General features: G+C 43.0%; 1 long non-coding RNA gene across 1 annotated transcript; it reads right to left on the minus strand.

The window, feature by feature from the left end:
- Positions 1–25,241: 25,241 nt before the first annotated feature.
- On the minus strand, positions 25,242–56,100 carry LOC122439605. The gene is made up of 3 exons (XR_006268931.1): positions 56,003–56,100; positions 52,182–52,266; positions 25,242–25,354 (listed from the first exon to the last, which is right to left on the minus strand). It is a non-coding gene; the product is annotated as an uncharacterized LOC122439605 (long non-coding RNA).
- Between the last annotated feature and the right edge of the window lie 15,989 nt (positions 56,101–72,089).

Below are 72,089 nucleotides of genomic sequence, written 5' to 3' on the forward strand. Positions count from 1 at the left end.
CCTCACTGGCAAAATCGACAGGAAGCTGAAGGACAAAGAAACTCATAGACCAGTGGTTCTACAACATTGACACTAATCAGAAGCGGCTGTGTAACACAGGAAGCTCAGCCCGGCACTCTATGATGACCTAGAAGGGTGGGATGGAAGTGGGGAGGGAGGCTCAGGAAGAAGGGAGCGTACATATTTATAGTTATGGCTGAATCTGGTTGTTGTACCACAGAAACAGCATGGTAAAACAATTATCCTCCAATTAAAGAAATCAATAATCATACATCAGGATCACCTAAGGACTGTTAAAACAAAGGTTCCAGGGCCCCTTCCCCAGATTTCCTGATTCAATTGGTCTAATATCCTAGACCAATTCTTGGGGTTCAAGAATCTGCCACAAGATCACTAGTGATGCTGGTGTGATGCCAATTCCAGGACCAGACACTGAGAACAACCGCCAGACCCTAGCCTAGACACCAGCCTCCTAGGGTACAGAACAGGGTGGGAAGGGTGAAAAGCTGAGCCTGTGGGGCAGGGGGAGGATACGCAGCAAACACACCCAGCTATCCCACCTACACTGTCAGACCAGAGGCCAGCACACCTTTTCTGTAAGAGCCAGAAAATAAACATTTTAGTCTTTGCAGGCCATATGGTCTCTGTTGCTACTACTTAACTCTACATTCTTAGTACAAACTCTCTCACAGACAACACGAATGAGTGTGGCCATGTTCCAATGACATTTGACTTTCATTCTTTATTTATCAGTATAAACCTTTATTTACCACAAACTCATTTAAGCCTCCCCACCTTTATACTCCCCCCCCCCCCAGTCTTCAAAAACAACCACTACAATTATTCACTGAGTGAAAGAAAGACAGTGAAATCGCTCAGTTGTGTCCAACTCTTTGCAATCCCATGGACTACCAGGTTCCTCCGTCCATGGGATTTTCCAGGCAAGAATACTGGAGTGGGTTGCCATTTCCTTCTCCAGGAGATCTTCCCAACCCAGGACTGAACCCCGGTCTCCCGCATTGTAGGCAAACGCTTTACCATCTGAGCACACATAAATGCCAGGGATCTTACATGCATTGTCTCTTCACTTTGAGGAAACCTAGATTTAAATGATGCTTTTGAACTGTGGGGTTGGAGAAGACTCTTGAGAGTCCCTTGGACTGCAAGGAGATCCAACCAGTCCATCCTAAAGGAAATCAACTCTGAATATTCTATGGAAGGACTGATGCTGAAGCTGAAGCTCCAATACTTCGGACACCTGATGTGAAAAGCTGACTGACTAGGAAAAAACCTGATGCTGGGAAAGATTTAAGGCAGAAGGAGAAGGGGGCAACAGGGAATGCAATGGTTGGATGGCATCACCAAATCAGTGGACATGAGTTTGAGCAAGTTCCAGGAGATGGAGAAGGACAGGGAAGCCTGGCGTGCTATAGTCCATGGGGTCACAAAGAGTTGGACATAACTGAGCTACTAAACAACAAGATTTAGTCTGCTCCAGTGAGGATCAGCACTTGGGTAGCTCTCAATTTAAGTAAATTTTTCTTTTTTTTTAATTTGGAAATAATTTTAATTTACAGAGAAGTTACAAAAACAGTACAGAGATTCCCTATGTACCCTTACCCCAACCTCACAAGCCCAAAGACTTCTTGTCTCTTTTGATCTCAGAAGCCACACAGGATCAGATGTGTTCAGTACTTAGATGAGACTTTGTGTGGCTTCTCCTTAAGGCATATTACTATAGAGAGTTAAGACTCCTTCAAAACCAGTGCTTTTTTCCACATTATCACTGACTTGTAGAACAAAACTGCTTCCTCAAATATAAATTTTTCTATCCAAATATAGATGGAATTACTGAAGTAAATTTTACCCAAGTAAAATTACCCAAAGAACTCACCTGGACATTAGTACTACAATGTTATAACTCTTAAGATACCCATAACGTTTGCAATAATCTAAAAAATTCTACCTTAAATTGTTAAGCTTTTTTCATCTGTGTGTCAGGATCTGTGTGAGTCACTCCAAATCCAGAGGGGAAGGAGACAGTCACAGTCCCTAGCTTTGAAGGTTAACTGACTAATGAGTTATAAGTTCAGGTTTTCTGGTTGCAAGCAACAAATGTGAGCCTGAGTAATTTAAAACAAAATGTGTTGGCAAAATACTGAAATGCTGATAGGATTGAAAGACCAAGAGGTCAGCCGTTCTTCAGAACGCTTGGAAACCAGATACATACCACAAGAGATGCCAAGCTCAAGTTCACTCTCTGAATTCTTGTAACTCTGTCCTGGATGGGACTCTGACTTAGGCAGTTTTTAAAACTTCCCCACATGATGGACCTAGAGATTGTCATACTGAATGAAGTAAGTCAGAGAAGGAGAAACATCATATGATACCCCTTATATGTGGAATCTAAAAAGAAATGATACAAATGAACTTAGTTACAAAACAGACTCACAGACTTACAGAATGAACTTATGGCTGCCAGGCGGGGGAGGATGGCGGGGGGAGGAATAGTTAGAGAGATGGAAATTGACATGTACACACTGCTATGTTTAAAATGGATAACCAACAAGGTCCTACTGTATAGCACAGGGAACTCTGCTCAATATATGTGACAGCCTGGATATGAAACAGCAGTTTCAGAAAAAATGGATTCATGTACATGAATGACTGAGTCCCTATACTGCCCACCTGAAACTATCACAATATTTTTAATTGGCTATACTCCAATATAAAATAAAAAAATTTTTTTAAACTTCCCTTGTGTTTCTAATTTATAAGCATGGTTGAGAACTACTGCTCTGGTCTCTTCAGCAGAGTTGTTTTATTTTTCAGTTTCATTCTGGTTTTTAGTAGATCATTGGCTCTTGATAAAGTTAAAATAAACTTTGTGAGGAACTGGAGTATGCTTTTAAAAGTTTAACAGATGAACAACAATATATTCCATATTTACAGCACTCATTATGCCTGAAAGCATTCTCAGAAGTCCCATCTCAAGTGAGTTTCATGACCACCCTATGAGTTGATGGCACAATGTTACTATTTCTCCATAAGAAAATTGAGGCTGTGGTAAGGGATAGGTCCAGGTTCTCATGGCGAGTAAACAAGAGGTGAGACTAGACCCCCAGATATCCATAGGGCGTCATCGCCAACTTTAGAGTGACTAAGATCACCTGAGTACTAGTTCCAATGCAGCCTCCTTGACTTCAAACCCAGAGGTTCTGATCCATCATGTCTTAAGCAATGCACGAGTTCCTACGATATCACCCACGATGCACCTGGCCCCAGAATCTCAACTGGTGAAACACCACCAGCAAGGAAATCATTTTTCTGTCCATGGCTTTGAATATGATCCTGTCCAGAAGCAAGGAAGTGGATCAGCTGACTAATCCATGATGTTTTCCAAACCAACAGCATTTCCTTTGCTTTTCCCTCCATCTTCTTATTATCTACTACTGTTAGCTTTTCAGAGAACAAAGACAAACTCTAGATCAGCAATGGTCAATGAGTTTCAGTCAACTCAGATCAATCAGCAATGGCTTCTTAGAGCCTTGGATTGAGAAGTAATGAGACTGTCCCGGCCGAAGTAGGAAAATGTACTGCGATCAATCAGTAATGTCTGTCAGGGACACAGTGAGGACTCCAAGCCTATCATTGATCTAGACAGGACTTTATCCTCAGTTTTTTATTATTACTTTTGTAGAAAGAATATGTCTACAAAGAGAGACTTTGTTTTTAACTACAGATAATGAGAAATGATTTTTTAAACTGCTTCCACGCTACCCATAATCTATGGGTTGTACTCGAGACATTTTAGATGTCATGATTTCAAATGTAAATATCTCCTGAAATCCATCACTGTCTGGGTAGTTGATTAAGCACCATGCACTATAACAGTGTTCCCTTTTCTGATCTTCAGGCATTTTATTTTTGTGAGCTGATGTATTACAAAGACGAGGGTACTTTCTCACATATTCTGCTCATGGTAACAGATGAGGTGTGAAATTGATTCCGAACACCTAGGAGGGTTATGATTTATCATCACACATTAGGCCCTGTGGAGCTTTTCAGGATGAATCCCAACTACACTCAGAATCCAACCACACTTCTGGAAAGAGGACACTTAGTGACTCATGATACATTAAGTACAGCTATTTCACAGCTGGCACCCAATAAGGGGCTTCATTTCATTCAGTCAGTCAGCAAATATTTACTGAGCACCTAATATACATCAGGTACCATTTCAGGAACTGCAGATGCCACAAAGGGCAAGAGAGACTCACTTATCCCAAGTTGGCTTCATTCCCTGAGAACTCACACTCACCACTGGCCAAACACACCAACAACCTGGCACCTGGAGAGCAACACTTGAGGTGGCCTGAACTGAACATCATCCCACAATTTTACTTGGAGGAACCAACTTGTCAATAGCCAGCACTGCACCTTCAGCGGTATTACTCTCAGTACAAAGGAGAGGCCCATGGAAATCTCCAATGAGTGAGGGGTTACAGCTCGTGAGCCCCTCAGGAAGTTGCTCAGTAAAAACAGGGCTTCACAACCTAGATGCCCATCAGCAGAAGAATGGATAAGGAAGCTGTGGTACATATACACAATGGAATATTACTCAGCCATTAAAAAGAATTCATTTGAATCAGTTCTAATGAGGTGGGTGAAACTGTAGCTGATTATACGGAGTGAAGTAAGCCTGAAAGAAAAACACCAATACAGTATACTAACGCATATATATGGAGTTTAGAAAGATGGTAATGATAACCCTATATGTGAGACAGCAAGAGAGAGACAGATGTATAGAACAGTCTTTTGGACTCTGTGGGAGAGAGCGAGGGTGGGATGATTTGAGAGAATAGCATTAAAACATGTGTATTATCATATGTGAAACAGATTGCCAGTCTAGGTTTGATGCATGAGACAGGGTGCTCAGGGCTGGTACACTGGGATGACCCTGAGGGATGGGATGGGGAGGGAGATGGGAGGGGGGTTCAGGATGGGGAACACATGTACACCCATGGCTGATTCATGTCAATGTATGGCAAAAACCACTACAATATTGTAAAGTAATTAGCCTCCAAATTAAAAAAAAAAAAAAAAAAAACAGGGCTTCAGGGACTTTCCTGGTGGTCCAGTGGGGCCCACATTTGATTCCTGGTCAGGGAACTAGATCCCACATGCCACAGCTAAAAAGATCCCATGTGCCACAACTAAGACTTGAAGATCCTGTGTGCTGCAACCAAGACCCAGTGCAGCCAAATATCAATAAATAAGTATTTATAAAAAATGGGGGGGGGGGGGGGGGCTTTAGGCAAAAGCCTTACCTAACTGAAAGCATGTAAACCTCTGGAAAGAGTTCTCTCTCCTGCTAATCAATGCCTAAAAGCATATCCTTACACAGAACTAGGCAAGATAAAAGGGAGGCAGGACTTCAAAAATGCCTAAGCAGGTGGTGGTGGTTGTTTTAATACACAGAATTCTGCCTCTGAAGTTCTGAGCTAGGCTCCAGGCAGATCTATAAAAGCATCCATGGGTGACTCTGATGAATCTAGAAAACACTTTCTTCAAGCTTCATTTAGATACAGGCCTCACCTCTGTCAAAATACAAGGTAGAAATTATGATAAAGGGAATAAAAACCCATCTGACTGGGAATCGTCCAGCTTGAGTTCTAGTCCTGATTCCATCTTTAATCAGCTGCATGACCTCAGACCAGCTATGTCAGCTTTCTGGGACCCAGTTTCATTATAGACACAATGAGAGGATGAATAGATGATTTCTAACATGTCTTAAAGAGCTAAGGTTAAGTAGTTATTTTTTTCACATTTGCAGGCCAATTTCAAACACTAATTGATTAAGCCTCAGTATAAATAATCACTGTTAAATAGTTCTTACAGGAAAGTAATACATATTTAAAACACATTCGTGCCAGATCAGTCCATTACATATTTAGATGTCTTCAGAATCCATAATTAAGCTTCTGCAGTGTTCAGTGTGGAATTTTTATAAACTCCCCAGTAGCAGTGTCATTCTTGTACTATTTGTCACCCTGACTTGTGCCTTCCTGACCCCTGCCCCATCCTTCAGATGTCCCCTCAGCTGCAGTAATTAGCCTTTATCTGACTCTCAAGTGGAAGCTACCAGATTTCTCTAATAATATGTAAAATTCTCTCTTCTAATTAGAGAATTCAGAATTGTAACTTCTTACAAGACTGACTAGATTACTATTCTTGTACTTTTTCATGCTGATTGCCTGCCTCTCTATACCCCATTCACTCATAGCATCATACAAATCCTCTGTGCTGATGGCTGGGACCACTGGCCAAGCAACTTCTCAGAAAACAAACATCAAAATTTTGTTATCTAGTACTTCTCCATGTGGCTTCCCAGGTGGCTCAGTGGTTAAAGAATCTGCCTGCCAGTGCAGGAGATACAGGAGACTCAGGTTCAGTCCCTGGGTCAGGAAGATCACCTGGAGAAGAATATGGCAAACCACTCCAGTATTCTTGCCTGGAGAATCCTGTGGACAAAGGAGCATGGTGGGCTACTCCTTTATGGGCTACCATCCATAAAGTCACAGAAAGCCGGACATGACTTAGCAACTAAGCATGCACATTGTTTCTCCATACAGATAACCTCCTTTGAGATAATGATGAATGAGACCAAAATCTGACTTTCTTGACCATTCACCATAGTTATCTTGTGAACACCCCTAGCTCCAGCCTAGTTACAGGTCAAAATCAGCAAGAGTAATTCCCCAGGATCACCAAGACACAGTTGACTCAGCCAGTGTTTGTCTTTGGGATGACAAACTACCCCCCTGGAATCATAGCATTTTAGAGCAATATATCTCATACCTGTAATGCGATAAGGATTCCACAGGGAACTGTGGAACTGTGTGGTTGTTTTCCAATCTGCTCACAGTCCCACACTCCCCTTTCAATCTCCTACTCTATACTGCCAGGCCTGGAAGCATGCTAGGTTTTCCAGATTCTCTTTTCAGTGGCTTTTGGGTAGGTTCAGTCAATGTGAATCATTGGCATCTGGAAAGGAGAAGTCACCCTGGTCCTAGCAGAGGCGGTATCTCATAAGTAATTCTAGCAGCGGCAGGACACACCTCCCTCCAAGACCCCAGCGCTGTTTGTTGACACAGTATTGCTTTTGCTATCATTTGTCAGCCAAGCAAGCTATAAGGCCCACCCAGACTCAAGAGATGGAGAAGACTCCACCTCCTACAATGGAGCAGTCCCATTAAATCATATTTAAAAAGTGCTATTCCTTAGCACATTCCTTGTTCCTTTCATTCCTCCTATACCATTATTTTTATGATAGTATGAAAAATGGTTCAGATTAATCCCTTCTGACTGCCTATTTCCCCTTTGCAGTATGACTATAAAGCTCCTCCTATCAACAAGTAATGTCGTTCTCCACCTCTTGGATCTAGGTTAGACCAATGACTTGCTTTGGCCAATAAATAGTAGCAAAAGCAATACTCCAGTTCTGATTTTTTTTATATTGCATATATTTATTTCAATCCAACAATCTGTGATCAGGTGGGATTTATCCCAAGGATGAAAGGATTCTTCAACATATGTGCATCAATCAAGTCCAACACCACATTAACAAACCAAAGAATAAAAACTATATGATCATCTCAATAGATACAGAAAAAGCTTTTGACAAAATCCAACACCCGTTTACAATAAAAAACACTTTGGAAAGTGGGCATATTGGGAACATACCTCAACATAATGAAGACCATATCCCACAAACCCACTGCCAGTTCTGATTTTAGACCTAAAAACCTTGCATGCTTTCTTCTGGAATACCACTAAGCTTCCAGTGAATGAGCCTGAGCTGGTCTGCTGAAGAATGAGACCTCACAGAGGAGAAACAGAGTGCCCCAGCCAACATCCATCAGATGTCAGGACCAGAGGCACATCGCCGACCTGACATCTACCACAGACACACGATTGAGACCAGCCAGAATCAGATGAGCAACCCAATTAGTTGTCCACTAGACTGAGGAGCAATAACAAGCAGTTGTTCCTTTAAGCTACTAATTTTAGGGTGTTCTGTAACCTCCCAACAGATAATCTTATAATAACTGATCCCTTTCACTAAATGGAAGACATTGCTATTTCTCTGACTAGATAATGACTAATAAAGAAAGCTCGTTAAAAATGCAAAACCCCAGTTGAAGCACCCCAGTCATTTTGATCTTTGCCAGACACAGATTTCAAGGAGTTGTGGAAATTATCTTGTCAAAACTCTCACCTCTCAGGTGGTTTATCGATAAGATCACCTTTAGGCAAAACTTCAGTCTGATCAAATACTTGGTAATCAATTCCAGTGTCCAAGGAACATCACCATACTGTCAGGGATATTTTTTTCATTCCTAGCTTCATTCCCTCAAGCTGCAATTTTTGTCTTTTTCCTCGTATTTCTTTCTGAGAAGAAGAAAAAAATACCGGCTGGCAGATATTCTCTACAACTAAAACATGTTTTACCCCTCAGGTTAAATAGCTGCAGCCAAATTCTTTTAAGTTTTCATTCTGGCTGTTTGGAATTTAAAAAGCAAAATTTAATTAGTGCCTGATGAACAGCATAATGATCTGAGATTTCTATATATTACAAAACGATCACCACAATAAGTCTAGTTACCATCTGTCACCACACAGAGATATTACATTACTATTGACTATATTCTATTTGGTGTACATTTCAGCCCTGTGACTCATTTATTTTGTAATGGAAATTTATACTTCTGCTGGAGAAGACTCAATCTTGAGAGTCCCTTGGACTGCAAGAAGATCAAACCAGTCAATCCCAAAGGAAATCAAGTCTGAATATTCACTGGAAGGACTGATGCTAAAGCTCCAATACTTTGGCCACCTGATGAAAAGAGCTGACTCGCTGAAAAAGACCCTGATGATGAGAAAGATTGAAGGCAAAATGAGAAGGGGATGGCAGAGGATGAGATGGTTAGATAGCATCACCAAATCAATGGACATGAGTTTGAGCAAACTCTGGGAAATAGTGAAGGACAGGGAAGCCTGGCATGCTGCAGTACATGGGGTCGCAAAGAGTTGAACACAACTTAGAGACTGAACAAACAAACAAACCCCCTTAACATATTTCACTCATCTCTCTGCTAGGCAGGAAGTTGGCTGAGAACAAGAGGCAACTCCTTCAGCTAAACATCCATGACCCTGCCATGCTACAAAAGAGGAGACTCATTTTCTTTTATAATATGGTCTAGACCCAATATCACCTTTGGATCTGGGAATCCTGGCCCCTAAATGGAACCATTAATTATAACACTATTCTCCAGTTAAACCTATTTTGCAAATGGCAGGGCAAATAGTCTGAGATCCCATATGTACAATTTTCCTTTGTCCTACGGAATAGCCAGGATTTCCTTACAACTTGTAAACTTCCCACCTTTACAACCCTGCTACTTAAGGGAAATCCCTCAATTCTACCAGCCACATCACACCTAGTTCTGCCCCACCACCTTACGAGGGACCTCTGTTACCTCATCAGCTAAAGTCTATCCCTTGGTGGAAGCACCAGGAGGCAAATTTGGCTCACAACTAGCCCATAAGCCTTTCTCATTGGTAGAACTAAAACAGATCAAGGCAAAATTGGGTAGCCTGTCAGACAATCCCACTAAACATATCCAGGGATTCCAACATATTATTATGGCTTGTGAAATGACCTGGAAAGCTATCACAATAATCCTAAACCAGACCCTCTCTGATACTGATACAGAACAAGTTGAAAGAGAGGCAAAAAGATTTGCTGATGGACTCCACCTCTCTGGTACTAAACACCCCATTGGGAAGATGGCAAGCCCCAGCATTGATCCAGAATGGGACTACAATCAGAACACTACAGAAAGAACACCAGTGGGAAAGAAACAATTTTATCATCTGTATCAAAGCAGGCCTTAAGGCACCCCAACATAAAGTCATAAACCACTCCCATGTAACAGCAATCAGCCAGGAGCCCAGGGAAAATTCAACAGCCTTCCTGTTGAAGCTTCCTGTTGGACTGAGGGAAGCATTCATTGAATATACCAATCTAGATCTGGACTCATATGAGGGACAAGTTAAATCAGCACCTGATATTAGACACAAATTATAAAAACTAATTGAAGACCTAAATGTCACCTTAGATGCACTAGTGAACAAAGCCTCAGTCTTCCATAACCGTGACCAAGAGACCGAGGCCAAGGCCTGGGAGAAAGGAAGAAGGAAAGAATCAAATACCCAAATGATGGCTGCCCTACAGGGTCAAGCTGCCCCCCACAGTACCCTGAATTTACAGCTCAAAAAAAGACAGATGTCACATTTGTTGCCAGATGGGCCATTGGGCACAGAAGTGCCCCAGCTGGGATAAACCTAAGACTGCTTGCTATAAATGCCAACAGTTGGGAAACTGGGCAACCCCTTGTCCCTTGATCTAAAGAGACCAAGGACCAGAGGCTGCTACCCAGATGACCGCCAAGACTGAGGAGGGCCCCTCCAGTTGGCCCCAGTACAACAGACCCACATCACTGGAGTGGAGTCAAGAGCACAAACGGACGTGGCAGGTAAGTCAACCATTTCCCTACTTCAGCTGGGGGGCCACCTGTTTGTCTTGACTTCCTTCTCTGGACCCTCCTCTTCATAGACCTGCACCAACATGGGAGCCACGGGCAAACCATTCAACAGGCCTTCTACTACATCCCTCTTCTGCGCCTGGGAGGGATCTGGATTCTCCCACAAGTTTTTACAAATGCCTGACTGTCCTAGATGACTCCTGGGGAGGGACGTACTACAAAAACGGAATGCCATTCTTTCTGTCTTCCTAGGAGGGTCACATGGACCCCATCCAGGGTGCAAATTCTGGGAAACTTTAAGAAATCTCCTAACTAATGAAGATATCAAAAATTCCTCTGGGCCAGACCGGCTACAAGTCAACCCACTGGCCTGGGACCCAGGTGTCCAAAGAAAAGCTAAAAATGCAACACTAGTCACGACAGCTCTAAAGGACCCACATAAATTTCCCTAAAAGACATAATATCCCCTTAGGGATGGGACTTCATGGGACTTCAACCCTTTATATCCAAATCCATGATGTCTCATGGACTCCTTATTCCCACAAAATCACTTTGCAGTACCCCAATATTAGCAGCCAAGAAAAAGGATGGCACTTACCACCTGGTCCATTATTGCCCCGTTAATGATTTGTGAATCATTAATGAGGCAATAATTCCCCTACACCCAATAGTCTCCAAACCTTACATTCTTTTGGGAAAGTTACCCCTAGATAATAGCTGGTTCTCAGCTCTAGATTTGAAAGATGCTTTCTCCTGCATCCTATTGGCCCCAGAATCACAATACTTGTTTGCACTCGAATGAGAATCTCCATTACAAGCACGTCAGCAACTGACCTAGACCGTTCTGCTGCAGGGCTTTAGGGATAGCTCCCACCTCTTTAGACAGGTGTTAGCCTGAGATTAGGGCTTCCCTGATGGATCAGATGGTAAAGAATCTGCTTGCAATTCATTAGGTTTGCAATGAGACCTAGGTTTGATCCCTAGGTCGGGAAGATCCCCTGGAGAAGGAAATGGCAACCCACTCAGTATTCTTGCCTGGAAAATTCCATGGACAGAGGAGCCTGGCAGGCTATAGTTCATGGGGTTGCAAAGAGTTGGACACAACTGAATGACTTGCAGTCCGAGATTTACAAGATTTAACACTTGAGAGGGGAGCTTTCATACAGTATGTAGATGAACTCTTGATTTGTTTCCTCTCTCAACCCTAGGCCATTCATGCCAGTCAGGTCCTTAATTTCCTGGCCAAGTCGGGTTATAAGGTGTCCCAATCTAAGGCTCAGCTAGTATAACAGTAAGTTTCCTAGCTCAGAACAGTACTGACAGGTATACTGGCAGGCACAGTATTTTGACAGACTGTAGAAAAGCCATCTATATCTGACCTACAGACTCACACCACATGTAAGCAGCTGCGAGCATTCCTGGGCCTAACCAGGTATTGTAGAATTCAGATACCCAACTACAGTTTCATTGTGCAGCCCATATATGAAGCCCTAAAATGCAGAGATGATTAAATACCCCTTGTATGGGGGTCATCCCAACAGGAGGCCATGGAAACCTCCTCTTTGCCAGAGCTCCAACTTTAAAATCTCTTTGCCAGAGATTTGGCAAAACAATCTCTTTACCAGAGCTCCAACTTTAGGATTACCCAACCTTTCCAAGCCATTCTAACTTTCCACCCACGACAAAAGGGGCGTTGCCTTAGGGGTCCTCACCCAAAGACTACAAGAAACTCCAAAGCCAGTAGCCTGACTCGCCAAACAGTAGGGTCCCATTGTGAAGGGCTGGCCCCGTCTTAGGGCATAGGGGGTACTATCCCTCCTAAGAGAGGAGGCCCTTAAATTCACCCTGGGAGCACCTATTTGGGTTCTCACTGCTCAGCATGTACACTTACTTAATAACCAGGCTTCAACCTGGCTTTCAGACAATAAGATCCTCAGATATCAAATCCCCCCCCCTTTTTTTTTTAAACCCACAGATATCTTGGGTGTTTGTAGGACTCTAAATCTAGCAGTCTTGCCCAAACCAGGGGGAAAAGCTCCTACCCATTTTTGTTCCAAGGTCTTGACAATTTTCTTAAATGCCCACCTGGACCTCTCGGATCAACATTTGGCTGATGCTGACCAGGTTTGGTTCACCGATGGAAACAGTAATACAGCAGAGGGAAAACACAAGGCTGGATATGTCATCACATCCCTTCATGAGGTCACTGAGGCCTGGGCTCTGCCTCAATGCTCATCCCCATAACTTGCCAAAGTCACTGCACTCACCTGAGCATTAGAATTGGCCAAATCAAAAAGGGTCACAATTTACACTGATTCTAAATATGCTTTCTTGATCCTACATGCCTGTGTAGCCATCTGCAAAGAAAGAGGATACCTAATCTCCAAAAACAGCCCCACTAAATACAGCCCTCATTAAGCAGCTAATCCAGGCTGTCCATCTGCCTACAGAGGTAGCCATGTGTGTGTGTGTGTGCTAAGTTGCTTTAGTCATATCTGACTCTTTGCACCCTATGGACTGTAGCCCACCAGGCACCTCTGTCCATGGGCTTCTCCAGGCAGGAATACTGGAGTGGGTTGCCCTGCCCTTCTCCAGGGGATCTTCCCAACCCAGAAATCAAACCTACAGATATCTTGGGTGTTTGTAGAACTCTAAATCCAGCAATCTTGCCCAAACCAGGGGGGAAAGCTCCTACCCATTTTTGTCCCAAGGTCTTGACAATTTTCTTAAATGCCCACTTGAACCTCTTGGATCAACATTTGGCTGATGTTGACCAGGTTTGTTTCACCGATGGAAACAGTAATACAGCAGAGGGAAACACAAGGCTGGAAAACACAAACTCACATCTCTTATGTCTCCTGCATTGGCAGGTGGGTTCTTTACCACTAGCGCCACCTGTGAAGCCCCCAGAGGTAGCCATAGTTCATCGCAAAGGCCATCAGTGAGGCTCATCTGACATCACAAAGGGAAACCAATTTGCAGACCAAGCTGCTAAGCAGGCTGCCTCTAAAGAAGCCCCAGGACAGGGAGTGCTCATCCCGGCCCGGGCACTTCCTCTCCACCTATATGGAGGAAGAAAAGGCATGGGCAGCCCGGAAGTTTTTCCATCTAGACTCATCCAGATGGTATACTTCTGATGAGACTCTTCTTGACCCCAATAGCCTCCAACTGAAATTCATTAAGGCCCTCTCACGGGATGCCCTCTCTGCCTTGGTATCTAGAGTCCTAAAAGGCACAGGACTTAAGTAATCCAGCAGATATACAACTCCTGTCTGATCTGTCCCTATAATAGTGAAATTGTTACTCACTCAGTTATGTCCAACTATTTGTGACCTATGGACTGTAGCCTGCCAGGCTCCTCTCTCCTAGGGATTCTCTAGGCAAGAATACTGGAGGGGGTTGCCACTCCTTCCCTCAGGGGATCTTCCCACATCTCTTATGTCCCCTGCGTTGGCAGTCAGGTTCTTTACCACTAGCACAACCTGGGAAGCCCAATATCATTTATATGTGGAATCAGAAAAAAAAAAGGAATGGTACAAATGAACTTACTATAAAACAGAAATAGAGTCACAGATGTAGAAAGCAAACTTATGGTTATGGAGATAGAAAGGGAAGGGGGGCAAAAATTGGGAGATTGGAACTGATGTATACACACCACTATATATAAAGTAGATAACTAAATAGCACCCACTTATAGCACAGGGAACTCCACTCAGTACTCTATAATGATCTGTATAGAAATAGAATCTACATGTGTACAGATAACTTATTCACTTTGCTCTACACCGGAAACTAACACAGCATTGTAAATCAACTATACTCAAAAAAGTTAAGAAATTTTTGAAAATAAACAAAGAATGTCTTGGTTTCACCAAATATCCAGACTTGGAAATGATGCATTTGGTCTGAACCTTCCAGTTTCTAATGCCTCACTATGGGTCTGTGACCAGCAATTGTACCCAGAGAACTCTGGATCTTAAGTTCTTTTATGATCTTCAATTAAAATAAATTTAATGTTTTCTCTCCCTCCAAACACAGCTTGAACTTTCTAATTTCCAGGAAGCTTTCCTTACGTCCCAGTTTGGGTTTTATACCCTTCTTCTCTTTTTTGGTGCATCCTTTGTTATCTAGACATAATTGCCCTGTCCCTCCCACAAACTGTAGGTTCCTTGGGAACAGAGACATTGTCTTACTCATCTTTGTATGCTCCTTCTCTAAAATACATGCACAGTACATGCTCAGTAAATTTTCACTGATAGAAAAGGAAAAAAAAAATTATTGGGACTTTCCTGGTGGTTAAGAATCTGCCTGCCAATGCAGGGGACACAGGTTCAGTCCCTGGCACAGGAAGATTCCATATACCGCAGGGCAACCAGGCCCATGCGCCACAACTACGCAAGCCCACACACCCTTAGAGCCTGCACTCTGCAGCCAGAGAAGCTACAGCCATGAGAAGCCTGCCCACAGCAATAAAGAGCAGCCCCCATGGGCAGCAACTAGAGAAAGCAAAGATGCAGCACAACAATACTTTTTTTTTAAAAGAAAGAAAAAATTAAAAATACATGACCACATGATCCAGGGATCCTGCTTCTGGGTATATATCTGATAAAATGAAAATTGCATCTGGAAGAGATATCTGCACTCCCATAGTCATTACAGTATTATTCACAGCAGTCACAATATCAAAACAACCTAAATAGTAGTCAACAGATGAGTGGATAAAGATGTAGTATGTATTTTATACACACACACACACAATGGGATATGTTCAGCCACGAGAAAGGACATCCTCCCAATTGTGACAACATGTATGAACCTTGAAGTCATTACACGAAGTAAAATAAGTCATTCAGAGAAAGACAAATACTGTCATATCACTTATATTTGGAATCAAAAAAGCTAAATTCATAGAAACAGATAAGAACTGTGGTTACCAATAACTGTGGGAAAGGTCAAAGAATACAAATGTCTAGTTATAAGATAAAAAGGTTCTGGAATCTAATGTGCACCATGGTGATTATTAACACTACTGTATAATATACTTGAAAATTGCTAAAAGATCTTAAATGTTCTTACCACAAAAAAAGTAGGGAACCCTCTTACACTGTTGGTGGGAATGCAAACTAGTATAGCCGCTATGGAGAACAGTGTGGAGATTTCTTAAAAAACTGGAAATAGAACTGCCATATGACCCAGCAATCCCACTTCTGGGCATACACACCGAGGAAACCAGATCTGAAAGAGACACGTGCACCCCAATTTTTCATCGCAGCACTGTTTATAATAGCCAGGACATGGAAGCAACCTAGATGCCCACCAGCAGATGAATGGATAAGAAAGCTGTGGTACATATACACCATGGAATATTACTCAGCCATTAAAAAGAATTCATTTGAATCAGTTCTAATGAGATGGATGAAACGGGAGCCCACTATACAGAGTGAAGTAAGCCAGAAAGATAAAGAACATTACGGCATACTAACACATATATATGGAATTTAGAAAGATGGTAATGATAACCCTATATGCAAAACAGAAAAAGAGACACAGAATTACAGAACAGACTTTTGAACTCTGTGGGAGAAGGTGAGGGTGGGATGTTTCAAAAGAACAGCATGTATATTATCTATGGTGAAACAGATCACCAGCCCAGGTGGGATGCATGAGACAAGTGCTCGGGCCTGGTGCACTGGGAAGACCCAGAGGAATCGGGTGGAGAGGGAGGTGGGAGGGGGGATCGGGATGGGGAATACGTGTAAATCTATGGCTGATTCATATCAATGTATGACAAAACCCACTGAAATGTTGTGAGGTAATTAGCCTCCAACTAATAAAAAAAAAAAGAAAAAAAAAAAATGTTCTTACCACAAAAAAAGTCACTAAGTGATGTGATGGAGGTATTAACTAATGCTATGGTAGTTATTTTACAGCTTGTAAGTGTATCAAATCAACACATTGTATATCTTAAACTTATATAATGTTATATATGTCAGTTGTGTATCTTAAACTTATATGTCAATAATATCTCCATAAAACTGGAAAATATAAAAAAAAAGTGATTTGAAAATTAGAATGATTTGGCAATAATATGCAGTAAAACTTATATTATTTGCCAAGTAGTCTTAAAAAATATATAGTATATAAGAATTAATCTCCAAAATATACAAGCAGCTCATGCAGTTCAATACCAGAAAAATGACCAAACCAATCAAAAAGTGGACCAAAAAACTAAACAGACACTTCTCCAAAGAAGACATACAGGTGGCTAATAAACAGGTGAAAAGATGCTCAACATCACTCATTATTAGAGAAATCCATATCAAAACCACAATGAGGTATCATCTCACGCCAATCAGAATGGATGCCATCAAAAAGCCTACAAACAATAAATGCTGGAGAGGGTGTGGAGAAAACGGAACCCTCTTACACTGTTGGTGGGAATGCAAACTAGTACAGCCACTATGGAGAACAGTGTGGAGATTCCTTAAAAAAAACTGGAAATAGAACTGCCATATGACCCAGCAATTCCACTGCTGGGCATACACACTGAGGAAACCAGAATTGAAAGATAAACATGTACCCCAATGTTCATTGCAGGACTGTTTACAATAGCTAGGACATGGAAGCAACCTAGACGTCCATCGTCAGACAAATGGATAAGGAAGTTGTGGTACATATACACAATGGAATATTACTCAGCTATTAAAAAGAATGCATTTGAATCAGCACTAATGAGATGGATGAAACTGGAGCCTATTATACAGAGTGAAGTAAGTCAGAAAGAGAAACACCCATACAGGATATTTATGTATATAGATGGAATTTAGAAGGACAGTAACAACAACCCTATATGCAAGACAGCAAAAGAGACACAGGTGTAAAGAACAGACTTTTGGACTCTGTGGGAGAAGGCGAGGGTGGGATGATTTGAGAGAATAGCACTGAAGCATGTAAGTTACCATGTGTGAAACAGATGACCAGTGCCAGCTCAATGCATGAAGCAGAGCACCCAAAGTCAGGGCTCCAGGACAACCCAGAGGGACGGGGTGGGGAAGGAGTTGGGAGGGAGGCTCAGAATGGGGGGACACATGTACACCCATGGCTGATTCATGTCAATGTATGGCAAAACCCATCACAATATTGTAAAGTAATTAGCCTCCAATTAAAATAAATAAGGGCTTCCCTGATAGCTCAGCTGGTAAAGAATCCGCCTGCAATGCAGGAAACCTGGGTTCGATCCCTGAGTTGGGAAGATCTCCTGGAGAAGGGAAAGGCTACCCACTCTAGCATTCTGGCCTGGAGAATTCCATGGACTGTATTTTTGGGCTTCCCTGGTGGCTCAGACAGTAAAGAATCTGCCCACAATGTGGGAGACCTGAGTTTGATCTCTGGGTTAGGAAGATCCCCTGAAGGATGGCACAGCAACCCACTCCATATTCTTGCCTGGAGAATCCCCATGGACAGAGGAGCCTGGTGGGCTACAGTTCATGCAGTCGCAAAAAGTCAGACACAACTGAGTGACTAAGCACACAAATAATTTAAAAGAAAAAAAAAGAGAGTCAATGAACCTATAAACCTATATATGTATGTGCTCTCATTATCATCATTATGGCTTTAATACTACTCCAGGGAAGCTTCCTGTTTCTTTATCTTAATCCAAATATCCCTCTACTCAGATGCCCTTTCCATAGCCACAAAAAGAACATGAAAGAGCAGGAAGTGGGAAATGAAACAAGATGACAATTGACTCTCATGAGTAACAAAGCTCCTCTAGAAAACACCTAGGAATACAAATGACCATGACTTCAATGCCTGCTGGCTCCAATGCCAGGGTGACTCTGGGGCAGTAACATGGTTGCTAAATTACTTGCAATATTGGGCTAGAGAAACCAGGCCTCTGCTCGGATGTGCAGCTCATAGCAGCCTGCGCTGGGCCCCGAACAAGCCTGCTGCTGGATCAGCAATATCTTGGAACTCTCATTATTGGCCAGGCCGCACTTTTCATCAAGAGCCTTGTATACAGAGACCAGAACTCACCACTAGCAAAACATCCCAACAACAAAATCAGAGAAGAGGGAAAAAAAAAAAACCTATAGGATTGGTAAACCCCCCCACCATCTGGAAAAAAAAATCATGATTGGAAAGATGAAAATGCCTGGAAAACATGATTAAGAGAAAGCTAGCATAACCCAAGCGCTTTCCAGGCGGCACAGTGGTGAAGAATCCACCTGCCAACACAGGAGATGCAAGAGACAAGGGTTAGATCCCTGGGTTAGGAAGATCCCCTGAAGAAGGAAATGGCAACCCATTTCAGCATTCTTGTCTGGAAAAACCCATGGACAGAGGAGCCCAGTGGGCTACAGTCCATGGAGTAAGAGTCGGACATGACAGAGCAAACGAGCCCGGATGGACACAGAGCATAACCCAAATGGAATTAGGTCTTCCAATTCCTGCTTCTCTGTGTGGGCTTATGTTCAAGATAAACACAAGTTGGACCCCAGGAGTCTCAAGGATCAAAGAATTTAGAGAAGGTGTCCTTAAGCACAAAAGGGGAATTGCACTCCCCACTAGAGAACAAGATTGAACTTCCTAAAACTCTTCCCAGGCGATCCACACCTCCTTCTCCCCAAAGGCGTCCTGTGCACCGATTCCCCTCCCCTCCCTCACAGCCTCTCAGCTGTGTCCCATCCAGGTCCTTTCTCGCTGGTGGCCTCGGGCCCTTCTCCTGCAGAGTCACACACCTCCTGGCACTTTGTTCTGTCCACTGTCTCAGTCAGCACTGCAGAGGCAGGCAGCTGAGCACCAGTCTCCTCCTCCTCAGCAGCCAGGAATGGGAGGCCAAGCATTTATATGTTACACTTTTCTCCTCCAAGAAACCATTTTGAGTGCCATTAAGTATGTTTGGGGGTCACAGTAAAGTTCTAAACTGCACCATCACAAGCATCCGGACAAAAAAAAAAAAAAACATGTAACAAATCATTTTGTGAATCACTTTCTTCTACTCATAATAGATCACTAAGGTTTGAGACTCTATTTAGGCAGATTCTCCTACAAGGCTTCTGTTCAACAGACTGCTCTCTTCTAAGGTTTTAAAGAGCCTCTGCTGGCTTGAAATTTGATCTTTTTGTCTTCAATCACCCTTGTTTCATCTTCTCAAGCTTCAGTTGAATGCTTAGGAACAACATGGCCTTTCCTCAAACTTCATCATTTTTTAAAGAGTTTATTTTCCTAGATCTGTATTTCTATGAATAACAGAGTGAATGTTTCTTAATTTAAGCCACAAAAGTACATTAGTTCTCCTGGAAGGGCCAGCCATTTCTGTTCTGATTTTAAAGAGCCTACTCTGAATTATACTACTTAAAAATATTTTATTGTTGTACAGTTTACAAATAAAGAATTATGTTATGTCCAAACCACAGTGTTTCAGGATTACGACATTTTTCAGACACATCAGGTGCCCAATGTCCTCAGATGTCTAAGGGCAAAAAGCCTTTGCCTCACCTCTGAGTTATGTTTACGCATACCACAAATGTGATCATGCTGTAGAAGAAAGGCCACAAGCCCTGGAGTCACAGAAGCCTCATTCAAGTTATGGCCCTGACTCATATGAACTCTGGGACCTTGACCGAGTGCTAGTAAAGGATTAAATTTGCTAATCTCCTAATAAATATAACTATGCTTTTACAGCTTTCCTCATCAACAGAGGGAGTTTCTCCAACCTTAGGACCTTTGCTGGCCTTGAGACTTGCTTTGACAAAATAAAATGTGGTAGAAGCAACAGTCTTGCAGCTTCTGTCTTCACCATCTTGGACTGCTTTCCTGAGACCTCCAAGTGAGGAAGCTCATCTAGTCTATGGAGGAGGGGAAGCCACGTGGGGGAGAAGCAAGGCAGCATAGCCCATAGCTAACATCAACTGCCACATACACCACAAAGGCTCTCTTGGACCCTCCAATCCAATGGACCCTCCAGCATCTTGAACCTGGGCAAAACCAGCAGAGGAGCCACCCTGCCCAACTACAGAATCATGAAGAAGTCATTACAAATAAACTTCCTTGTGAAATAGAAATAGACTCACAGTTGTAGAGAATAGATCTGTGGTTGTCAAGTGCAGGGGGTGGGGGTGGGGGGGTTGAGGAATAGAATGGGAGTTTGAGGTTAGTAGATGCCAACTAGTATATATAGGATTGATAAACAAGATCCTACTGTATAGCACTGGGAACTATATTCAACATCCTGTGATAAACCATAATGGAAAATACATGTGTATATGTATGTGTATGTGTGTGTGTGTGTGTGTGTGTGTGTATCTGAATCACCTTGCTGTATACCAGAAATTAACACAACATTGTAAATCAATAAAAAAAAATTTTTTTTAAGGAGTCATTGTTGCTTTCAGCTACTAACTTTTCAGGGAAGTCTGTTACCTAGCAAAGAATATATTTCCATTTCCTCATTCAAATAGGACAATAATGCCTATCCAACTCTTCATTTGTTTATTCAAGAGAGTTAATGGCTTACTACATAGAATCTATAGAATATATAATCATATATAATTGAGAATCAAGTGAGACAATGGATGTTAACATACCTGGTAACATTAATTTTATTTTTGTTACTAACACCTCCTTTCAAGGAGCTCCCATGTTTCTTAAGCTCTTAAATTCACTTTGATCTTCTCAGAGGATCAAATAGCATTGTTTTCAGCCCTCTCTGATGGAGCTGACCCTTCACACCTGCCCTTCTTCTACCTACTCTCATTAGCAGAGAAAATCAGCCCTTAAATAAGGACCACTGGGACTTTCTTTTTAGGGCCCAGAAACTGACTCATTACAAGGAGCCATAAAGCTCTAAAGATGGAGAAACTTCCCATTACCATCCCAATAAGAGCTTTAAAAAAAAAAAAAACAAGTTAATAATAGCTAAAATGTATTGAGGTACGGTACTGTTTTTTAGTGAACTGTAGCTGGACTCAACAGCACTCTGGGGTAGGTGGTGTTATACCGCTACTTGGGGGAAAGGAAACTTACACCCCAGGAATGGTAATTTTAAATCACTTGCCCAAACATCATGAGATGGACTAGGATTCAACCCCCCGGTAATCTGAGACCAGACTGTGCACCCCTCCCCCTTAACCCCTGCCCTGATCTACTCATTTTTCCACACCAAGTTTTGCCGTGGCTCCCAATACTCATCGAGAGCAAAGATTGTGTCTTTTTCAAGCTGAGTTCATTGGAGGTGAAGCTCTGTGACCTTGGCCAAGTCATCTCCTTCTCTAGATCTCTGCCCCACACCAGGTAAATTATGCAGAAGGTTAGACCAGGTAATGTAGAAAATCCCTTCCAGCCCTGAAAATCCAGATAGTAAATTCTTCCCCAGTATCTTTTATTATGAATTCTGTTCTCTTTTTTACTAAGGCAACTAAAGAACATTAGGCGAAGAAAAGGAAAAGCAGATGCTATAAAAGTGTGTTTATTAACTAATGCAAGGAAATGAAAAGGCAACAGAGGAGATTCTATTTATATCTGCCTGGAGGATTATGCCATCATCTATACAATTTGATTTCTTAATGCATTCATTCAGAGCTGAGACCCTGTAGGGTGCTCTTTAAGCCTGACATTGAATGAAATAATTCAATTAAAATAGACTTGAGGCTTTTGCAAGGCATTCAACTCCCTGAAAAGATTTAAGACTTGCTCCAGGCAGCTTCGGAGCCTGGAGGGCTATAGTCCACAGGGTCCAAAAGAGTTGGACAGACCGAAGTGACTTAGCACAGAGGCACACACACCAGGCAGTTCTAGCACCAGCACTGGTGAACCCACAGACAGCACAAGATGGGCTCAGCAACAGGCGTTTCTGGAGACATGGGTGGAGGTGAGTTCTGGGCTGCCTAGAAAGGGGGTTGTCAGAGTAGGAACTGTACCTCAGGGAAAACACTCTGCCCAAAAGCTTCCCAACAGCTCACTAGAGTCTGACATTCATTTTACCATATTGCCCTGGATGAAACCTATCCTTCCATAGCAGGCAGTGAAATTTAATAAATAATTATCATTAATACATACCATTCATTGAGTGCTCTCAGTGAATACCCTCAGTATTGACCAAAGAACTTTTCATGCATCATCCTATATAGCCTTCATAACTGTATGATGTTAATCATCATCAAGCCCATTTTATAGATGAGAAAACTGAGGTGCCAAAAAGTTCCATGATCTTGTTCAAGGTTACACGGCTAGCTGGCTGCAGACAAACCCTCCTCTGTGGTGCCAAAGCCAGTGCTGCTTAGCACTTAAAAATGCAAGTGAATGAGAAAAACATAATTCGAAAAGACCTGTACCCCAACGTTCGTGCGTTAAGTCATGTTTGACTCTTTGCAACCACGGACTGTAGCCTACCAGGCTCCACTGTCCATGGAATTTTCCAGGCAAGAGTACGGGTGCCATTTTCTTCTCCAGAGGATCTTCCCCACCCAGGGACCAAACCCTCATCTCCTGCATTGGCAGGCAGATTATTTACACTGCTGAGAGTTCATTGCAGCACTGTTTACAATAGCCAGGACATGGCAGCAACCTAAATGTCCACTGACAGAGGAATGGATAAAGAAGTGATGCATACAAGCAATGCAATATTACTCAGCTATAAAAAGGAACAAAATTGGGTTATTTGCTGTGATGTGGATGGTCCTAGAGTCTGTCTGCACAGAGTGAAGTAAGTCAGAAAGAGAAAAGCAAATACTGTATATTAACGCATATAGGGAATCTAGAAAAATGCTACTAATGAACCTATCTGCAGGGCAGGAATAGAGACACAGGCATAGAGCATGGACTTGTAGACACGGTGGGGGAAGGAGAGGGTGAAACAAATGAGACAGTAGCATTGACATATATACACTGCAATGTGTAAACCAGAGAACTGGTAGGAAGCTGCTGCATAGCACAAGGAACTCAGCGCTGAGCTCCGTGATGGTCTAGGGGAGTGGGGTAGGGGTGGGAGGGAGATTCAAGAGGAAGGGGATATGTGTATAAGCACCAATACTTTGGCTCCTGAGGTGAAGAGCCGACTCACTGGAAAAGACCCTGATGCTGGGAAAGATTGAAGGCAAAAGGAGAAGAGGGTGGCAGAGGACAAGATGGTTAGAAAGCATCACCGGCTCAATGGACATGAATTTGAGCAAGCTCCAGAAGATAGTGAAGAACAGGGAAGCCTGGCGCACTAGAGCCCCCAGGATTGAAAGAGTCGGACACAACTTAGCAACTGAACAGCTACAATAGCTGATTCACCTTGCTATACAGCAGAAACTAAAACATTGTAAAGTAACAATACTTCAATTAAAAAATTGAAAAATACAAGTGGCATGTTATTACAGGAGTCTGAACTGGAGGAGTATGTGCATGTGAAGAAATAAAGACACCGCCCCTTTCCTCAGGTGCATGCAGTCTGGTAAGCAAACATGGCTTATTCTCAGAGTAGCTCAAACTAATTTACAAATGACTGAGGTCAGAGTCAAACGTGAGAATAGGTTTTCACATGGGCAGAGCAGAGAGTACAAAATTACAGAAGAGGATATAAAACAGGCAAGCTAAGGACCTGAAATCACTCTGCACAAGTCTGCCCGAGGCAGGCAGAGTTTAGCCACTTCTTTTGTTTAAATTTTCATTTTGTAGTGAGGTATGGCTGGTGAACAAACGGTGTTGTGAGTTTCAGGTGAACAACAAAGGAACTCAGCCACACATATACATGTATTCAGTTCAGTTGCTCAGCCGTGTCCGACTCTGCGACCCCATGAACTGCAGCACGCCAGGGCTCCCCGTCCATCACCAACTCCCGGAGTTTACTCAAACTCATGTACACATGTTCATTCTCCCCCAAACCTCCCTTCCATCGAGGTAGCCACTTTTATTTTTAATGCGGGTAAATTTCTGACTCCACTTCCAATGTGTGATTGGTCCTTTCCCACACCAAGCAATTCTCCAGCACCATCTGGATATCCTACAATTCAACTCAAATCCGATACTGTTTACCCAGAGGTGGCATCATATCCCACAACTTAAAGGGCTCAGCCCCACAGACTGCTCCCCACTTCAGACACCAATGGAAAGCCCAGGTTTTATGACTGACCAACAATAATTAGAGGTTTCAAAGACTCCTTGCTTAGGTTCAATTAATATGCAGAGCGGCTCATAAAACTCAAAAGAACATTTTACTTACCAGACTGCCAGAAAAGACAGGGGTGGAGGGTGGGTGGGGGAAAGCATCCATGTCCTCTCCAGGTGCAACACCCTTCCAAGGCCTCCGTCTTCCCGGGAAGTTCTCTGAACCCAGGCCTCCTGGGCTTTTAAGACCACTTCACTATGTAGGCCCACTTGACTAAATCATTGGCCACTGGAGATCGAACTCATTGACCACCCCCTCTGCCCTGCTCTGAAGTCAGCGGGTGGAACTCACACGATTGGGTCTCCTAGCAACCAGCCTCCTACCTTAGGTGTTGTCCAAAAGTCACCATTAACACAACAAAAGACACTTTTAATGCTCTCATCACAGGAAATTCCAAGGGAAATTCCAGTTTTGGAGGTCTGTGCCAGAAGTGGGAACAAAGACCAAATATACATTTATTATAAATCAATATGACAACTGGGAATTCCATGGGATTAGGAACTGTGTCTTCCTTATTAAGCTCCAGGAAATGTTGGGAAAATGTCCTCCAGTTTCCCAACACCAACATTTTGTTGCGAGAATGGAAGAATACCTGATAGGATAAAAATAAAATACATAAAATTAAATAAGCGAAAGAAAAGAAACCTCAACCCTAAATCTAACCTCTTCTTAAGAGGGGAAGGAAAAAAAGGAAAGCAGGTGAGGGAATGCCTAGGAAATGGAAGGGGAGAATTTGAAAGACCTGTCGGGTCAATGTAAGTGAGGTCAACAGCTGAAATGACCACCCTGAACTACTAGCCCTGGGTCAGGACTTATGAGAACTTCAGTGTGATGAGAATCACCTGGGGAGCTTGTTTAAACACAAGCTGATTCACCCCAGGAGTTTCTAATTCAGTAGATCAGAAAAATGTTGCCTTTCAAGCTAATTTCCAGGTGATGCTACTGATGCTGGTTCAAGGTCTCGCCCCTGAGAAGCAACAGCATTCAACTTAATTGCACATTAAAATCACCTTGGGGAGTTTATAAAAATACCTAGGCTGTACCCTTGACCAAATTCATCATAATTCCTGGAGTGGAACCAGGTTATACCTATTTGTTTGTTTTTTAATCAAGTACTTATTTTTGGCTGCCCTGGGTCTTCATTGCTGCATGCAGCGTTTTCTAGCTGCATCGAGCAGAGGCTACTTTTCGTTGTGGTGCTCGGGCTTCTCATTGTGCTGGCTTCTCTTGTTACAGAGCCCCGGCTCTAGGTGTGCAAGCTTCTGTAGTTGTGGTGCTCAGGCTTAGCTACTCTGTGGCAAGTGGGATCTTCCTGGACCAAAGATCAAACCTGTGTCCTCTCCACTGGCGGGAAGATTCTCAATCACTGAAACCACCAGGGAAGCCCCTGCCTGTTTTTTAAAAGTAGAACTAGGTCATTGCAATGTGCAGTCAAACCCAAGATGAAGTAATATAGGTATATGTGTGGACTTGCAAATCACACATCATTAAAACAACAGCTAATATTTGCTGAGCAATTACCATGTGACAGTCAGTCAGCTGAGTACATTACTGCACAATTTCATTTAATCCACACACAAACCTTCAAGTAGGGACTATTAATCCCATTTTACTGATAAGAAGGAGAGTCAGAGAAGTTAGTAATTTGTCCTAGGCAATAAACTAGTCTTTGAAAACCTAAGAATACAATTCAGGTCTATGTTTGTGCAAAGACTCCTAATCCCTGGGAGTCTTTAGGCCCTTCCCCAAGACACGTATGCTCTGGCCTCTGCCTTAAATCTTTAGTATTTGCTTGAGTCCAGATGCCAACAATCTGGTCTGGAATAGTTGGAATCAGCTTCATATCTGGGATTGTATAGATAGATTAATAGATATCTGTGTTCATAGATACACACATTAAAAAAATGCAAATCACAGAATGGTTGCTTTACTGAATTCAATACTATTAATTAATATTTAAAAATCCAGCCACTGTCCTGCTTATACTCCTTCAACAGCACATAACCACTTTCAAGAAAAGTTCAACCTCCAAATATGGCATTCAGGGCCCTTCACGATGGGACCCTTGCCTCAGACTCTCCAGCCCCACATCCCTCTTCCTCTATTCCCACCAGCCCATTTTCTGTTCCCCACATCCAACCGTGCCCCCAGGCCTTTGTCTGGGCTCTTTTTTTCTCCTTCCTTCCTCCTCATCTGCCTGGAGAACTCGTACCCATCCCTTAGACTCAGGTCAACTGTCCCCTTCTACCCAGAACCCTCCCAGCTGCCCGTTCTCGAAGCAGTTACAGAAGCGTGTGTATCACAGACTATTCTAGGGTTACTATGTATCATTCTCTACCACTTTACTCTGTTGGCTGAATTTCCAAAGGGACCTTTTTAACAGAATCCTGGCATTGCCCTGAGTATGAGACTTTTCCTAAAGATTCCCCCCAGTAAAAACTACACTCCCTCCATCCTCTGGAGAGGGAATATCCATCCTGTCTTCCAGACCATTCTCCTCTCTTACTCTGTAAAACCTCTGCAGCTCTGAATCTTGTGTTCTCAGACTATACCACCCACCACCCTTTGTTGTCACAGTCCTTGTCCCAACATCACCCCTTTCATTCTTTGAATACTTCGCTCCTGGCTTACTGTCCCTCTCTGCAATACCAGATCAGTCTTAATTACTGATGATTCTGATATCTACATTGTTGACCCTTCCAATATCCTTTTCACACAGTTCCTTCATTTTCTCGCCTCTGATGAGTTTGGTCTCTATGCCACTCCACCAACCTCTCCCAGGGTCTCACCCCAGACCCTAGACCTTGTCATTACCAATCACTAAAACCCCTCTAAAACCTCAGCTTTCAAGCATCCCATTCTCCAAGTGAGGATGTGGCATGGGGGAGGAGGAGGGACAGAGAACAGAGGCTTAGGTTCCCTGCCCATTGTGATCCTTGCTCCCTCTCGCCCAATCCCCTGGCCTCCTCTCACTTTGTCAGACTCGCTCAGCTAAAACACACATTTCTCAGCTAAAACCAAGTCTGTGCCTGCTCTGTCCCCATACACGGAGAGCTGAAAGGGTCTAGAGAAAAATATAACCACGCCGACTGATCGCTGTCAAGTCATGACCGAGAACGTCAGTGGCTCCCGTGGCTAGTCCACTCACACTGAGAATTCTTTTATGCTTCTGCCCCTCCCTGCAAACCACAAGTCCCCATTCCCATTTCAGCACTTGACTTTGCTTCTCTAAATCATTAGAAAACAGAGGCAATCAGATAAGAACTTCCACAGATTCCCACCCCGTTTCACTCAGGTGCACCTGCACCCACGTTCTCACCACCCTCCTGAGGTTATGGGGCAGGGTTCCAGAGACCTTTCTCTGGCCACCCAGGGACTCCAGAGGCTGCAGCACCACTAGAGTGAGCCAATTCTCTTCTCTCCTTGTGCCACATCCTCCCTAGATGGGGAGATGCCACCAAGACAGAATAAACTGTGGTGGGGGTGCAGATCTCTCTTATTTTGTTAAATTGGAAATTTAAATTATTCTTTTGTGCTTTGTACTAAAGTAGAGGATAAAGTCCTTGATATGCAATTATTTCAACAAACAAAAGGCTGGGTATCCCTGTATTGTTCCTCCAGTGGATGCCTATTTATCTGGCTTCTACTTATTTCAAGTACAGTGACCCACAGAAGACAAATAAAATAGGATTTGAAGATTTGAAGTCCTTAATGTGTTGTGTATTTACTTGGATTTACAAAGACCAATTGTTCAACACAATCAGTAAAAATGAAATCTTATTCAGTCTTTCCCCTTGTAATCATCAGAGGATCTCAAAAGTGAATGGGAAGTATGTGTGGGGGAGGGAAGAGGATGGGTGGGAATGCCACTTTCTGTCAACTTCTTTGAAAAGTCTTCACTTGCCCCAGACAATTTTTTGAAAAAGAGTACTGTGTAGGATTGTTCTCCCCTCCCTTTCCAGCCCAGACTATGGACAATTAAATTCCCACTTCCATGGTTCGTTAGTTAAAGCCATAGGAGAGAATCTTCTTAGAGTATTTCTGTTTTAATTGACCTTGAGAACTTACCATCTGCCTTAGCATTTGCAAGTGCTTTATGTCTGATATTTGAATCTTTAAGCTTCATAGGACAGGTATTGTACCATCATCCCCATTTACAGATTTGGAAACTGAGGCTTAGATAAATTCAGAGGTCAGCCCAAGGTCTGTAACTACTGAGTAAGGGAGCTGAGAACCAAACCCAGGCAGTCTGACTTCTGGATGTGTGTACAAGGGGTGTCACAACACTTTCCATTTTACTCTCAGAGAGTCAATCTTTTATATTCTACAGTCCATTTGGCAAAAGGAGGGAAGGGGGCAGGGCACAACCTTTAAAAGAATGACATAACCCAAGGATACAACATAAACTGATTAGAATCAAATGGGTCCAAGATGGTGGACAAGTTCACTTTGAATAGACCTTGATCCTCAATCAGCAAGCTAAATGACACACCCAGAGGGGCCATGACAGTTCCAAGGCACTATCAAAAGGGCAAAAAGTGAGCAGGGATCGAACTCCTAAAAATCTCCACTCCTTCCCCAAAATAGTTGGAATAATCCTCCCACTCATTTGTCTATGAAATTACCCAGCCCATAAAAGCTAACCATGCCACATTTCAGGGCCCCCACACTCGCCCTCTGCAATGGCCCACATTCTGTCTGTGGAGTGTGTTCCTTTCCAAATCTGAATAAATCCACTTCTTACCTATCACTTTGTCTCTCACTGAATTCTTTCTGCGAGCAGACATTAAGAACCTGAGCTTCATCATGTCCTGAAACCAGGTACCATGGGTTTTGGCTGGGTTCAAGTCTTGGCCACAGGGGTTTGAGTCCTGAACTGGGTTTTGGATGGGTTCGAGTCTCAGCACATGGGTTCAAGTCCCAATCTGAGGTAAATGGTTTCACACTGGATATTTAAAGGGGAAATGGGGGACTTCCCTGATTGTCCGGTGGTTAAGAATCTGCCTGTCAATGGAGGGGACGTGGGCTCGATCTCTAAAGTCCAAGAAGATCCCACATGCCTTTGGGGCAAGTAAGCCCATGCACCACAACTACTGAAGCCCATGGGCTGGAGAGCCAGTAATTCACAACTACTGAGCCCACACGCTGCAGTTACTGAAGTCTGTGCACCTAGAGCCCATGCTCCACAACAAAGAGAAGCCACAGCAATGAGAAGCCTGTGAGGCACAACTAGAGAAAGCCTGCCTGCAGCAACAAAGACCCAGTGCAGCCAAAACTTTTTTTAAATAAATTAATTTTTTTTAATGGGATGAATGCAGTTAAGTTTCACTGAGAAGATAAAAGATGAGTTAGGTCAAACAGAATGGATTGCCTTACTCAGGAATAGAAGTTGCAGTCAAAATGTAAATTCTGCTGATGGAGAGGTTGCATTTTAAATTCTTACCGGCTAACATACTGGCAAAGACAGAGTGACTCCAGTCTCTAAGTGGCTAAGGGAGGTAGTCTCAGGTGGTGGTTTCTGGAGTGAAAGCTGCCAAAGTTTAAAGCCAGGCTCTTCTTACTGTGTGATCTTGGGTAAGTTACTTAACCTCTCTAACTCTCAGGTTCTTCTAGGTAAACGGAGATGACAATAACAGTAGTTACTTCCCAATCAAGTTGTCCCCAAGTGTTCATCAAAGGAGCACCATTAAGTTTTGAACGCAAATGCAGCATAAGAGACTGAATATACAACGGCTTGTGCTGGGCTTAGTCACTCAGGTGTATCGACTCTGTGATCTCATGAACTGTAGCCTGCCAGGCTCCTCTGTCCATGGGGATTCTCCAGGCAAGAATACTGAAGTGTGTTGCCATGTCCTCCTCCAGGGGATCTTCCCAACCCAGGAATCAAACCGGGGTCTCCAGCATTACAGGTGGATTCTTTACCAGCTGAGCTACCTGGGAAGCCCATACAACAGCCCAACCCTATGTAAAAATAGAACTCTAGCTTACTACCTCAACCAGCCCTAGAAACCAACTCATTATCTAGGGAGCCCATGAATCCAGCCCAGTTATTATTTACAAGGCAGACCTGTACAAAGTCAGACCACTATCTCTAGAAAAAAAATTCCATGAAGCCAAACAACAACTCCTGTCACTAGCAGCCCAAAACATGCAGAATTGATTAATAACTGGCAGCTTCATTAAAGCTTGTCCTTCCTTCCAACTTAGAAAACCAGAGAAAGCCAAATATGCACCCTAACCAATCACATAAAATGTCCTGTCTCCAGCTAGGCCCCCTTGAGAACTTCCCCACACTAACAGCATCCAATCAGGGCAAACCTAAAGTCTTCTCTTTTCTCCACTACAAAATCTTAAAAGCTTTTGCACAACAAAGGAAACTATAAGCAAGGTGAAAAGACAGCCCTCAGATTGGGAGAAAATAATAGCAAATGAAGAAACAGACAAAGGATTAATCTCAAAAATATACAAGCAACTCCTGCAGCTCAATTCCAGAAAAATAAATGACCCAATCAAAAAATGGGCCAAAGAACTAAACAGACATTTCTCCAAAGAAGACATACAGATGGCTAACAAACACATGAAAAGATGCTCAACATCACTCATTATCAGAGAAATGCAAATCAAAACCACAATGAGGTACCATTACACGCCAGTCAGGATGGCTGCTATCCAAAAGTCTACAAGCAATAAATGCTGGAGAGGGTGTGGAGAAAAGGGAACCCTCTTACACTGTTGGTGGGAATGCAAACTAGTACAGCCGCTATGGAGAACAGTGTGGAGATTTCTTAAAAAACTGGAAATAGAACTGCCATATGACCCAGCAATCCCACTTCTGGGCATACACACTGAGGAAACCAGATCTGAAAGAGACACGTGCACCCCAATGTTCATCGCAGCACTGTTTATAATAGCCAGGACATGGAAGCAACCTAGATGCCCATCAGCAGACGAATGGATAAGGAAGCTGTGGTACATATACACCATGGAATATTACTCAGCCATTAAAAAGAATTCATTTGAATCAGTTCTAATGAGATGGATGAAACTGGAGCCCATTATACAGAGTGAAGTAAGCCAGAAAGATAAAGAACATTACAGCATACTAACACATATATATGGAATTTAGAAAGATGTAACGATAACCCTATATGCAAAACAGAAAAAGAGACACAGATGTACAGAACAGACTTTTGGACTCTGTGGGAGAAGGTGAGGGTGGGATGTTTCGAGAGAACAGCATCAAAACATGCATATTATCTAGGGTGAAACAGATCACCAGCCCAGGTTGGATGCATGAGACAAGTGCTCGGGCCTGGTGCACTGGGAAGACCCAGAGGGATCCGGTAGAGAGGGAGGTGGGAGGGGAGATCGGATGGGGAATACATGTAAATCCATGGCTGATTCATGTCAATGTATGACAAAAACCACTACAATATTGTAAAGTAATTAGCCTCCAACTAATAAAAATAAATGGGAAAAAAAAATCTTCCCATTTCTCTGCCTGCTTTTGCGTCTCAGCCAAAACCCAAGTGATGGCGGTTGGCTCCCTTGTTACAGCAAGCTGTGTACAAATAACCTTCACCTGTTCTCACCAGGTTGGTCTTTATTTCCACAAACATTAACTGAACTTATTCAAGTTATAAATGATGGAGCCATAGATCAAGGTGTAACAGTGAAGACAGTACTGGGCATATACCCTGAGGAAACCAAAATTGAAAAAAACACATGTACTGGAGTGTTCATTGCAGGACTGTTTACAATAGCTAGGACATGGAAGAAAACTAGATGCCCATTGACAGATGAAAGGATAAAGAAGCTGTGGTACATATAAACGATGGAATGTTACTCAGCCATAAAAAGGAATGCATTTGAGTGAGTCCTAATGAGGTGGATGAACCTAGAGCCTATTATACAGAATGAAGTAAGTCAGAAAGAAAAAAACAAATAACATATACTGATACATATATATGGAATCTGGAAAGATGGCACTGATGAACCTATCTGCAGAGCAGCAATAGAGTCACAAACACTGAGAACAGGCTTATGGACAGGGCTGGGGAGGAAGGAAAGGATGGGATATATGAACAGAGTAACAAGGAAACACATATTACCATATGTAAAACAGATAGCCAACGGGGACTTGCTGTATTACTCAGGGAACTCAAACAGGGGCTCGGTGACAACCTAGAGGGTGGGATGGGGAGGGAGGTGGGAGGGAGGTGCAAGTGGGAGGGGACATGGGTAAACCAATGGCTGATTCATGTTGATGTTTGGTAGGAACCAACACAATACTGTAAAGCAATTCAGTTCAGTCGCTCAGTCGTGTCCGACTCTCTGCGACCCCATGAGTCGCAGCACGCCAGGCCTCCCTGTCCATCACCAACTCCCAGAGTTTACTCAAACTCATGCCCATTGAGTCAGTGATGCCATCCAGCCATCTCATCCTCTGCCGTCCCCTTCTCCTCCTGCCCCCAATCCCTCCCATCATCAGGGTCTTTTCCAATGAGTCAACTCTTCACATCAGGTGGCCAAAATATTGGAGTTTCACCTTTGGCATCAGTCCTTCCAATGAACACCCAGGACTGATCTCCTTCAGGATGGACTGGTTGGATCTCCTTTCAGTCCAAGGGACTCTCAAGAGTCTTCTCCAACACTATCGTTCAAAAGCATCAATTTTTTGGCACTCAGCTTTCTTCACAGTCCAACTCTCACATCCATACATGACCACTGGAAAAACCATAGCCTTGACCAGGTGGACCTTGTTAGCAAAGTAATGTCTCTGCTTTTTAATATGCTGTCTAGGTTGGTCATAACTTTCCTTCCAAGGAGTAAGCGTCTTTTAATTTCATGGCTGCAGTCACCATCTGCAGTGATTTTGGAGCCCCCAAAAATAAAGTCTGACACTGTTTCCACTGTCTCCCCATCTATTTCCCATGAGGTGATGGGACCAGATGCCATGATCTTAGTTTTCTGAATGTTAAGCTTTAAGCCAACTTTTTCACTCTCCTCTTTCACTTTCATCAAGAGGCTTTTTAGTTCCTCTTCACTTCTGCCATAAGGGTGGTATCATCTGCATATCTGAGGTTATTGATATTTCTCCCAGCAATCTTGATTCCAGCTTGTGCTTCTTCCAGCCCAGCATTTCTCATGATGTACTCTGCATATAAGTTAAATAAGCAGGGTGACAATATACAGCCTTGACATACTCCTTTTCATATTTGGAACCAATCTGTTGTTTCATGTCCAGTTCTAACTGTTGCTTCCTGACCTGCATACAGGTTTCTCAAGAGGCAGGTCAGGTGGTCTGGTATGCCCATCTCTTTCAGAATTTTCCACAGTTTATTGTGATCCACACAGTCAAAGGCTTTGGTGTAGTCAATAAAGCAGAAATAGATGTTTTTCTGGAATTCTCTTGCTTTTTCGATGATCCAGCGGATATTGGCAATTTGATCTCTGGTTCCTCTGCCTTTTCTAAAACCAGCTTGAACATCTGGAAGTTCACAGTTCACGTATTGTTGAAGCCTGGCTTGGAGAATTTTGAGCATTAGCCTTCAATTAAAAATAAACAAATTTTTTAAAAAGTGATCATATTCAGAAAAATTTTTAAGGGAGAACCTTCAAAATGTAAGCAGAAAAGGAAAGTGAGAATCAAGCTCTAGCCTGAATATTCAACGAGGTAGGCAATAGTGACAAGTGGAAAGCTGGAGAAGGCTGGAGTACATACATTCTCAAATAGGAGAAATAAGGCCTCGGGTTCATGTACTCCCGGCACACACAGTTACAGAAATAGCTCCAAAAATCTTCTCTATCTCAGAGACCATATCTGCCAGCCCAACATGTGGACAGAAAATCATTTCTTTGGATGGAGATGCCTCTACAGTGTTAGTTCATGAATATCTATGAACTCCCACTGCCCCCTCTCACCCCATCAACTTCCCAGATCAAAAAAGAATTGTTTACAATCGCCTAACTGATTCATGAAATTACAACCTTGAAATTGGCTTCAACCACAATTAAAAAGTTAATAAAACAGTTGAATCTCAGTTTTTTTTTTAAGTATGTGTGTATCTGGAAGCAAATATAGCAAAATATTAACCACATTTGTTATCCCTGGATAGTGATATTCTAGGTGGTTTAAATTTTCTTTTTAATACATTTCTATATTTCCTAAGCCTTTCAAAATGAACAAGACTTTTCTTATTAAAAGAAAAAAAAATACATGTCTTAAAAATGAGATCTCTGTAAATCAAGAATGCTTCGATTTTTTTAAAAAAATGAGACCTCAGGGATAGTTAACAAATTAAAAGCTGTCAGTCATTTATCCCTCAGTATGAATAAATAATGTGTTTATCACCATTCTGTTGGGGTGTGTAGGAGATATGAGAACTGGGGTGGAAGGTGTCAAAGGCATCCCCCTTTATGCCTTAATAGGGCCAAAGGCACAAGGAGGAATGTATTCCCCAAACATGACCAAAGACAGCCATGTTTCTGAAGGTATGTGAGAGAGAGTGGACACAGAATTCAGCCCAGAGACAGAGCTGAGAGATACAAATATATGCAGTATTTCCAAGCTCTTTCAGTGGGGTCACTGCCCGCCTAAGAACAAGGAACAGACTAGTTTTTAACTAAATAATTGAAGCATTTGAAATGCAAACAGAGGCAAATTGAGTAGACACCCAAAAGAACATTGACCAGGGCAGATTTAGCCCTGACCAGACCTCGTGGACAAGTCCTGGACTTGGAAAATCACCAAGGTATGTGGCCGGATTTTGTTACCAAGGTGAGAAGAAGTGAAATGATTTCAGGCACCATTCCCTTCTCCCAAAACAGAAGGGGAGAGATGTCATTGCCCAATGCCCACTCCCAATTCAACAGGTCTTCTGCTTCAGGAAGTTTAAATCTTCACTTATTTCCACTCATTCTTGGCTAAACTGACAACTAAATCTGTTTACTCTGGCATCTAGCAAAGAGTAGGTCCCTCCTGGGTTTAGGATTTCAAATACTCAGCAGTTCGGCTGGTTGATACCGGGAGGTTTGATGTTAGGGAACAAGACTTCTCTTTCCTAGGATAACTTCCTCTTGCAGTGTATACGTAGGAGATATACAGATGGGTGGACCCTCAAAGAATCAAGGACCCAGAACACTCCAGAAACCCATATTCCCTCTAGATAGTTAACAACTAAGGAGTACTTCAGACTTTTTTTTTCCACCACTTTCACATACTAAGCCAAATTTATCCAACTTGGAAATAAACTACCATGATAAAGGTATGTCTTTTCAGTATCATTGTTTTTAACAGACTCATCAGAGGAATATTAATTAGGACTTTCTTTGATTTTGCCATTCTACTTGTTTAGAGAACAAACATTGTGAAAATAATGTCAACTTGCAAATTTCTATCCCAAAAGTTACAATTTCATTGCCCTGTAGAAAATTAACCAATTTTATATCTTTTAGCAAATTCATTTCCACTTCCATTTAACTAACATGCTATATAAATGTTTCTTAAATTTTCTTTTGGAATCAACTCTATCTTCTTTGAATAAAATCTTTAAATGTTTTTTGTCTTTTGTATAATTCATGTGTCGTAGAGAAAAACTTTTCCTCGACCCTCTTATATTCTGTTCTTGGGGGCCTGCAAATTAAGCTCAAAAGAACAGATTAGTAAGAGAAGAAATAGATTTAATCATGGAAGTTCATAAAAAAGATGCAACTCAAAGGGGTTTATATACCGTCTTAATCAAGGAAGAGAAGGAGAAGGGCACTTCTGGGGAAAAATGACTTTTTAGAAATAGAGGGAAGAAAGGACACTTAGATATGGAGGATAGAATAGTTTTGTAGCAATGTCCGTTTTGGTGTAGTGCCAGCTTTATATCGCCGAGAAGATTAGAGAGTTGTTCCCAAGGAGGAGATTTATAACAACTGAGCTCTTTTGAGAGCTTTTAGGCAGATAAGCAATTTCAGGATCTCAAATGCTTCAGCCCAAAAATAAATTTTATGCAACAATGGTATACTCTGGACTTCTTCATCCCTTCATATGTTTTAAATTTTCAGAAATTTATTTCCCATATTGTAGGACAGCAGAAGAGCCACACCTTATCAAGATCAGAGCCAGACCCTAAAGCTGGTTCTGACACTACAGTTCTTCCCACACTGCCAAACTAAACAACTGTGTGACATTGAACAAGTCGCTCTTCCTCTCCGGGCTCAGCTTCCTTAGATATAAACTGGGTCACGTGGAAGAGATGATCTCTACAGTTCCTTCTAGATCTAGCCATCTTTGCTAAAGTTAATTACTTGGCAAAATGATAAGAAAAAAAAACAGGCCTCCTTGATCTTCAAGTCCTCTTCCCATTCCGCCCCCATCCCTAATAACATCACCTCATACCTTTCCTGCCTTTTCTGCCTTTTCTGCCCAGGCAGAAGCCCAGAGTCATGAATTTTCCCTCTCCCCACCAACACTAAACTAATCTACGTCCTGTCTACCAGGAAACCTTTCCAGCAGGGAACCTACTCATATTATACACTATAAAGTAATCAGTAGCCAAGGCACAAAGCTATTAAGAGGGGACATTCTCACATACAAACACATACTCTCTTTTAAAAAAATATCCGTATTTCTCTTTCAAGAAAATAAAATTTTTACTCAAGTGAGGGGTGGAATCTCAGGCAGTGTGACAGACAAGAGGGGTAGGCTTGTGAAAGCAGGAGAATCTTACTACCACTATATCAAATGTATTTGGAGAGCTGGTTTTTGGTCAAAACAGACCAGAACTATGTCCTGGCTAGCCCCGGGCCCCATGCTATACCAGCTGTCTTACATTTTGAACATCACCTTCGGTTTTTTGGCTTGATGCATAGTCACATCTGTCTTTAAGCATGTATAACAGTGACAAAAATTTCTGCATCTGTTGCTAGTCATCCATCTTCTCTGACCCAAAATGTAACATTTGCACTTGAACACTACTGTTAAGATGATTAGACTTGATTCTCATTATTTTTCATTAAATAGAAAATAGACGCTTATGTATTTTTCTTTTCACTTATTAATCTGTCCTAACGTTTCTACACTGAAGATTTCTCTGATACTAGAATTTAAATTATGAAAACAACTGAATTCAGAGACTCTATTAAGGATAAGGAATGAGCCGCTGTCCTGATTCCCACAATGAAGCTTGTCTTTTTAATGCTCATTCCCTCCTCCCTGGTCATTAAAAGACAAGCATTTACACCAGGAAAGGCTGGGAGTAGGCATGTTTTAGAGCAGAGGAGAACCAGCAGGACACTTGCTGCTGCCACTGCTGTGATGACACAGCATGTCTTGACTCATGGGACAATCATTTCAACATCATTTTTTACAAAGATAATGATGAGTCTTCTTCTGGGTTAGCATCATATCTCTAGGGACTCTCCTGGCCCAGACAAGACACAGCACACGTGGTCAAAGATGCATGTACAAGTGTGACTCTTAGCCCCAGTCTGCACATTAAAATCACCCGAAGACCTTTTTAAAACTATTCATGCCTGGGCAGCACTCAGGCCAATAAAATCAGAACCCTGGGTAATGAGATCCAAGTACAGGAGTAGAAGAGCTGATTAGAAAAAATGCTGAGCTGCCAGCTATGCCACGTTCGAGGCCTGAGGCTGGGAGTGGACAGCAGCACTGCCTGGGCAGTCTCATCACCATTAACACTGAGGAACTGGGGGGAGGGGGAGGTGGGAGTGGGGAGACTTTGTATTTCGTACTCCTGATGACAGAAGAGAATAAACCCTTTATGTTCAGGGAGAACAAAATAGGAAAGGTGATTCTAACATGCATTCAGAAGTGTGAACACCTGAGACAGAGGGGTATTCACTGAAGCTTTGCTTGGAGAAGGAAAACAATACAAACAAGTTAGATTTTATTGACTGGATGTGATTAATTACAACCCATTCACACAATGGGTTAATAACCCAGTCATTCAAAAAATAAAGATAAGGCAAATCTATAGGCATTGGGTGGGCTTCCCAGGTGGCTCAGTGGTAAAGAATTCCCCTGCCAATGCAGGAGACACAAGAGACACGCATGGTTTGATCCTTGGGTTGGGAAAATACCCTGGAGTAGGAAATGCCAACCTGATCCGGTATTCTTGCCGGGAAAATCCCATCGACAGAGGAGCCTGGCGGGCTACAGTCCATAGGGTCCAAAAGAGTCAGACACGTTTGAGTGACTGAGCACACATAGGCATTGGGCAAAACCATTCTCTCCATCAATGATTCAGGCACAGTAATTAAGGCCTATAAGTTTGGGGGAGGCCTATAAAAATGTTAGAGACCTGAAAAAAATTGTTGATTACAAAATACAAAAGTAAAACTACAACGTTACAATGAATGTTTATATCATGCCAACTTCAGCAATTATTAGGTTTAGTATTCATAAAATTATTACATTTGAAAACAGTTGGTAAGCTCTATTTTACCTCAAGAATTCCCTAGTATGCATGGTCAATGGTTCTCAAAACACAGTTCCCAGGACAATGACATCAACCTTGTCTGAAAACTTGCTAGAAATACAGACTTCTAATCCTCACCTCCGACCTATCAAATCAGAAACTCTGGAAATGGAGCCCAATTCTCTGTTTGCACAAGCCCTTCAAGTGACTCTGATACAAGCTTAGGTATGAGAATAACTGTGCTAGGTGGTTACCAAAGTAAAAAGGATAATAATCTTACAGAATAAAATCTAAAATAACCAATCATAAATAATAAATACCAATCATAAATAATAGTCAAGCAATTCATGAAGCACAATTTGAAAATCTTTTAAAAATTCCTTTCGAGAAAAATATATGTAGCCTCAAAAAGTTAAACATAAAATTACCACATGATCCAGCAACTCCACATCTAGATATATATCCAAAAGAATCAAAAGCAGGGACTCAAACACATATTTCTTTATCAGTGTTCACAACAGCATTATTCACAGTAGCCAAAAGGTAGAAATAACTCAAGTGTCTATCAACAGATGAACTGCAATCCATATATATATATATGGATTGTGTATATATATATGTGTGTGTGTGTATATATATATATATACACATATATACAATGGAATATTATTCATCCTTAAAAAGGAATGAATTCTGATACATGCTAGAACTTGGATGAACCTCACAAACACTCTGCCAACTGACGTAAGCCAAAAACAAAAGGAAAATTTTGTATGATTCCACTTATACAAGGTATCTAGAATAGGCAAATTCATATAGGCAGGAAGAAGAATAAAGATTACCAGGAGCTGGGGAGAAGGGAGTGGGGAAAAGGCAGTTCCTGTTTAGTAAGTACAGAGTTCCTGTTTGGGGTGATGAAAAAGTTCTGGAAATGGATAGTGACATGGTGGAGCTGCACTACTGGTAAGAAAAAAATCCGCCTACCAATGCAGGAGATGTAAGAGACACAGATTTGATCCCTGGGTCCGGAAGATCCCCCAGAGGAGGAAATGGCAACCCACTCCAGTATTCTTGCTAGGAGAATCCCATGGGCAGAGGAACCTGGTGGGCTATAGTCCATGGGGTCACAAAGAGTAGGACACGACTGAGCATCTGAGCGCGGTACATGGTTATACAACATAGTAAATGTACTTAACGTCACTGAATTGTGCACTTAAAAATGGTCAAAATGGTGAATTTTATGTTGTATATATTTTACCACCATAAAAACTGCAAGCTGGAAAACCAGGAAAGCCAGTAATAGAATTCAGTCCGAAGGAGTGAGAACCAGGGGAGCCCAAGGTTAAGTTGCAGTCCTAGTCTGAAGGCCTGAGGATGAGGAATGCTGATCTTTAAAGGCAAGAGAAGACTGATGTCCCAGCCAAGGTAAAAGAACAAACTTGCCCTTCCATCCACTTTTTGTATTAGATAGGCCTTCAATAGATGGATGATGCTCAGTAGTATTGGGATGTGGGGGTGATCGTTATTCAGTCTACAAAACCAAATGCTAATCTCCTCTAAAAACACCCTCACAGACACCCAGAAATAATGTTTTACCAGCTGTCCAGGCATCCCTTATCCCCATGAAGTTGACGCATAAAATTTACCATCACAGATGGTTTACTTATCATCTGTAAGCCTGGTCTATAAAATCCTTGAGGGTATGGATCATTGTTTTTGAGTCTCCAAAACCTAACACAGCACTTAGATTACAGCATTAGCTAACAGTAAATGAATGAACAAGTGAATAAGTGATGAGCAAGTAAATGAATAAATGAGTGTGTAAATAAATGATTGCCACATAAGTCGTTAGGTCATCACATCCACTGAGATTATGTGCAAAATTCTGTGCATACATGAATTTTCCAGAGAATGGGTTTATATCCATTATCATAGTATCAGTGGAATGCATGACCCCAAAGTGCTCCAAACCACTGGTGTAGAGATGGGATCAAGATGGAAAAGAAGATTTCTCAGATGGCTGCTGGCAAGTATTTCAAACTGATCAAATAAAAGTGGGCCAGGGACTTCCCAGGGGGTCCAGTCCAGTGATTAAGAATCTGCATTCCAATGCAAGGGATACAGGTTCGATCCCTGGTTGAGAAAATAAGATACCACGTGCCACCGAGCAACTAAGCCTGTGAGCCACAAAGGGTAAGCCCATACGCCCTGGAGCCCGTGGCCCATAGTGACCGGAGAAAATCCCATGCGCTGCAACAAAAATCCCCACACACCACAATGAAGATCCTTGTGCTGAACTAAGACTCAATGCAGTCAAATAAACAAATAAAAAAAATTTTAAGGGAGCAGCATACAAGCTGACAAGATGACATATCACACTGAGGACAAACAAGAGTTTAAAAATCAGAGTTTACTGAGTGGAACCTGTCATTAGATGAACATTCCTCTTTGTGTCCTTGAAGTTCACCGATTTTCTGATTTCACAGAAAAAAATGCACTTGTCATTATCCTGATTGCAGTGCTGGCAAACACTAGCTAGACACAGATGCTTCCCACTTGAAGAAATTTCAAGAAAAATTTGTATTTGGAACCCCTCAAGCCTCTGCTGAAGGAAGAGTCAGGCACTGATGTAAGGAAGAAGAACCTACTGGGTAACAGAGGTCAAATACACACACGTGATTATTCCTCAGCCTCTGGGGAGCTTACAGTTTCATGGAAGAGAAAGATAATCTTCTGCTCAACTTGCAGTAACAGTGAGAAACCTTGGGAGACTCATCAGATGTTCCATGAGGATATGGGAGAACGGGATGTTCATAGGACTAAAAAGCTAAGATCATTCTGGAAGGCCCTGAGCTCACCGTGTAACCTATTCAACCTTACCCCAGGGTCAGTACACCTTCCCTCAGTTCAATTCAGTTCAGTCACTCAGTCATGTCTGACCCTTTGCGACTCCATGGACTGCAGCATGCCAGACTTCCCTGTCCATCACCAACTCCCAGAGTTTGCTCAAACTCATGTCCATTGAGTCAGTGATGCCATCCAACCATCTCATCCTCTGTCGTCCCCTTCTCCTTCTGCCTTCAGTCTTTCCCAGCATCAGGATTTTTTCCAATGAGTCAGATCTTAGCATCAGTGGTCAAAATATTGGAGCTTGAGTTTCAGAATCAGTCCTTCCAATGAATATTCAGGAATGATTTCCTTTAGGATTACCTGGTTTTATCTCCTTGCAGTCCAAGGGACTCTCAAGAGTCTTCTCCAATATCACACAGTCCAAAAGCATCAATTCTTCAAAGGTGCTCAACTTTCTTTATGGTCCAACTCTCACATCCATACATGATTACTGGAAAAACCATAGCTTTGACTAGACGGACCTTTGTTGGCAACGTAACATCTCTGCTTTTAATATGCTGTCTAGGTTTGTCATAGATTTTCTTCCAAGGAGCAAGTGTCTTTTAATTTCATGGCTGTAGACACCATCTGTAATGATTTTAGAATCCAAGAAAATAGTCTGTCACTGTTTCCATTGTTTCCCCATCTATTTGCCATGAAGTGAAGGATTGGACGATATTCATTTTTTGAATGTTGAGTTTTAAGCCAGTTTTTTCACTCTCCTCTTTCACTTTCATCAAGAGGCTCTTTAGTTCCTCTTCGCTTTCTGCCATTAGGGTGGTGTCATCTGCATATCTGAGGTTAGTGATATTTTTCTTGGCAATCTTGATTCCAGCTTATGCTTCATCCAGCCTGGCATTTCGCATGATGTACCTGCATATAAGTTAAATAAGCAGGATGACAATATACAGCCCTGATGTACTCCTTTCCCAATTTGCAACCCGTCCGCTGTTCCAAAGCCGGTTTTAACTGTTGTTTCTTGACCTGCATACAGAGTTCTCAGGAGGCAGGTAAAGTGGTCTCGTATTCCTACCACCCACCAATCTTATGCCCAGGTATACACCACCAAGAAATTATCACATCGATTCCTAAGAAGACAAAGTTGGGAAAGTTGTTCTCCAAGGTTCCTAAAAACCCCAGATGCTCCCTTTTTGACTCTTGCTTACAGGGGACATGGTGGTAATATTAGTTCATTAAAGTTGTACCACAGAGGAAAAATTCAAACATAAAGCCTCAACCTAGCCTCACCACCTACCCCCAAAATTCCCATCTTGAACCACTGAAGGTATGTAATTTCTATTTGGGGAGGTTTAGGTGGGGCTGATTAGAGGGCACATGTCCCCTGGATGCTGAAGACAGAAATCTATTCAGAAACAGGGTCTTGGATGTAATAGGTGTCTTGGCCACCACTATATGAGAAAATAGAGTGAAAACTTGGAAATTAACCTTACTAGGTCATTTCATCTAGTCCTCTGCCTTCCATGCCCTGAATGATTAAAGCAGCCTCAAGAATACAGATCTAGAGAAATGATTTTCTGGTTTTTATCCTGAGACTCTTTAAAAACTTTGATTCAGGAGAGGTGTGAACTCTTGAACAGAGGAGACGCGAGAACTCAAGAGAAAACTACAATGGTACACAAAAGTTTGAGAATGGGACCCAAATATGAGTACTTCATAAATACTTTTAAAATATCAGCATAGTTAAAACTCATCAGTAATGTGCTGAGTTGCTTAACAAACTCAGCAATCTCAGTTTCTCTACAAGGATTACAGCAGAATTACCTCACAGGGCTGTGGTGAGGAATTAGTGAAATAATAATTATGAAGCATTTATCACATTTTAGATAGCCTAACAATGTCAGCCATTATTCACAAATTCATTATTTTCTTTTATTTTCTTAGCCAATAAAATGTATTAAGCCCTTTGGTGTTCACTGAACTAGACCTTGGGAGAAGAGATGACATATAATTTTTGAAAGCTGAACAATAAGTTAGATATCATTCATTTTTCCTAAATTGAATCTTAATTGTAACACCCCCCCCAAAAAAATAATAATTAAAAATAGAGCTTCTATGATTTGCCAATATTTTCTCACCTTTAAAATATTCTGATGTATGTACGGTATAATGTAAAACATCGCTTATTTTTCACTTGACTATGTTATTTCAAGCAAATGTTGTTATTGTTGTTTGGGCACTAAGTCATGTCTGATTCTTTGTGCCCCTATGGACAGTAGCTAACCAGACTTCTCTGTCCATGGTGTTTCTCAGGCAAGAACACTGGAGTGGATTGCCATTTTCTTCTCCAGGGGATCTTTCTAACCCAGGGATGGAACCCATGTGTGCTGCATCTCCTACATTGGCAGGCAGATTCTTTACCAGTGAGCCACCATGGAAGCCCCATTTCAACCAAATATCCATATTCAAGTCTCAATTTTTTGTTTATACTGTGTGTAACCTAATCACTGACTACCATGAGTTTAAATGTCTCTTGGCCTTAAAAAAAAAAAAAAACTAAAAACAAAGCTGCTATAGTGGGAGAAGCTGGTAGAGAGCTGTCCTTTTGCCCTCCCTAGGGAACCCTACGGTACCGAGGAGTACAGTTTGCAAGTCAGTTCATCCAGCCTCTTCATCTTACAGATGAGGACTGTGGGGATTACTAGTCTAGTTGCTTGTCAAAGATCACACAGATAATCAGACAGCCTGGGCTAGAAGCTGGATCTCCAATATCAAAGAATTTACCAACTAGCTATGGAAACTGGATATATGCATATCAGGATGTGGTAGAAAATCAGGGGTCATTTTCTTCAAGTTGTATTAACAAAGCCTGGACCTTAGCCAGGTCCCATGCCCTTTGGATTTCAGGTTCTCCACTGGACTTTTGGTTCTGAATAACTTCTGCCTTAGTATTCATTAACATGAACAGAATGATCATTTATATGCTCAGTGACTGGTACCAATTTTTCTTTAAATATTTTTTATAAATTTGTGGATTTATTAGAAATGTATTCTCTGAGTAAAATACAAATATGTTGATGTTGTAATTAAGGAAAATCATTTTGAATAAAACATCCTTATGCAATCTGGAAATACACAGAATAAAAACTCAGAAATTGAACATTAAGTCTGATTTCTATTATTTATCTTCTCTGTGCTTCAAACAATGAAATTTATATGACATTTAGGGAGAAGATTTACTTTTTAACACTTACTAAGAAATACGTCAAATATACAAAATAAGATCTACTTGCCCTGACACCTGATTTTGAGCAAGGCAGAGTGACAGTGAAAAGAAATGCTTTGATAAAATGCAATTCCTCCCTAATGGCAAAACTAAAGATTAAATGATTTGGGGTGTCGAATATTGTATCACTTCCTACTAGGGTGTGAACAATGAAAGGGAAGTGAAACTTGTTTCAGTGCTCTGTCCCACTACCTGGGGTTGGTGGTAAAATGCTCAGCGCCCTCCAGATCCTCCTTTTAGTCTCTCTCATTACCGCATTAGCTTTCCTTGTGAAAACCCACAGACATTCTAGCCTATGTTTTGAATCCTACTTCAAAGGCATCAAATGGAAACAGGGAAGGACTTCAACCAGAGAACAGAGTAGATGAAGTGAGGTTCATTTACCCTCCACCAACAACCCCTCCTCCCACCAGCCCTGGACAGACAGATAATTCTTTTTTTTTTTTAATTGGAGTATAATTGCTTTACAATGATGTGTTAGTTTCTGTTGTACAACAAAGTGAATCATACGTATACATATGTCCCCTCCCTCTGGAGCCTCCCTCCCAACAAGTCATTCTTGCCCAACACATACACTCAAAACAAAGGAACATGAGGGCTCAGACCCTACTGACAAGGTTTATTGTCTCAGTCATTTCAGTTGTTCAGTCGTGTCCGACTCTTTGTGACCCCACGGACTGCAGCACGCCAGGCCTTCCTGTCCGTCACCAACTCCCGGAGTTTACTCAAACCCATGTCCATTGAGTCGGTGATGCCATCCAACCATCTCATCCTCTGTCGTCCCCTTTTCCTCCCCACCTTCAATCTTGTCTAGAGGCTAAAAATTTCAAATACGTGGACATTAAAAGGGAATAAATATCTCAGCAGAAGATGTTTGGTACCAAGTGAGTATAATAAATTGTAAATGGTCTGGGACTTTACAGAGAAATCATTTCTGGTATTTAGAAAAGACTTTGGCATAAAGATATGGGTCATGAGCTAAACCTTAAATAACAAGAATCAGATGGACAGGAAGGAGGGTGTTTCAGTTCGGGATGTTTTTCTGGATATTCTTGTGTATCCACAATTATTAAGATCAGCCCAAAATGGATACTGTTGCACAGAATGAAGTTGAGGTAAGACCACAGAGCCCAGTCATCAGAGATGAGGGATGTTAAAGCCTGTAATCATAACAGTTGTGACCTACTTAACCTACTTCTTTAGTGAGAACTTGTTGTTATTTAGTGGTGAAATTGTGTCTGACTCTTTTGCGATGCCACAGACTCTAGCCCTCCAGACCCCTCTGTCCATGGGATTTTCCAGGCACAGATACTGGAGTGGGTTGCCATTTCCTTTTCCAGGGGATCTTTCTGACTCAGGGATGGAACCTGTGTCTCCTGCATCTCCTGCATTGGCAGGTGGATTCTTTACCACTGAGTCACCAGGGTAGCCCCTTAGTGAAATCTACCCAGTAATTAAAACCATGGAGCCCACACCTGCCAGTGACTCCCAGGGTAGATCAGTCCTCACTGGCAGCAGCTTCTCATCCTGATCTCTGATCATCCTGTCTCTAATTTTCTGTCCTGTTGGAAGCCCTTCATCTGCTTCCATACCACTCTCCTGGGGACAATGTGGTTTGTCGACAGAGCAAATTTTTTTCTTTTTTAATTCTTCCTGTAAAGGCAAACAAGCGACCAGCACTAGAAGGGCTTTCATATTTGCAAATACCCCACGGTGTTTCACAAAAATCAATCTGACCAAAACCCATAAAATATAAATTCACCTGCTACAAGCACAGGATGACTGCAGCGATTTCTGCCCCCCAACCTCCACATTACACAGTGTCCATACAAAGGACTCTGGAATCTGCACCAATTACTAGAGCCATGGGAAAAATCTCAAGGTCAGGAGAATTTGCAGGGAAAAAGAAAGCAAACGAAATGCCTCTTTAAAGAGGTCCCTTACAGAAGAGTCTGCTCCGAGGCAGATTTGAGCAAAAGTAGATGATTTGAACAAGAAATTTGCCACCTTCCCTTTGAGATGTTGCATCTCTCTGAGAATCACAGCCCCGGCACCTGTTCCCAGAGGTGTTCCTAATCTGGAATCTATGTGATGTGCTTCTGCTACTGGGGAAGAAGTGAGAGTTGTGCTAGGCGTTGGGGAAGGCAGCCGGGAGGGGCAGAGCTGCTGAATATTTGAACACATAAAATGTTTATCTTTTTAATTATAAAAAATGCTTCTTGCTTACTGTTGAAACTTTTAAAAATACAAGGAAAAAAATGTCACTCCTCATCCCTCTCTGGGTTTCCCAGGTGGTGCTAATGTAAAGAACTCAGCTGCCAACGCAAGAGATGTGAGACATGAGTTTGATCCCTGGGTTGGGAAGCTCTCTTAGAGGAGGGCATGGCAACCCACTCCAGTATACTTGCCTGGAGAATCCCATGGAGAGAGGAATCTGGCAGGCTACAGTCTATAGGGTGGCAGAGTCAGACACAACTGAAGCAACTTAGCACACACACCCCTCTCTAACCACCTCTTGGCAGTACATCAACCAGCACAGTCTCCAAAGCCTGCAGCAGAGTCTCCCTGTGCACACACAAAATCAGACTCCCGGGCCTGCCCCCCACATCTGCAGAATCCAGATTTCTGAGCATGGATGAGTCCCCAGCACCTAAATTTTCAAAGGTACCCCCAGCGATTCTTACAATGACTTCCTTTTGGAACTGTAAATCCTGCCAGTGCAGATATTTGGGCTTCTTCTGTTCACTATTTTATCCCAGAACCTGCCATATGGGAGGTATTCAGTAAACATGCATTGAATAAAAAATAAGTTCTTTTTTTTAACCACATATGCTTTTCTTCCTTTTTTTGGAAACATGTCCTCATAATTTTACTTAATGATAGATGAAGGATTTACCATGTACTTGTCACTGTCCTGAGTTTTGCAAGCATTATCTCATTTATACTAAACTCATTAAGCAATCATAATTTATAATCCCTATTTCAGATGAAAAATCCTCAACACAGAGAAACTGTGTAATTTGTCCAGTGCCACACAGCTAGTAACTGATAGAAGCAGGTTTAAACCTCAGAACTATAGAAGACTGGAGCCTTCATGTTTCACGTTTGGATCCATTGAGCCTTTTCTCAGGCTTTCAACAATGTTCTACATTTTTATGTGACTGACTGACAAGGGCTTAATTTCCAAAATATATGAAAAGTTACTATAATTCAGTAACAAAAAACAAACAATCCAATCAAAAAATGGGCAGAAGATCTAAAAAGACATTTCTCCAAAAAAGACATACAGATGGCCAAGGGGGACATAAGAAGATGCTCGTCACTGCCAATAATTAGAGAAATGAAAATCAAAACAAGAATGAGCTACCACCTCACACCAGTCAGAAAGGTCATCATTTAAAAGTCTACAAATAATAAATGCTGGAGAAGGTGTGGAGGAAAAGGAACACTGTTACACTACTGGTGGGAATGTAAACTGGTTCAGCCACTATGGGAAATAGTATGGAGTTTCCTCAAAAAAAACTAAAATTAGAGATGCTGTAAGATCCAGCAATCCCACTCCTAGGCATATGCCCAGGAAAAAAAAAACTGTAATTCAAAAAGATACATGGACCCATATGTTTATAGCAGCCCTATTTACAAAAGCCAAGACATGGAAACGACCTAAATGTCCTCTGACAGATACAATGGACTATCGCGTGCACACAAGCCAAGTCACTTCAGTTGTGCCCAACTCTTTGCAACCCTATGGACTATAGCCCACCAGGCTCCTCTGTTCATGGGATTCTCCAGGCAAGAATACTTGAGTGGGTTGTCATGCCTTCTTCCAAGCAATCTTCCTAACCTAGGAATTGAACCCTTGTCTCTTATGTCTCCTCCATTGACAGGCAGGTTCTTTACCACTAGCACCACCAGGGAAGCCCGCAATGGACTATTACCCAGCCATTAAAAAGGATGAAATAACCCCATTCGCCATGACATGGATGCAACTAGAGATTATCATACTAAGCAAAGTAAGTCAGAAAGAGAAAGACAAAGATCATATGCTATCACTTTCATGTGGAATTAAAATATAACACAAATGAACATATCTATGAAATAAAAATAGCCTCACAGATAAAGCAAACAGACTTGTGGTTACCAAGGGGTAGATAGAGGAGAGAAGATTAGGAGTTTGGGATTAGCAGATGCAAACTATTATATATAGGATAGCTAAACAAAGTGAAAGAGGAAAGTGAAAAAGTTGGCTTAAAGCTCAACATTCAGAAAACTAAGATCATGGCATCTGGTCCCATCACTTCATGGGAAATAGATGGGGAGACGGTGGAAACAGTGGCTGACTTTATTTTTCTGGGCTCCAAAATCACTGCAGATGGTGATTGCAGCCATGAAATTAAAAGACGCTTACTCCTTGGAAGGAAAGTTATGACCAACATAGATAGCATATTAAAAAGTAGAGACATTACTTTGCCAACAAAGGTCCGTCTGGTCAAGGCTATGGTTTTTCCAGTGGTCATGTATGGATATGAGAGTTGGACTGTGAGGAAAGCTGAGCGCTGAAAAATTGATGCTTTTGAACTGTGGTGTTGGAGAAGACTGTTGAGAGTCCCTTGGACTGCAAGGAGACCCAACCAGTCCATCCTGGGTGTTCATTGGAAGGACTGATGCTGAAGCTGAAACTCCAATATTTTGGCCACCTGATGCAAAGAGCTGACTCATCTGAAAAGACCCTGATACTGGGAAAGACTGGGGGCAGGGGGAGAAGGGGATGACAGAAGATGAGATGGTTGGATGGCATCACAGACACAATGTTTGGGTGGACTCTGGGAGTTGGTGATGGACAGGGAGGCCTGGCATGCTGCGGTTCATAGGGTTGCAAATAGTCAGACATGACTGAGCGACTGAACTGAACTGAAACAACAAGGTCCTACTGCATAGTACAAGGAATTATATTCAATATCCTGCGATAAAGCAAAATGGAAAAATATATATATATATTATATACATGTATTTGTATTTAATTGAGTCACTTTGCTGTCAAGCAGAAATTAACACAACATTGTAAATCAACTATATTTCAATAAAAATTTTTAAAAAGCAATATCCTACATTTTTTAATGGTAATGTGGTATTCCACTTACACATTCACTAGAATTTAAGAAAGTAATGAACAGTTCCTCTCTATTTTTACAACACTGTTCCAGAAGCATATTAACTAAATTTTTGCACAATCATACTTTCTCCTTTAACTATTTCCTGAAAGTGGAATTGTCAGGTGAAAGGATATGATCACTTTTAGGACTCTTGATTCATGCTGACTATTGTCCTACTAAAATGTTTTAATAATAAGACACATATCAACCAGCATTATAAGGGTGCCTATTCCTTCCATTAAAAACATAGAAACTTTGAATATCGTTAGAAAATACTTGCTTATGGATGTCAAGCTTGGGGGCATGTTCTAGTTCTTTGTTAAAAGAGGGCACTTCTCACAAGGCAGGACCTTGGCAGTACCAGAGTCAGGCAGGGAGACAGAGTTCATCTCCAAACCTCTGGCAACACCTGTTTTAGGGTTTGTTTTCTGCTTTTATTTTATTTTGTTTGACCTCTGTGCCTTGATTGATGTTACACCCCCAGCTGCTAGGGATGTTTTCATTTCTGTGCATTCCACAAATTCACTCTGTCCCATTCCAGTTCTTGGTGACCCTGCTCCTCAGAAGACCTACGTAAGGTCTGCCGAGGGCCAGCGGAAACCTGGTCTCCTGTCATTGTCCACAGAGCACAGATAAAGAAATCCCGGCTCAGCTAGGCTGAGGCCACACAGCATGTAAAGAGGTAGAATGAGGAGTCTTAGAGCTCGAACCCTCCACCACCCACCCACCCCTGCCTCTCCCTTGGCAAAACGTGCCACCTGGGAGAAAATCTGAACCGTGAATCAACCATTGCCAGGGTGGACTAACTTAGCAACCCTTCAGTCAAAAAAGAAATTACTTCTCCTTATGAAGAGGAAGTGAGAAGGAAAGAGCCCCTACCCGTGGCCCCAGCACTCCAAATGTAGGCATCACTCAGCCCAGAGACACTGGCTCCAAACACTCGGCTTCTGGTGGAACTGAAATCATTATTGATCCAAAAGTGTTCTCTGAATGAGCTCACAATCTACCTCAGCTGCCTGCTGGCCTGCCAGGTTCCTAGGAGCAGCTGCTTCCTTGGTCAGCTCTTCCAGGCTCATATTTACTCTGAGAAATTAGAAGTTAAAAGTAAAAGCAAATAGAGATGGAATTTAATTATATTGAGCAGATTTGCAACGTGCAAGGAATGCTGTTCTTCTCTGAAAAGCAGAAGAGACAGCTGAGCTGGCACCAGGCACTGCCTGTGCCAACAACTCAGCTCTCGTCCCTTCTCAGCATCTCTCCATCTATGGATTGCTTGTAGACTCCATGGGGGCGAGGACTGTGTCCCGTCACTCAACATACTGATGTTACTATAGCTTGCAGCAGGAAATAGCTGATAAAGAGGATGAGAATGTCTTGAAGCATTCTGCACTGATTATTTTTAAATGAGAAGCCCAGAGGAAGGCAGCCTTAGAGCTGGTTTGGCAGCTTAGGATCCAAACCATCAGGATCCAGACACTCCTATGCGGTAATCCCCCTTATCCGCAGTTTTGCTTCCTGGGGTCTCAGTTACCCCCCCAACCCCCAGGTCAACTGAGGGGCAGGGGGGTAGGTGAATGCTGTCAGCCAAGAAAGCGTGAATTCATGCCCACACAATTTGTATTTCCAGGCTGGTGACATTTGGGTTGCAAGTGAGCAAGACACAGTTGGCTACAGTTTTCCCACGTGGGGAATGTGGCTTACCTAGATGCTCAGAGCAGGTGACATTGCTGGTGAAAAGCCCACCCGGGAAACCAGAGGTCGGCCTCTCTGTTAGGATCTGAGGATTCTGCAAACAGAACAGAAATCAGGGGAATGCTGGCAGCCAGGACCACCTCTGGGATGTACATGGAACCAGATTCACTGCCCTCTCACTGAGGCAGATGGTCCTGTGGATGAAAAATGTTGCCTGCCATAACAGTAAGCAAAGGATGTTTCCGTCATCAAGCTACTACAGCCACGCGATGCTGAGCCCTGAGGAACTCAGGATGGAGACAGAAGGGCTGCCCGCTGCCAAATCCTCAGCCATTGGAGTCACCCCAACTGTGCAACACAGGATGGAAAAGAACAGGATGCTGGTTCTAGATAGCTGAGATGCAAATGACAGGAATGGTTTCAGTGGGCCCAGACTCTTGCATCTTCCCATACATAGAAAAGTACTAAATTCATTAACTTGAGATGTCTGGTTGTCTTTAATTAATGGTAATCTTTTAATGTTCCAACAAGCTGGTCTTGGTTGCAAAAACCTCTAATATTCTGTCTCCTTCCGTATCTCTTCCGAGCAGTCCTTCAGAGCTACCTGAGAGGTTGTGTCCTGAGACTGAAGTCCTCAAAAAGTCTGCCAAATAAAAGGTAATTCTCAACTTTTAGGTTGTACATTTGTTTTAAGTCAACAGTCCCTTCTCTTTGGGGGGGGCCTCAATTTCCTCATTTATAATATGAAGGAGGAAAAAAGAAGAGGAAGAGATCACATTACATCTCTAAGGTCCTTTAACATTTGTATTCAATTTTGTTAGTTATAGAATCTACAAACAAGAAAAAAGTTAAAATAAATCAGTGATGCAACAGAGGATATGAACAAAGATATGGCCCAACCATAACACAGTAAGATGCAATAGTTGAGAATCTGGGCTTGAGACTCAGCTGGACTTGGACCCAGTGCCAAGATCTGTCACTTACTATATGATCTCATGTTTTTAAGCCCAAGATGAGTTTTCCTTGTCTACAAAATGGAGACAATAATAGCGATCTCATGAAAGAGCGTTGAGAGTTAAATAATATACTCATGTTGCCAGGTAAAGGGCCAGGCACATACTAGGTGCTTCATAAACTGCACTCTCAACAAACCAAAAAGATAACTCCTTAGGACTTCCCTGGTGTGGTGTCTGATTCTTTGCGACCCCAGGGACTGTAGCCCGCCAGACTCCTCTGTCCATGGGGATTCATGAGGCAAGAATACTGGAGTGGGTTGCCATTCCCTTCTCCAGAGCTTCTTCTCGACCCAGGGATCGAACCTGGGTCTTATGCATTGCAGGTGCATTCTTTACCATCTGAGCCACCAGGGAAACCCAGACTTCTCTGGTGGTCTAGTGGTTAAAAATCCACTCTGCCAATGCAGAGGACACAGGTTTGATCCCTAGTCTTGGAAGATTCCACATGCCGAGAGGCAACTAAGCCCATGAGCCACAACTACTGAGCCCACGAGCTGCAAATACCAAAGTGCTCTCACCCCAGAGCCCATGCTCCACAAGAGACGCCACCACAACGAGAAGCCCAAAAGCCACAGTGAAGAGTAGTCCCCGCTCACCACAACTAGAGAAAGCTCGTGCACAGCAACTAAGCCCCAGCATAGCCAAAAATAATTTTTTTAAGCTTTAAAAAAAAATGAATCCTCAACTGATAATCTTCCTTTAAGACTTCAAGAATCTCTATATCTTGGTTTTGGTTTCCAAATCTTTGTTCCAAAAGAGCTATCCTTTCTTCTGACTGCCAACTTTGAGTTCAAGGAAGGTGCTGGGACCATCGTTCTTCCTGCAAACTGGATGATTATGTGTTTTATAAAGAGGAATGCCAGGCTTCACTGGAGACTCAGGGAGGTGTGAGGAGGCCATCTATTCTGGCAAGGGTCCACCTTTCTTCCTTCCATGGGCCTTGTCTTGTTGGATAGCCAAATAAAAGGTTCTGCCCACTCACACTGAAAAATCTATTCATTAATGGGATGTAATTCACATTATGTGCCACTAATTACCCTAGGAAAGCAGTAAAAATTAATAAGGAACTACAGTTTAATTGTTTGATAATGACAGGGAGTTCCAAAGTGTTCTCTTGAGTAATAAAATTAACATTTAAACTAGTTCAGTCAAAGAACCTTCCCTTAAATATAACTCTTCACTATTAGTGTGGCTTATTTATTTCTTTATTATCTCTTTGGCAGCTCTAAAATATCACAAATATCTACTGAACATTGAGAATTTGCCCAGTGTTCCAGGACAGTGACTAGCCTGTCTGCAGAGTTTCAGGTGAACTGTGGGTGGTCCCCACCACCCCCACACACACACACACACACTCACACTCACAAACACACACACTCACAAACATACACACACAGTAAAATCAGATTGTTCTATGTTTATTTAACCAGGGGTAAAGAAGCTTCTCAGAAACTAGGGCATTTCCCCAAAGGGAGATGGGAGAAGCTGCGAAAACACTGCCCAGAGTAGGGTCCTACAAAATCTCAGAAATGAAATTTCTGCTACGATGTTATTCTTTTACATTGGAGTATATATTGCTATTCCAGGATACTCTCTGGGCTTTTAAGGGAATGTGGTAGTTTTAAAATATGTCCATAAAAACTGGAGTATAATTCCCTCCCCCTTGAACATGAGGAGGATTTAGTGCTTCTAACAAAATGTAGCATAAGTGAGGTGGTGTGACTTGAAACAAAGTTCTGAAATGGATTCAGCTTCCACCTAGCTGTCTCCTGAGATGCTTGCCCTTGGAATCCAGCCTCCACATTGTGAGGAAACCAAAGCTCAAGGAAAAGCCGCACACGGATGTCTCAGCCAACAGACCCAGCTAGGCCCCCAGCCAGCAACGGCATCAACCTCCAGACTCATACTTGAAGGAGACTTTAAATCAGGGGCCCCCAACCCCAAGCCATGGATCAGTACCCAGTCCGTGGCCTGTTAGCAACCAAGTCGAGGTAATGAAGCTTCATCTGCCACTCCCCACTGCTACCCATCACTCACATCACTGCTTGCACCATACCCCCACCCCTATCTTCCTGGAAACCAGTCTCTGGTGACAACAAGGTTGGAGACCACTGCCTTAGATGATTCCAACACTCAGCCTTTGACCCTTCCTGCTTGTCCCATAGCTGCGGCCCAGAGCTGGTGCATCAGATACAAAGCAAGCCCCCTGCGTTCTGGACTCCTGACCGCGGAGGCCACGTGCTGTGCTGTGCCGTGCCCATGGCCTCCGTTGTATTTGACTCTCTGCGACCCTGCAGACTACCGCCCGCCAGTCTCCTCTGTCATGGGATTCTCCAGGCAAGAATACTGGAGTGGGTTGCCATGCCCTCCTCCAGAGGGTCTTCCTGACCCAGGGACTGAACCCACATCTCCTGCGCCTCCTGCAGGGCAGGTTGATTCTTTACTGCTGGGCCACCGGGGAAGCCCACAGAAACCATGTGAGAAACTCAATGATAATCATTATTTTAAGCCTCAAAATTTGGAGATAAGCTCTTACATGGCAATAGACGACACATACAGAAAATTTTATAGACACGGGGATTCTTGGTTCTGGAACCAAAACCTTAAGGCCAGCAAGGCATGACTCACACAGGTCAGGGGGAATGAAGAGGAAGGGCTCCGTGTTGTGGACCACAGCTCCAGCCCCCAGCCTCTCAACATATTCATTACCGCTGAGTAACATACTTCAGCAGAAGCGCTGTAGTTCTGAGCAACTTAAAGACTGCAGGGTTTACTTATAATTCACAGAGACAGGACTAAGTACTGTTTAGCTACCTGGAATGTTTGCTTTCCCTGAAGAGTTAAGGATCGGCATTGATGATCCCTTGAAAGTTGGCTTTCCGAGAATCCCATCATGTTGTGGCCCATTTCACTCTTGCCTGAGACAGAGAAAAAGACAACAAAGAAACGGCTGTGCTCTGAGACCAGTCATGCCCCCTCCTCCACCCTCGACTCAGACTCCATGCCCCATGTCCGCTCTCTCATGCCAGCACTGCTATCTTCCCAGGCCAGGCCAGCTGTCTTCTTATTCATTCATTCATTCACCATGTATCTAGTGCCTACTGCATCAGGGGAGACAGACATTGAACAACTAATCATACAAACAAAGAATTCTACTTGGGACTTTCCTAGTGGTCAAGCAGCTAGGACTCAACACTCCCAATACAGAGGAGCTGGGTTTGATGCCTGGTCTGGGAACTAGATTCCACATGCTGCAACTAAGATCCAGGGCAGACAAATAAATAAATACTAAAGGAAAAAAAGAAGAATTCTTTTTGTCCTAAGCACTTAGAGGGAGAAGTGCAAAGCCCTCTGGGGAGGTAGGGATATTTAAGCTGAGATGTAAAAAATTAAAGAATGAGTGAGGCAGACAGGGGTGGGGCGGGGTGTAGGGAAAACATTCCAAACAGAATGCTGCTCTGTAGGGAGACATAATGTGGTTTCTGGGGACTTAAAGACCAGTCAGGATGCCAGTCAAAAGTGGAGGAAGCAAGAAAGAGAGCGCCCCCAGAAAAGTCTGGGCACGGAGGGAACAACCAGATCATGTGAAGAAGTATAGAAAGATCTTAACTATATTCTAAGAACAGCAGGCAACCACAGAAGTGTTTAAAGCAGAACAATGGCAGGGTCAAACTTACCTGTTAAAGCATCTCAGTCCCCTAACCCCACCATTTCCCTTCTATGTATACACCTCTGTACAACCCAGATCACATTATATTAGTTAATTGTTTGGGTATCTTTCTCTCCCGCGGTGCTTATGGGACTCTTACTATATCTTATTCATATCTGTAATTCCATTAGGCTTCCTACTGCTCTTGGGATGAAGAGTAAGCTCCTTTGCAGCCTGCAAGGCCTTGCACCATCTGTCCCTTGCCCATGTCCCCAGGACGGTCCGGAGTCACTTCCCCTGCACTTCAGTCATTCATCACGGTTCATTCACTCTGAAAGACCTGTCACATCCTTCCAGGATGCCCTCGTTAGGATAAAGCTCCTGCTAAACACTCTCAGAGCAACCAACTCTTCTCCAGCAGAGCATCTAAAGGGATTCACATCGCTACTCATGCACATTATCAATTTAATATCTGTCTCCCCTCCTAAACTGTCATTTTTATGAAAGCAGAGACCTCATATGCCTTGGTCACTATCATATCTCCAGGACCTGGCACTTTGACACTTATAGTTGAGATGCCGAATGACAGAATGAAGGAGTGAGAACGCATGAATGGGTGATTTCATGTCTGATCCAGTGGTCACCAAGGCCAATACAACAGCTGATGTTGGACACCTCTCTCTGATCACCATTCAGGTCCTTTAGTGACATCACCTCTTTGCTGACCTCACTGACTCTCCACTGGAAGAAGCCAATGTTAGTGAAGGCTTTATGGAATAATGGAAAGTAGAAATGTATAGAGAAAGCAAAGAAGGCATTTCTGGCAATCTCTGAGTAGCTATTATCTGAATCCTCTGTCAAGCAAGAGAGGAAAGCTGGCAAATACCCATGCTCAGTTACCAAGTCCATGTAAATGCTGACGTGTATAGGACTTCGGCTGTATTCATAAGCTTTCCAAATCCAGAGCACTTCAAAGTCCTTTATGGGAACTAATGGGGTCAAATACAGTCCTCCAGGTCAGCGCTTCTCAAACTATCTCTTGTAAAGGGCCAAGTTTTAATTTCATTTTCAATCCATCACAGATCAATACTTTACAAAGATAATAGGAATTACATACTTAGATGAGGCTGCAATGTCAAATTTCTGTAAAAGTTTCTATATGCTTACTGACCATTTCTGTACTCATTTCCTCATGGGTAACAAAATATTTGAAGACCTGCATCCATCTGCAAATCACACTTTGAGCAGCACTGATCCAGGTCAGTACTTGCACTCCCACTGCCTCATTCCTCAGCCACAGCAGACATGCTAATCAATCATCACACATTTCCCCATGTAGCCCATGTTTGGTTTTAAAATCTTCCTCATCCTAGTGTTCAAGATAACCTGTTAGAATGGCTATGACCAAAAAGACAAGAAATAACAAGTGTTGGTTAGGATGCGGAGAAAAGGGAACCCTCATGCACTGTTGTGAGAACATGAATTGGTGCAGCCACTGTGGAAAACAGTATGGAGGTTCCTTAAGAACTCAAAATACAACTATCATATGATCCATCAATTTCATTTCTGGGTATTTATTGGAAGGGAACAAAAATACTAACTCCAAAAATACATGCACCCCCGTGTTCAATGAAGCATTATTTACAATAGGCAAGATATTGGGAACTACCTGTCTATCGACAGATGAATGAAACTGTGGATTATATAACTACAATGGAATATTGTTGAGCCATTAATAGGATGAAACCTTGACATTTGCAGCAACATAGATCTCAAGGGTGCGACGTTAAGTGAAATAAGTCAGATTGAGAAAGATAAATGAGAGTTATGATATCTCTTATATGTAGACTCTTTTTTAAAAAAGAAAAAACTTACAGATACAGAGAACAAATTGGTGGTTGCCAGAGGTGAGGGACTGGGGGGAGAAATGGGAGGTAAAAATTAAAAGTTTTTAAAAGAAAGAAACCCTGTAACCTTTACCTGTCGTCTTCCTATTCTTCCTTCCCCTACAATCCCAAGGCTAAGCAATCACTAATTTACATTCTGCTTTCTGTCTTTCCTGTTCTGAACATTTTATATGTCTGAAAAATAAACAAAGTCAGCCACAACCATGTACACAATCAGGGGTACCATGGGAAATTACACTTACTTACCATCCCTACTCTCCATGGTCCACAGGCTGGCCATTTGTCATACGCACACCCAGGAAAAGGAAAGGTCTCTATTTTTGTTTCCAGTCTAATGAAAAGTTCATGAAGAATGACCATCTCATCAAAAGGAGTCCTTCCTGATCATTCAGTCCATTAACAACCTCTTTTCAGCTTGAGAAACCCTTAATTAGCACACACTAAGAGAAGATATAGAGATCGATACCATGAATAGAAACTTCTGGTATGTTCTCAGATGTAAACAATATGGATTGCATTTGGGAACCCGAAATCACCAGCCCTTCACTGTTTTGACCCTTTTCTCCCTCCAGTTCTCCATCCCTATGGCTCACCTGCTTCTACTTCAAGCTGTCACAAGGGCTCATTCACAGTGAGTTATTTTCACTTCTCGGTACACTCTTTAACAAAACAGTGAGGTTTTCATTCCTCCCACATTCATTCTTTTCCCCAAGCAAGATTAAAACTCCTGGACCTTTCTTGGGTCAGTATAAGGCTGTACGTCAACCTCCAGTCATGGTCACTGAGAGGACAGAGGAAAAACAGCCACAAGGTGGAGAGAATTGATCTGCTGTCTCCCGGCTTTAGATCTGAAACTCACTCTTGGAGAAAGGCAAGTTTCACTTGGAAGCTTTTCTCTCAACCTTGCCTCTAAAGTTCTCTTTCAAATTTTTTTGCAACTTCCTCCTGATCCCTGCAAACCACAGAATCACAGACTGTTGGTGCTAGATATGACTTAAAGGGCCTCTGGTTCATCCAAAGTCCTCTTGTGAGTAGTGGGGGAAAATAGTGAGGCCAGTGTGAGGGGTCAGCAGACATGGCCCCCTTGCTAACCACTGATGACCTCAGAAGAGTTAATTCACGTTTCCGAGACTGTTGCCAAGAAAGACAGATAAGATCCCTAAAATGGGGTGACTGTGACCCACTCATCGGCCTAGTTGAGAATAAAATTAGATGATGTAAACAAAGTTGCCTTGAAATGAAAGCACTGTATGAATGCTAGGATTTTAACAGTCCTTCTCAGCATCACCATGAACTAAAGGCCAACATCAGAGTAGAACCATGGGGAGGAGAAAGGGAGGGTGAGCCAAGTGTCTTTTGCCAAAGATCTTTTTTGACCACTTGACACCTGGAATTAATTTAAGGAAAGGAACTGGGGTGTTTTGGACCATCTTAGTCCAAGTAAGAAAGGAAAGTTGGTTGTAATTTGATCTAGGATGGTGGTCATGATAGAAAAAAGTGGACAAATTCAAAAACACTTATGATGTAAAATTATCAGGCTAAGTGTCCAACAGCAGGTGAATGGATAAAGACAATGTGAGAGAGAGATACACACCATGAAATGTTATTAACCATAAAAAAAGAAGGAAATTCTGTCATTTGTGACAAGATGGGTGTTCCTTAAGGATATGATGCTAAGTGAAATAAGCCAGGCAGAGAAAGACAAATTATATATATATACATATATAGGTAGATCTTATATATACATATGTAGAATCAAAAAAAAGTGAAACCAAACTCAAAAAAAGAGAACAGGTGTGTGTTTACTAGAAACACTGTTGGGGTGTGCAGGAAATAGATGAAGGTGTTCAAAAGGCACAAAACTCCAATTATAAGGTAAATAAGCTCCAGGGATGTACTGTACAACATGGTGACTACAGCTAACACTGTGCTATATAATATATATGAAAGTTACTGAGCTGAAATCCTATCAGTTCTCATCACAAGGGAAAAATGGTTTTGTAACTATATGAGATGGATGTTAACGAAACTAATCATTTTGTAATATATGTGTGTCATTATGCTGTATCCTTTAAACTTACACAGCAAGTCATTATGCTGTATGTCCATGATATCTCAATAAAAATGGCCAAAAAAAATCACCAGGGCTAGGTGATGGATTGGATACAGGAAGAGAGAGGGAGGGGCTTATTTAACTGGAGATAAGAAAGATTAGAAGAGATCCAGTTGGGTACAGAAGGGAGATCACAGACTTGCTTTTGCACATGTTGAGTTTGACTCACCTTTGGGATATCCAGGTAGATATGCTAAATAGGCCACTGGAGCTAAGAGACTCTGTTTAACTCAAGATATAAAAGGTAAAGTATATCCATGTAGGTGGGAATTGAAGTTGGCTAGGATGAGAGAATACCAAGGGAGAGAACACAGGTTGGGAAAAGAAGCAGGCCTAGGACAAGTGTGTGGACAATGGACCATAATTATTTAACAACAGAAAAGGATGAACCTTAAGAGAAATTAAGGAGAGACCAGAGACAGAAGGAAAGCAGAATAGTGTTTTTAAGCAACGGAAGAACATAATTTAAGAAGGAAGAAAAGGGACTCCCCCGGTGGAACAGTGGATAAGAATCTGCCTGCCAATGCAGGGGACACGGGTTCAATCCCTGGTCCAGGAAGATTCCACATGATCCAGAGCAACTAAGCCCGTGTGCCACAACTACTGAGCCTTCATGCTGCAGCTACTGAAGCCCGCGCACACAGAGCCTGTGCTCCACGAGAAATGCCACCACAGTGAGAAGCCCACGCACCGCAACAAAGAGTAGCCCCCACTCACCACCACTAGAGAAAGCCCACACGCAGCAACAAAGACCCAGAGCAACCAACATTAAATAAATAAATAATAAAAATAAAAAATTAAAAGGAAGGAAGAAATAGCCAGTGGCATCAAGTACTGACAAGGATTCATTTAAGATGAAGATGGAAAAACACCCATCAGAAATTGAGGTGACCTTTCATGATAACATCCCATTTTGGGTCCTTTCCAAACACAGGTTCTTTCCTGTGACTTGTCCCCATGACCATCCAAGGTTCAAAACAGACCTCAACTCTCTGGGAAAACCAACCATATATAAGATCCTGAACACTAGGGCTGTTTTCAACATGATAGTTTGAGGCTTCAGCTAAGCCTGTAACTTTCTAGAGCCACCACTACACCCTACATACCTAGAAATCCTATCTCCTGAGATTGGTTTCCTCTAGATCACAGATGGCAAGTATGTGGCATGTCTATTCACACCCATCAAACCTGGGTACACATCAGTTCAGTCACTCAGTCATGTCCAACCTTTTGTGACCCCGTGGACTGCAGCACTCCAGGCTTCTCTATTCATCATCAACTCCTGGAGCTTGCTCAAACTCATGTCCATTGAGTCGGAGATGCCATCCAGCCATCTCATCCTCTGTTGTCCCCTTCTCCTCCTGCCTTTGATCTTTCCCAGCATCAGGGTCTTTTCTAGTGAGTCCGTTTTTCACATCTGGTAGCCAAAATATTGAAACTTCAGCTTCAGAACCAGTCCTTCCAATGAATATTCATGACTGATTTCCTTTAGGATTTACTAGTTGGATCTCCTTGTAGTCCAAGGGACTCTCAAGAGTCTTCTCCAGCACTACAGTTGAAAAGGATCAATTCTTCAGTGCTCAGTTTTCTTTATGGTCCAACTCTCACATCCATACATGACTACTGGAAAACCCATAGCTTTGACTAGATGGACCTTTGTCAGCAAAGTAATGTCTCTGCTTTTTACTATGCTGTCTAGGTTGGTCACAGCTTTTCTTCCAAAGAGCAAGCGTCTTTTAATTTCATGGCTGCAGTCACCATCTCCAGTGATTTTGGAGTCCCCCCCAAAATAAAGTCTCTCACTGTTTCCATTGTTCCCCCATCTATCTGTCATGAAGTGATAGGACCAGATGCTATGATCTTAGTTTTTTGAATGTTGAGTTTTAAGCCAGCTTTCTCACTTTTCTCTTTCACTTTCATCAAGCAGCTCTTTAGTTCTTCACTTTCTGCCATAAGGGTAATGTCATCTGCATATCTGAGGTTATTGATATTTCTCCCAGCAATCTTGATTCCAGTTTGTGCTTCATCAGGCCCAGCATTTCATATAATGTACTCTGCATAGAAGTTAAATAAGCAGGGTGACAATATACAGCCTTGACATGCTCCTTTCCCAATCTGGAACAAGTCTGTTGTTTCATGTCCAGTTGTAACTGTTGCTTCCTGACCTGCATACAGATTTCTCAGGAGGCAGGTCAGATGGTCTGGTATTCCCGTCTCTTTAAGAATTTTCCAGTTTGTTGTGATCCACATAGTCAAAGGCTTTGGTGTAGTCAATAAAGCAGAAGTAGATGCTTTTCTGGAACTCTCTTGCTTTTTTGATGATCCAATGGATGTTCGCAATGTGATTTCTGGTTCCTCTGGCTGTCCTAAATCCACCTTGAACATCTGGAAGTTCTTGATTGATGTACAGTTGAAGCCTAGCTTGGAGAATTTTGAGCATTACTTTGCTAGTGTGTGAGATGAGTGCAATTGTGTGGTAGTTTGAACATTCTTTGGCATTGCATCAGACATCACTAATTGACTAGAAGTCCCCACTGAAAAATGTGTGTCTCTGGGGGTCACTGTGCCTACATGCCCTGTTCCAGGACGGAGGCACACCTCTGAACCCTGGACCCCCTGCCCACCTCGTCATCCCCACTCCCTGTCCTCTCCCGAGGAGATGGAGATGAGACATGCCATGGCACATCTGTCTGTCCCTGACTGCACCCAGCCCTCAGCCAGACTCTTGTATCCGTTCCCAATACCGATGTGATCCGCAGTTACTTGCTTTGGAAGTCAAAGCCCGAGGACTGTCAGCTTTATCTGGAGAGCAGGGCCGGCTCCACAGAAAAGGCAAGAACTCTGCACGCAGCAGAGTCGTGTTTGTTCGGTTTGTCCTGGGGGACGTGAATACCCACTGGGTCCTGCCCAGCACGGACGAGGCGCGTGCCTCCTTGCCAGTCTGATTTGGGAGGGTAATAAGCTAAACAAAGGAGCAGACGATCATGGAGGTTTATTTGCAGTCTGTATGGTGTATATTTAGCCATCTTGTGACTGGACTGCTAGCGCTGTGTGTCAGTCGCCCTTGGGAAATTCAATCCTGGGGAGAGCAGAGGTGGGACAGATCTGGGAGAGAGGAAGGAAGGGCTTAAAATGCCACTTGCAGGCACAGGAAGGAGGAGCAGACCAAATATGTCCAAAACTCAAGCAGCCAAGGACAGGATTTTGGATACTTGCAGTAACATGGAATAGACTGTAAAATTGTGTAAGAAGGGACATTTTTCTTAACCATCTGTAAACAGCCAGACGTAGGAGTGTGAAGTCCCCTCTTCTTCCCTTCCTGGCCACCTTCAATAAGCCTGACAGGGGTAGCAACTCAGAAAACCTGAATTCTAGCTCTGGTTGGCCATCAGCTGGAAGCCAAGTCTCCACTCCGCAGAACGGAAGGGCTAAAGAGGATGAGCCCTAGGATGCCGTGACCAACCCCTCAAGATGAAGAGGCAACACAGGGGATGTGCAATGCGTGCCTGAGGTGGGTGGAGAGCTGCCAGTTGAAACGGTGGGGGAGGAGAAGTCCCTGGGGGTCTGGTGGTTAGGACTCTGCTTCCACTTCAGGGGGCACAGGTTTATCCCTGGTTGGGGAACTAGGACCCTCTCAAGCTGCACGGTGTGGCCAAAAAGAAAAATTAAAAAAATCTTAACTAGAACATTCTGTAATCATTACAAATTATGGTACTGATGTCACTCAACCAAAAAAAAAACAAAAAACAAAACCTTGCCCTAAAATGTACGTAAACGTGAAAATAATCTTTAGAGAAACACAAATCACGATGCTAATCTGTATTAACTGAAAGTAAAGATATTTATCACATCCTGTGGGAATTCAGCAGCCACTCGAGGCAGCCGCTTGCTGTCAATCAGGCAGCGGTGGGAGGGGCGAGACCGTCACCGAAGGAGGAAATGAGAATCCAAGCCAGGCCTCCATGGCTCCTAGGAGCCCTCCCACCCTTTACTGAGAACCCCAGAAACTGGTGCTGCCAGAGAAAGGAGGTTTTTCTACAGGGTTTTTGTTGTTGCTTTGATTTTTGTTGCTTTTTGTTGTTTGATTTATCTGGGTTTTTCATCTGTGGGATGGTCCACCCCAGCCCAAGACATCTGGGGGTGGGTAAGGACGCCACAGGTCCTCCGGGGGCCAGTCCCAGGGGGTCCCCCCTCTTAGAACAAGTTCGCAGCTTTAGGCAGAAGCTCCACTTCTTAGTGGGGCCTCCCAGAGATAGTCTTGTCTGGCCATAAACTTCTAACTCTAGAATGCGGAGGCAGAAAGGGGCCTTAAAGATCATCCCTCAATCCCAGAGCAGTCCTGTTTTCCACCAAGATTTCTTTTCAAGTTGGTCGCCTCCTGAGCTATTTCAGTAAGGCTCTGGATTCCAGGATCATGGAGGGTTTGCTTTTCACGGAGAATCTTGCTTCTCGCATGTATTCACCTAGTCTCCCGTATAAGAGCCAAATGCCTCATTCCTATCAAAAGGCAAAGAGGACTGTCTTGGTGTGATCTGAAGAGTATCTCTCTCATCACTTGCCAGAACTCCGCCCTAGCTCTTCGTTACTTTGTGGTAAACTATATTCTTCTGTAAAATGAAAGGAGGTATGAGTCAGGAAAACAGAACTCCCTCAGGGGAAAACCCCCTAAATTAGAAATTACACAAGGAGGCACCTGGGGGGTGGGGGGTGGGGGGGCAGTTCTCCACTCTTAACTGTCTTCACCACTTGGATTCTTCGAATCAGAAGCAACTTTTCACATTGTATCATCCTTTTATAAGAGCAGTTTAGACCCAGAGAGGTTTTGTTCTTAAACAAGATCACACAGCACACTGAGAACCGAGACTGGGGCCCTCCAGGCCCTCTGCATATTTTGAAGGACTCTTAAAGCTTAAATTCTAATCCAAGACTCCATTCCTTTGTTTTACAGGCAATACGAACCATCCCCACCAGAAGCTCACTTTTAAATTTTCTCTGCTGGCACTAGCACCTGTAGCAATCAACACTGTGCAAAAGGCAATCATCATTGTAAGCACACTTGGTGTGTCCGAATCGAGACACGCAGCAGAGCTTGGGCTTGGGAGCTTGACGGGTCCCGCACCAGCGCAAACCCTGTCCGACTGTTAAGCGTGTTACCTGCGGACTCCGTTCGTTTTCTTCACGGAACTTAGTCCTTTGCTTTGGCGCTCCTGCCACCTAGTGGCAGCAAACTTCACTGCAGTCATATTCTTCAGACAAACGAAGGGAAATTGAGTTGAGACTTTTCTGAAGAGGAATAGAGGCAATCCGTATCCTTCTTTAGAAGAGAAGGCTTGGTTATGATGGTGGGATTTCTTAACCTCATACACAAAAGCGTGACTAACTAGACGTTAGCCTGCAGCGGATCTGAATCTGCGGAGACGTGAGGCCAGAGCACCAAGGATCCTAGGCTGAAGATAGATTATATAACTGACTCAAGGACTCGTGAGCTCTGAGAATCTGATGGGGCAGGAATAAAAGGACCTAAAATAGCAAAAGAGAGGAATACTGGCACATGGTACCCCCAAAATAACACTGGCATGAATGAATTCAAAGTCTTGCCCCCGAACTTTACCCAAGCTCTGTCCAATATTCAAAATACTGGTCCCCATTCTGCTTAGCTAATGCCTGCTCCTTTTGCCCATCTCTGCTCAGCACTTCCCTGGCCTCAGCAGATGACATGGTCCTCTTTATATGCTGTCATGGCTCTGGGTATGTATCCTTCATAAGAACTTTCATGTCCCTAAGTCTGTGTTTCTCTGATTATTTTCATGCCCACACTAAAGCTTAAGTTCCATGAGGACAGTCACTGAGGCTATCTTGTTGACTACTGAATCTGTCTGAATCTGTGCCCCTAAACTAGTGAGTAGCACAGAGGAGGCCCTCAATTAATGCTTTTCAGTAAAATTAGCGAAATCACAAGTGCTGGTTGAATGGCTGAATGATAGCTGTTTACAGAGTTAAAAAGTAAACATCAACAGAGAAAGCAGGTGAGCTACTTGGGTTTTCAGGGCTATGCAGCTCTGGCTGTGTGATCAGTGCTTTTCTTGACGTGTCTTGGGATCCCTCCTAACCTATAAAAGGCACAAAAATCTTCTGAGAATAAAGACCACTCTTGACTACCACCCTAAATGGTCACCATCACCCTTGGGGCAGGTAGCTGGGCATGTGTCTTTACCGTAATTACACTTGCTAACATTCAGCCCCCGCCAGCTCAGCTTTCATTCCTGCCATGGTGGGAAATCAGCCTGAAAACTGAAGACCAGCAGATTGAGTGGCTACATGGACATCAGAAGACCTGACCTTCAGAGCTGCCTCTCTGTGTGACCTTGGATGGTGCCTTTCTTCACAGGCTCTCTGTTGTCCCATTTCCAAAGTTTTGGGGTGTGCAGCATCAAAGCCACTGGTTCTCAGGTGTCAGAAAACCCAACCTAAACTGTCCTGAGGAGGCAAAAGACGGATACATATTACTCATGAAATCGAAAAGTCATGGATTCAGGATTGACTAGTCCAGGATATCAAGCAACTTCCTCCCAACCTGGTCTTTCTCCTCCATCCTTCAGCACTGCTTCCCTCCTGTGTTGGTTCCCTGTTGGTTCCCTTTCTGGAATGTTCCTTATATTTGGGGATCTCCAGCAGCTCCAGGCTTTCATCCCCACAGCAGAAAAACAGAGGGACTTTCTCTGGACTGCCTCATGGATGCCCTTGGGCCACATGCCCACCCATGAGCCAGTTGCTGTGGTCTGGAGAAGTTCTGGGCTCCACCAGAATCACGTGGATTGACACAACCAGAGACCAGGCACCCCAGGGGTGATGAAGGAAGTACTCTCAGAATGTGAGCAAATAGTTGCTAGACATGCAAAAACAGAAATGGCACTGCAGAGTAAGTGATCTTGAACGCTTTGACTAACCTTATGTGACTCTGATTGGATGACAGGGAAATGGAAGGGAGAATAAAGCCATGGACTTGCTCTAGAGTTAACCCAGCCTCAGACTCTTTCAGAAAGCTGAAATGCCAAATAAGACCCCTCACCCATTCTGGAGGGAGAGATGGGGTGATGTTAGCAACCTCTAGAAAGCAAGAAGTAATGGTGACCCTCCAGAAGCCAAGGGGCAGAAAATGAATGGCATTTTGATAACAACACGAAATGGAACATTTCTATTTCCCGAAAAGATAGACACTGTCAGTAAGATTCATAAAATAAAATAAAAAAATCATATTAAACTTTCCCTTTCACTGCTTCTTTGTATCTCTGGTTGAAATGGAGCAAGATGCAGGTTGCCATGGTGACAGCTGAATTTTTAAATAACAGGGCTCTGGAGCTCTGGCTGCTGGCTGTACCCACCCCAGGCAGGAAACGGTGGGGGAAAGAAGAGAAGCAAAGTGAGAAAAAGATGAAAGCTCCTGGGCTCATCCCAGGACATGGTAACTTCTCCAACTTGTTCTCCTTGCACTAAGGATAAGACCCCCCAGGTTGCAGACTCTGGCTCCTTCAGAGAATAAGAGAATGTGGAGCCCAAATGCCTGAGGACAGGACCTCAGAAGTCACTCTGTCCATCCCCTCTCAGATTCTCTCTTGTGACACAGGGATTTCTCCTACAGTTACACTCCTTCCCATGAGCAACAGGCCCAGCCCAGCCCAGCCCATCCAAGCTTTACATGGGCCGCTGGAAACGTGACCCTAAGAGAAATGTTCAGAGACATCCTGAGATCAAGAATTCATAGGACTTTTAAGTGAAAGAGGAATTTGAGGTTAGGAGACCAGTAGCTGCCAATTCAAAACAGCCCTGGCCACAAATTCTGGTTCTGCTCTTCTCTCTCTAGAACCATCTAAGAATGGGATGGAGAGATTCCAGAAGTGGTGAGTTCCCCATGCCTGGACAAACCCAAGCCTGCATAGTCCAGCAAGGAGCTAACTGACAGCAATGTTTTTAAATAGTTCCAGGCATCAGAGAGGCAAGACCCAGCTGAGGGCAGCTTCAGAGAAGCAACACAGCAAGGCCTTCACACAGAATCTTTTAAACTCTAGGCCAAGGAAAAGGGAAACCAGAAGCTAAGCCTGGAGAGCAGCCAGGAAGCCCAGAAATCTGCTCTGATGGTCTCAGCACAGAGAGCCTTCCTCTCTGCCCAGTTGACCCCGGAAAGGACTATAATTTTGGTTGGCCCCATCCCTCATCTCCTGACCAAACTGGCAGACTACCAAGGCTATGCAGTGTTTGTCAGAGAACGGCTTCTAGAAGCTAAGTAATAATAAATACTAAGTTTGTTCCTCTAAGCTAGGAAAGTGGCAGGATTACTAAAACTGAGTGAGTCTGATCTTTCCCCCAGAAGCTGGCTGAGCAGAGGTCCCAAGAGAAAGGGGATGTGCCAAGGAATTGGGAACCCTGGGCCTGTGACCTGTAGATCCATGATCTGAATCCCCACCCCTGTCCTGTGCTGCAGGAATGATGATCCAGCAGCTTGGGGTCAAGGGGTCCCCTTCAGATTTCTTCCCCAAGAAGACTGGAAGGAGCAGAAGAAATGAGAGCATGTTAAGAAAGAGATAAAAGCCAGACTCAGAGCAAGGGGAGGTGGTCCCATGTTTATACCCCCAGGCCACCCTCCTGTGCCTTCAAGAACAGGGTGAAGAACTCAAAGCCCCCAGCCCTGAGGGAGGCCAAAGGAGGTCACCCAGCACCAGCCCTGGGTCACCTTGACACTTCCCAGACCTACTGAGGGCTTCTCTGGTGGCTCAGTGGTAAAGAATCCACCTGCAACGCAGGAGACAGAGGAGACTCACGTTCGATCCCTGGGTTGGGAAGATCCCCTGGAGGAGGATATAGCATCCCACTCCAGTATTCTTGCCTGGAAAATCCCACGGACAGAGGAGCCTGGTGGGCTACAGTCCATGGAATTGCGAAAGAGTTGAACACGACTTAACAATTAAATGGCACAAACCTACTGGCCTCTCTTTCCAAGGGCGAGGTTGGATTCCAAACCCCTATATGCCCTCATAAGCCCTCCTCCCATACACACACACACATGCCTGGAGTTGGAGACAGAAACAGCATCAGGCCTTAGAAATAGTGCCCAGGGATCCATATAACCCTGGTTTGTCCACATATGGACCAGGTCCTGGAGGATGCCCAGAATCCATCAGCAGAAAGGGACTAGGAGACCAGAGGTTAGTGGCTTGGAAAGACTTATTCTAACCACATGCCTTTTTGTAGAATATTTCTCACATGCACATATTGCCTTTTCAAGAAACTAATGCTGCTCTCCTTTCTGGAACACAAAAACAGAATCTGTTCTTTGTCCTGGCTACTCGAAGTCAGGAAAACTAATTTCTAGTTCTTTTCTGCCACTAATACTGAAGGAGTGTGATGTCAGCCTGGTCTTAACCATCCTGCACTGTGGTTCCTTGGGCTGTAAAATGGGGGTGATAAAACCTATCCTACCCTCCTCATAGGTAATTTAGGAGTTTGATGAGATCCAACAGTAATAGCAGTGATAATAATTAAATATATTGAGTGCTCATCATGGATTATCTCAACCCTGAAACAATCCTATGAGATGGCAACTAATATAAGCCTCAATTTAAAAGAAGAGAAAGGGACTTCCTTGGTGGTCCAGTGGCTAAGACTTCTCACTCCCAATGCAGGGGGCCTGGGTTCGATCCCTGGTCATGGAACTAGATCCCACATGCCAACCCTTAAGATCCCACAAATCGCAATTAAAGTTCCTATGTGCAGCAACTAAAACCTGGCCCAGCAAATAAATAAATAAATATTGAAAGAAAATTAAAACAAGTAAAAGACAATAAAAATAAAGCAGAGAGAAGTAGCCTTGCTCAAGTCGTGCAATTACACGTCCAGCCTTCTGATTCCAGAGCCAACATTTGCAACCACTAAGTGCAATGTGGCAGCTTGATATTGGCATTCATTATTCTAGGTTCAGCTGCCTGTCCCAAGCGAGAGGTTTGGGTGAGTGAGTGATTAGATTGCCTCACCATGTTTGCCCCAATATCAGAGTCTCTGGCTTTGCTTAAGACTGTTTAAAGAAGAGCTAGAATTTAGAGATAGGGATATTAGGCAAATTCCAAAGTCAACTCCCAGTCCTAGACGTTAGGATTTGTTTTGTGACAGAGACCAGGATTGTGGATCTGCCTCTAACAGCAAGAAGCCCCACCTGAAACGCCTATGCACACGATTGTCCTGTTACCACCCCAGCCCCACTGTCCCCATGGCAACAAGGGACCCAGGAGGGCAGTCCTCAGTCGCTGTTCCTGATTTGCAGAGTCTTCCTAATTCACACTTCCTCATTCAGTCTCCTCTTCTCCCTCCTGTGGACTTCACAGCCCTTTACAATATCTATCAACTGGATAGTCACGTAGCTTCCTCCTTGAACACCACCAGGGACAAGCAGCTCGCCGCGACCCAACAGACACAAACCATTCTCAAACCACACTAACTGCTTGCAAAGTCCTTCTGTTGCCCTGAAATCTGTCTCCACATTTTGTCTAAGCTCTAGTTTTAGTGCTGCCCTTGGGGGTCTCATAGCACACCTCCCCTGACAGTCCTTCAAATAACTAAAGGTGGTGCTTACATTCCATGTGGTCTTCTCCAGGCCAGTGGTTCTCAAACTCAAGCATGCATCAGATGGAAAGATCTTGCTAAACCACAGAGTGCTGGGCCCCACCCTTAGAGTTTCTGATTCAGTAGGTCTGGGGTGGGCCCAGAAATTTACATCTCTAAGATGCGGATGCTGCTGACACTGCTGCTGCTTGGGAATCACACTTTAAGAACCACTGCTCTAAAAAAAAAAAAAAAAGAACCACTGCTCTGAATGAACACCCTTGTGCCTTTGAAAACGACTTCTGTGTGAGATTCCCAGACTTCTTTACCATTCTAGTCTCTCTCTCTTTGGGACCTGATCTGGTTTGCCAGTATGGCACCCAGAGCTAGACACAAAATCTTAAGTAGATGTTTTGGGTTACAAGGAACAAAGATTCCCTCAGGTCACCTCAAGCAAGAGGAGGTGTTTATAGCAGACTTAAGAAAAACAAGAACCTCAAGTTTCTGGCCACCCTGACTGGACACCAGGCTGATGAGGCCTCTTGGGAAGAATAGAAATGGCAATATAGCTGGATCTCCAGCCAGGGGACAAGGGACCTTGCTAATCCCTTAGCAGCAGGGTGACATTTACCTTCAGAGCTC

The sequence above is a fragment of the Cervus canadensis genome, chromosome 4, assembly GCF_019320065.1.
Source record: "Cervus canadensis isolate Bull #8, Minnesota chromosome 4, ASM1932006v1, whole genome shotgun sequence".
Lineage (NCBI taxonomy): Eukaryota > Metazoa > Chordata > Mammalia > Artiodactyla > Cervidae > Cervus > Cervus canadensis.